The sequence below is a fragment of the Paramisgurnus dabryanus genome, chromosome 1, assembly GCF_030506205.2.
Source record: "Paramisgurnus dabryanus chromosome 1, PD_genome_1.1, whole genome shotgun sequence".
NCBI lineage: Eukaryota > Metazoa > Chordata > Actinopteri > Cypriniformes > Cobitidae > Paramisgurnus > Paramisgurnus dabryanus.
In genome coordinates, this window is record NC_133337.1 from 66,308,966 (window position 1) to 66,366,932 (window position 57,967).

Here is a 57,967-nt window from a genome sequence, read left to right on the forward strand (position 1 = left end):
CCGGCTCGCCTACGTTTTCTTCCCCGTAGGGCCGTCACAATATAGCACGTTCACAACACACTTCGAATAAACCTTCCTTCGAACACTTGCAAAGATTCGTACTGTTACTCACATGTTCGTATATCCACAATACACCATGGTTCTTCCACTATTTACTCGATCAAATCACGTAGTTCCAATAAGTTTGCTTTACCCAGTCACCTCTCCTATCTACTCCTTCTGGCTTCACCGTCAATAGCTTCCGCTTTCTTCCCTAAGGGATCGGTTTCCAGCACCAACAAAGGCCTGCACAGCAGCGATCAAACGCACCAAAAAGCACACCCTTTGAGTTTGCAAAGGTCTTTTTATACTCTGCTTCTCCTCCTCCATGACCTATCAGCAATCGCTGTACTAATCGCCCACACCTGTGCGTAATATGGCCTGATTTTCCCTTCGGGGAAACCCCGGAAATTCCGGTGTTCGGAGTCAGTCGTCCGGGCGGAACCCATCTTCCCAACTTTTGGTTCCGCCCTTAAAGATCGTCACCCGGTGACATATGTATGTATATATAGGCGTCAGAGCACGTAGCTCGCAATGCTCAAGTAGGAAGCTGAGATTCAGGTGCGAAGAGAGGACAGGATGCATAAAAGACACCAGCAACAAGGAGGCTGATAGATAGGTCCTGACCTATGATCCTGACCCACACTCCTAATCAGTAGGTGGCGGTAATGCACCTAAAAGTTGTTTGCCAACTGCCAGTAAATCCCAAGAAGAAGGAGAAGGAGGCTGATGTCAGCAGGCTACCCAACCCAAGGAAACTTCAAGCTTTACAAGGTAAATAGTTTTCAGAGCTGGTGCTTTCCAATTTTTATTGCTTCTCTGCTAGGAAAGATTTTTGTGAACAAGAGGGGCAGCAGGAGGAGGGAGAGAGTAATCCTTGTTGTTCTGCTCCACAGATACTGTCTTACGATCCTGACCCACACTCCTAATCAGTAGGTGGCGGTAATGCACCTAAAAGTTGTTTGCCAACTGCCAGTAAATCCCAAGAAGAAGGAGAAGGAGGCTGATGTCAGCAGGCTACCCAACCCAAGGAAACTTCAAGCTTTACAAGGTAAATAGTTTTCAGAGCTGGTGCTTTCCAGTTTTTATTGCATCTCTGCTAGGAAAGATTTTTGTGAACAAGAGGGGCAGCAGGAGGAGGGAGAGAGTAATCCTTGTTGTTCTGCTCCACAGATACTGTCTTACAACAGTTTCCTACGGTCAAGGAAGCTGATGTCAGAAAATCCATCAACAGTAGAATCTGCTAGCTGAGACACCAGGTGAAGAGCCAAGGCATGGTTATATAAGTCGTTTAAATCAGTGAAGAACCAACATAGACTCCTAACCAGGATAACAGACTGTTCTTGTGGCAATTTATTTCTTTGCTTTTCCACCGTTCCCAAAACTTCTTGAAAGTTTGTTAATTATTTATTTATTCATTATTGTCTGTGCATTTTGTTTATAGATATTGTCTTTATATTGTATAACGACACTGCTGAAAGTTTGAAATGGACATTGGTAATTTGAGTTGCTTTAATTTATATTTTGTATATTTTTTGTTTAATAGCACTCTTTTAAAATGTAATTTATGTAAATGCAATGCAACACATTTATGTAATGTAATGTTAAGCCAATAACATTTCCTTTGACTGACCATATGCAAAACCTTTTGTGGTTTTAATAGGCCTATGTAGCTCTGTACCTCAAATTGGGTTTAGTATCTGTGCCTGATTAAAAAAAAAATAAAGGTGGCTTTTGATAGATTACCCATCCAGGGGCGGATCTAGAAAATTATTTATGGGGTGGCAAGGGGGTGGCATGAGAACTACAAGGGGTGGAAATGAAGTAAGCGTCCTTGCATGGTTGTCGTGGATTCAAGAAATTATATACTGTATATACTATATTCGGTGAACACTGGACCTCAAATGTTTATAACATTAATAAATGCAACAACAAATGTTCCTATAAGTAAGTACCCAAGCAGCTACCTTTAGCATCTCTACTGTAGCCCCCTTTGTCTTAATACTAAGTTAATACATACAGCTTATCAATATCTAAAAACACTGACTGGTTGAACATAATGGTATAAAGACAGTTATATAAATAAAATAGGTTTGCCTAGTTTATATTAATGTAAAACATTTGAAAGGCACACATCTCTTTCTCTCATAACCCTCTTCTTTAATCCTTTCACTCACTTCATGATGGATTTCTGTCTTTTCACTTCTTTTTAGCTCTTTGCCATCCATATGTTTCTTTCCTTCATTACTTCATCTATTCCTTTCCCTTCCACAACATATTTTTCTGTTTTATTTGTACCTTCCACTCCCATAGTATTTGATTTTTCTATTCTTTTTGGTAAAAAGAATAGATATCAGCCTTTCTTTTCATAATATCCTGGAAAATGCCGCATTAAGTTGTCTTTCAAGCTTTCTAAACATACACAACACTGAATAGTTTTGTCTCCTTAACGAAGACAAATAAAAACATTAGACTATATCATAACGAGTGATTTCATATGCACGTATGGAATATTTTGATTGCTGCAGTAGCTAACAAGACATGACGGGCTAAAAAGAACTGCTTAAAAGATATTTACTGCTTACACAAACCTGCAGTTCAGTTGTTTTAACTACCAAGCAACTACCTCGTGCAATATTTAACATCAGTTTAATTTTTGTATTTTTATCCTGATGCAACATTTATCTTTAAAATATGACCCTATTCAGTACTCTGATTTGCTGATGTGATGCTCAACTTAATCACTTTAAGACACTAAAGAGAAACCACTAATGTTTTGGCAGCATGTGATGATGTGAGGTGCTTTATCAGAATTACTCGCTACAGACGTGAAGAGACATAAGTTGCACGTTCATAAACATTCTTGCCTTTAACCTCAACGATGGAAAAGTAACGTTTGTGCTTTTTATACTTTGTGGTGTGTCCGCTACTTTTGTTTTGAGCTCGTTGTACTTCCCATCGCTCTGTTGTTGCGGGTTTGTGCGATTAGGAAGGGATGGACTGCAGCGCGAGAACCGGGCTGCATGTGAGTGCCTTGGATGGGGCGATGCATCCTTTCACTGCCGTTTCCAAAAGTCTCCAACCACGCCAGAAAAGATCGCTAGATTTGTCCTAGTCGCTTTTTTAATAAAGTCGCTAAAGGGGTCTAAAAAGTTTCTTAATCTAGCAGTGTTAATTTTAGCAGCAAATTCTGATTTAGTCTTAGTCTTAGTCTTTTGAATAACACATCATTTAGTTTTAGTCTTATTTTAGTCATCTGAAATCTTTTAGTTTTAGTCTAGTTTTAGTTGACGAAATATCATAAGAGTTTTAGTCTAGTCTTAAGTTTTTTAGTCTGTTATGGAATGGTATTAAGGTTTGAATATGCAATACAGACACAGATTTAATGGTTGTTATAGAAAACACGTATTTTATTTTATTCTTAATGTCAAAAAAACTGACCGTGGCTTTTTCACCAAAAAAAATATCACATAAAATAAGCATAAGGCTCGCTCTACCCAGGGGCGCCGTAAAGGGGGGAAAAGTTAGGACGATTCTAAGGGCCCATGAACTTTTGAGGGCCCCAGCCAAGGACTGTGCCGCACACGCAACCCCCTTAAGCTGAGCCCTCTTAGCTCCGCCCCGTCTTTACTCTGCGTTTTAGCGCCGTCTTCAATCCACGGTCTCACAGTGCGCGTGAACTTCAGAAGAGAACAAGGTGTGTGTATTTACTGCTATTTCCTATGATATCTGCATATCTGCACTTCCTTACTATAAATTCAGTTTACACAATGTGACGCTGGAGCAATACAATGCAGTTTTCTTTCCACTGTAAAGTCTTCGCTCTGTTCACCCCAGTTTAAAAAAACACAAGGTGATTTACGTTCCCTGTGTTGTGTTATGATTCTAACGCGAAGTCAGCCCTTATAAGCTGTTTAAATTAACGTAGCCCGTATAAGCTAATTAACATAAACTAGAAATGCGATCGGTTACACACTGTTTTGTTTTGTAACGCAATATGCAAAGAAAGGATTTTTATGCAGTCTTAAATCGAGTTGGTTGTGATAAAACTGAAATGCAACTAAGGCTAAACTAGTCAAATTATGTATATTAAAGCTTCTCAGCTTGCAACAGGGTTAAGAAATCAATGGAAATCTATGTCGTAATCTGCTATAGTTGTCATTCATTTCATTTTAGAGCCCCGTTGATTAAAAAACAGTCTCATTTAATAACAGTATAGCTGTTTTCTTAAATAATAACTCAACCCTAAACCAACTTTTTTTAGTTAATGATCTGTAAGAATGGGGTTTTATTAGTGCTGTTCATTGATTTTAGTAAGTTTTTTGACATTTGGATATAAAGTGTTTCAATACTACAATATATGGTGTAAAAACGTCTGAGTGCTGCCCTCTTCAGGTTGAACGGTGGCTACTGCAGTTGAATTTTCTTATTGAATGTTGGGTCCAAAAAATGCCTCGTTATGTAAGCAGGTTCAAGCTCACCACGCCGCTTTGGTCAAGCATTGTTGACCCAGTCTTATTTCAGGCAGAATGTACATAGAAAAGATGCATTGTTGTTGTTCGCCATTTTTAAATGTTACAATGTCTCGTGTGTAACAGCTCAAGTATACAGTATGTCACTAAGACTGTCTCTGAAAATCAGACTAAAGCCTCAAATCTTATTGTAAGATAAAAAGCATCACAGTTTAATTTCAAGCATTAATTTCACTATGATTTAATAGCTGACATGACATTACTCAGTCAACATTAAATATATCAAGTTTATATTTTCACAAATGTTCTTTACATTATAAAGGATGATTTTATGTGGAAAACAGTAAATCACAAAGAAATATTTCAGCTGGGTTTTCACAGGCATGGTCACATTTATCTTTAATCTTTAAGAATGCTGCATTTTCTCTGAATATTTGATTGAATGTACTGTATTTTTCAATTAAATTTGCATTGCACAATAAATTATCTTAGCTGCAGACATTTTAGGTATCTATAAATACTGATAACTGTGGTCAAAACAATATCAAAATAAATAGTTCTGTATTATTAAATTACAGACAAAGATTTTGAATAGCTACAGTAGGTTGTATTGTATGTTTGGTACGAAATGGGTATGGGGGGGCCTGACCCCCTATTTTTTCATAGGGCCCAAAATTGCTAGCGGCGCCCCTGGCTCTACCTAAAAATATACATGGTCCCTGAAAAAGATATGCATTGTCCCTAAATGACATGCACACACAGACGCACGCAGACACACAGACAGAGACACACACACGCACTTACGCACGCACTTTGTCCAGTCATGTAAAACCACAACATCTACTATAATAGTAACGTTACACATTTCATTCAATTTGAGGACACTGAATATTTATACTCAGTATTAATTCAGACAACCCAATACAATCAATACAATTCAGATGTGTATTCCTTTCGTTTCTATGTTATACCAACTTTAGCGAAAACACTGTGGTTTATCTGATAAAATAACCTTAGCGTGTATGCTTACCTTCGCATGTATTTCTGGATGAGTCGTCTTTACAGGCTGTCGTCTTGTCATATTTGTAGTGTGACCAGATTAGACGCTAGCTCTGACATTTTTGTTGTTAATGAGACATGTCTTCGGACCGGGTGCACGGCAAAACGTTAGCGTGTTGCTAACGAGCGAAGTCAACTGAAATCAGCCAAAGCTGGGAACTAAGACTGTACAACTAAATATAATGTAAACAACCTGTTGTGAAAACAAACTTTGCCGCGGGTTTTCAAAATGACTCTGCCGACTGCTGCCTGTGTAGATCAACCTACCCTCAAAGATTCGCTCTGATTGGATTTCTTCCCAACTGTCCCACAAAATGAGTAGCTCTGATTGGATCTCTTCTCCATTCGTCCCTCCCTAACATTTTCGTCTTATTTTTATTCGTTGACTAAAGTGTCAGTTATATTTCGTTACAGTCTTCGTCATCATATATGATTTTATTTAGTTTTTATTTAGTTTTCGTCCGTGAAAAAGTGGTTCGTTGACGAATATTTTTCGTCATCGTCTTCGTCAACGAAATTAACACTGGTTGCTAACGAGCGAAGTCAACTGAAATCAGCCAAAGCTGGGAACTAAGACTGTACAACTAAATATAATGTAAACAACCTGTTGTGAAAACAAACTTTGCCGCGGGTTTTCAAAATGACTCTGCCGACTGCTGCCTGTGTAGATCAACCTACCCTCAAAGATTCGCTCTGAGTGGATTTCTTCCCAACTGTCCCACAAAATGAGTAGCTCTGATTGGATCTCTTCTCCATTCGTCCCTCCCTAACATTTTCGTCTTATTTTTATTCGTTGACTAAAGTGTCAGTTATATTTCGTTACAGTCTTCGTCATCATATATGATTTTATTTAGTTTTTATTTAGTTTTCGTCCGTGAAAAAGGTTCGTTGACGAATATTTTTTTCGTCATCGTCTTCGTCAACGAAATTAACACTGTAATCTAGAGACCAAGTCACCAAGTTGGCAAGACTGCGCAGACTTTTTTTATACTGTAAAAGACTTTCTGCTCGGACTGACTGCATGCTTGTGTATGAACTCTGCTGCCTCTGGTTGGCTAACGATGGAAATTAAGCCAATCACCATCAGCTATGTGGTTGTCCCACCCTGTCTAAGACACACACACCAATCATCGTCAGATATGTGTCTCCCACCCCCAAACACACGCAGAGAAAAACTACATTGCCTTTCTGGTAAACAGAGCCTACTCGGGTATATATTATATATATTAAGATACCCGAGCTGGGGTGGCATATGGGGTGGCAATGCTTTTATTTAGGGTGGCAACTGCCACCCCGTGCCACCCTGGTAGATCCGCCCCTGTACCCATCAGTCTGTGTTAATATGTTGTGTAAATGTTTGTATATTGCAAGTTGCATATTTAAGTATTTATATATTTTATATGTTTCATGTACATATACTGTATACATCCCCATATATGTCCATACATTGTATGTGCATGTTCTCATATATGTACACATATTGTGCATACATATACAATAAATATGTACATATATTTCCATCTAATTTTACATATATTTAAAATGTATTCCACAATATATCGAACACATATATACATATATTTCATGTATTTTCCATATAATTTTACATATATTTGAAATATATTCTACCATATAGTAAACATACATGTCACACTATATCTGTACATATATTGTTAATACATTTTCGCATATAAATCGAAATCTAATATTGCGGATATTTATAAATATAAAATTGCATATATTTTTTAATATATAAACACATATATTATATTTAATGTACAATATATTGAAAGCGGCAATAATTTGTATATTTTGCAATATATTGCAATATATTACACATATAAAGAATATATGTACCATCAATATATTATTCCATGTATTGCCAATATATTGGAAAATTGGAAGTAAAATAATATATTGCAATATATTAGAATATATTTCAAGTAATATATTGGTAAATATATTTTCCTTTCATAAGGGATAGTGAACTACAAACATCTTCTAACCACCAAACTAGCTAACGAATGCACTGTGCCATATTAGCAGCAGAAGTCGGTTGACAAAATGTGGAAGAGCGAAGAATTAAAAAGGGGCGTGGCGGAATTAGGTGAATAGAAGTATGTAAGAATCTAAAAGATGTACCTTTCCCACCCCCACTAGTTAACTTGTAAGCAAACCCAATATATATATCTATATATCCTGTTTAAATTCACTTTATATGTTCACATGCCTGTCATAATCCTTTTCAGGGTCATCTTCTCTAATCATATATTTTGATGACAAGCTCATCCTGTCTTTAAGGTTTTAAATATATACAATGCATATTATAGAAATGCTATGTGTCTGTTTTTTTCATTGTATAACACACTGTTTATTTTCTGGCCTGTTCAGTTAAAGTTTTCCCCAGTGATTAATGATCTTGCATTTGCTATATTTGGGAAATATCCTTTGGTTAACTGCAGGTTGGTTGTGGTCGGGGCAAAGAGGGTATTTTAGGGACATGTTCCAGACCCCACTTCCCTGTTTTTAGTACCACTTCCCCTTATGTAGGTCGAACATAAAGCTGTCTAGGTTGTCTACCAAAAGTGCATGTTTGCAGAGTTAATTAGTCATACGATTGTTGTCTCGACGGATTCGTCAATGTGTTGATCACGAGATTATGCCAGACATTACCCAGGTGACTAACGTTTCCTTTTTGCATCCTATATAATGTGAAGGATGTCTAATAAAATTTGGTCTATGTTTGAACGGCATTTGGTGTCAGTGTCTTTATAGCCCCTGATATATATCAGAACTCTCTGCTGCTCAGCTCAGACCTCCAGACTACTAAAATCTCATACCTCTAGACCTGCTTAGAATTAGATTCTAACAAAGTACAAGAGGGGAAACTCAATAGAACGTTCCATTGCAACACCAGCGCCCAGCAGCAGCCCCACGAATCCGCCATTTTGGAATGAAAGCGAATCGGGAGTAAACTAGAAGTAATGGCAATATCAGCTACTTTGTAGATTAAAAGATCAAATTCAAACTGAATGATAATTACACAGAATAACATACAATCAGACCAGTTGATCATTAATCCCTTTTTACAGCTGTTTTCAGATATTTAGACAAGTCTTCCACTTTTATATATATAGGCTAATTTTACATAGATACATACCGACATAAACTCATCCACACATAATATTTTGGCTCCATATGCATACACATATACACACATATACATCTGAATCGCTCGAAATGGATTAAGTAAAAAAAAAAACACACACCCACTGTCCCAAAGTGGCAATTATACGTAAGGGATAATGTAGAGGCAGCCGGTAGTTATCGGGAAATAAGCCCCGACAGTGTGATCAGGACCCGACGCGAAGCGGAGGGTCTTGTATCACACTGAAGGGGCTTATTTCCCGATAACTACCGGCTGACTCTACATTATCCCGCTTATTACACGGCTACTTGTCACATAAGAAAAAAAACTGGACATGAATATGAATTTGAAACATTTTATTGGCATATTTGTTTTAAATTAACATTTTTTATCCTTCCGCGAAACTTTGCACAGATGCATAAAATGATCGTAATACCTTATTAAGATCCTCTGCTTCATACTTGTCTCCATTTTTTCTCTTTTAGCCAGTCTTTGAGAAGTTTTAATGCCCATTCTGTATTTTTTTGTGTGTTGGCTTCGTAGCTGTCATGCTCTATTTTGTCAAGTTCAGTCTCAGTAAGCTCTCTGTGTCTTGTCGTGGTTGTCCAGTGTTTGTCACAAGATGGCGCCAAACAAACAGTAATCTTTATTGGCGCGGAGCGATCTTACTCGTAAAAGTAGTACCGGCTATGCGTTATTATTTTGGAGCGGTTATTATTCGAAAAGAACGAACCTGCAAATGTCTCAACTGACCAATCAGAATCAAGCATTCCAGAGAGCCGTGTAATAATGTAGGATAACAGACAGATTAATATGTACAAAATATATTTCATACCTAGTGGAGTTGGTAACTAATAATAGTAGTAAATGTGTAAAGTAGCATAAAATAGAATTACATAAGCAAGAAAAAAATACCTCAAATGTGTATCTATTTAATGATTGTATTCCTCAACTGATAACAACAACAAATCAACACATACATACAAGACAATACAGCATTTCGTTTAGTGAACAAAATTTTAATTTAAGAAACTTACTATTGCGCTTCTGATTTGGCTGTGAGATTCGCTGAGAATGAATTGAGAATGAATTGGCTGTGAGAATTTTCATTCCAAAATGGCGGCCGCGCTACTGAAGCGCCACCTAGTGACTGTTGCCAAAAACGAATGAGAGTTTCCCCTCTTGTACTTCTATACTCTTTGTCCGGACTACCGGTACATTCGGGAACTTGACTGTAAATTTCGTCACCGCCCCTTTTTGGGGGTTTGGTGTATTGGGATAATGTGTGATTATGCATAATAGGGATGGGCATGATTAATCGACGATCGATAATTGATTGTTTAGAATTTAGTCGATGACGTTAATTTGTTATTGATTAATCGAATACTTTTTTATCTAATGCAGGTTGCGTTGCCTAGCGTAGCATGTGTCTTGAAGCAGTTAAATGAATTTCACTGTATGGCAGAAATTCAACATTTTACCACCAGGGTGCAATATTTGACACCATACTCCGTTATCTGTGACCTTCCGTTTTGATTTCAAAAAAATAATCATGAAGAGGTCATGATTTTTTGGAACAAATGAAGTCTCCGTTTAAGAATGCGGCTCGCAGCTGCAGGTTCCGCTGCTTTAGAGCACCGCATATTCAAGCGCATATATCTTCCGTTTGTCTAACTAAATGTAGTTTAACTGTTTGCCACAAGTTGATCTTGTAATAAAGGTCTCATGGAGGAAAACGCGCTGTATTTTTGTATTCAACATTTTTGAATTATAAAAGTTAAATAATTATTTTTTATGATAAAAATATTAATGATTAATCGATAGTCGATCGTTAATTCTCCCGACGATCGACTAAAAAAATTTAATCGAATGCCCATCCCTAATGCATAATGTGTATTCATTGGTTCCGATGCCTGGGAGAGGGTATTTAAGTCACGTGATGTGATTTGCGCCTGGACTGATGTGATGTAGTCTGCGTGTGACCTGAACACCAGTAAAGCATGTTTGATAGCATTTGATTGTCTGCCTCTTGAATATACAACATTAATTGGCGACGAGGATAAAGCATGTAAGAGAACATGGCGCAAATCGGAAGATTAGATGAGTATAAACTCGAAAATGAGTCCTGGTCTGCATATATTGAACGAGCGGAATTGTTCATGATTGCAAATGACGTGGATGATACAAAGCAAGTAGCGACTTTGCTTAGTGCTGTGGGAGCGTCCACATATGGATTATTACGGAATCTGGTTCAGCCTGCAAAGCCGAAAGATAAAACTTTGGAAGAAATTGTGAACATTCTTAAGGCCCATTTTGAACCAAAGCCGTTAATTATAGCTGAACGCTTTCGATTTCAGCGCTGTGTTCAAAAGCCCTATGAAACTGTGTCCCAGTATGTTGCTGAACTGAAACAATGTGCATCTAAATGTGACTTTGGTGCAACTTTGGATGAATCGCTAAGTGATCGTTTTGTTAGTGGAATCCAAATGTCAACGAAGATTGCTTTCGGAAGACACACTCACCTTTGCACGTGCACTTGAAATTGCTCACAGCATGGAAACCGCAGACCGAGATACACAACAGCTGAGGATTCAGCAACAGTGCATAAGGTAAATGGAAAGGCTGTTTATCAACAAAGACAATTGTACTATCGTTGTAAAGGCAAAAACCATAATGCTCAGGATTGTTATTTTAAAAACTCTAAATGTCACAATTGTGGAAAGATTGGCCATATAAAGAGAGTTTGTAAAGTAAAAGTGAAGACTCCTCACAACAGTAAATCTGCTGAACAACAAAACAAGCACAAAGTAACAGCTTATATGTATGATGAAGAGCTAGAGTTGGAAATGTTTTCCATGTTAAGTAATACTCAGAAACAACCTTTCCAAGTGAAGTTTACTGTGAATCAGCAGGATTTATTGATGGAAATTGATACAGGAGCTGCTGTAAGCATAATTTCACAACAAAAGTATGAACAATCGTTTGCCCATTTGCCACTGGAGGGAGCTAGAGTAAAGTTGAAGACTTACACAGGTGAATGCATTCCAGTATTGAGTCAATTCACAACTACTGTACAGTATGAGGATCAAGTGAATGACTTACCACTAATTGTAGTAAAAGGGAATGGTCCAAACCTGTGTGGTAGGAACTGGCTCCAGAAAGTAAAATTAAATTGGAAAATGATTCGATATGTGAGTCAAACTAGGCAGCCTGGGACGATCCAAGAAGTGCTGGAAAAGTATAGTGACGTCTTTAAGGGACTCTAAAGGACATTAAAGCTACTATTTCAGTGAAACCAGATGTTCCACCTAAGTTTTTTAAAAGTCGTCCTCTTCCTTTTGCTATGAAAGAACGTGTGGAGAAGGAAATTGATAGACTAGAAAAAGCAAATGTTATATCTCCAGTCAAATACAGTGAGTGGGCTGCTCCAGTTGTTCCTGTTATAAAAAAAGATTCCACAATTCGCTTATGCGGAGACTACAAAGTCACTGTCAATCAAGCTGCCAATACTGAAGTGTACCCCTTGCCATGGATTGAGGAAGTCTTAGCCACTTTGAGTGGAGGGAAGTTGTTTTCAAAGATTGACTTGGCACAGGCATAGAGACAGAGCGCCGATATGCAAATTTGAAAACCACGCCCACCGGGGGGGAAAACAATCCAACCGTCTCCATTGACTTTGTATTGCGAGAGGCTGCCTCCTTGTCATTTCTGGCTTATAACAAAAAACAGAATAATGCCTAAAAGCTGCTGTGTGACAATATGTACAGCTAACAAGCCAAAGAACCCAGAAATAAGTTTTTATAAGCTGTCGAGCCGTAAAACCCAGCTTTTAAGGAGAATAAAGTGGATCGCCGACTACGTTTCCCCCTAGTGGACGCAGTTCTACTAATAGAAGTACTATGAAAAGTTGCCTGTTTCCACTTTTGTTTCTTTAAACGCTCGTTTTATGAGGTCGACCATTAAATTACCATGTGTAATTTAATGGTTAAATGTTTTTAATGAATACACATTTAAGATGACCATGAATTAACTCTAATTTGCATAGTCATTGATATAAAAGCTTATTTTTGCATATAATATAAGCATTGTCTAAAAATGAAAATAGGCTTATACACATAATTATTATTACAAGACCATCATGTAGCCTAATATTAGACACCCAAACCAAACAGAAGTTTAAGATCATATACATCTTGAACGTAGATATATAAATGAACACAGAGAATGGAAGTTTAACACTGTGAAGCACAAGCAAACATGCAGAGGAACTGAATTGCAGTTAAAAACCATCAGGATATTATCAAGGGCTTATTTTATTGCATTTGGAGCCTTACCTCCAGATAAAGTAATAAACTGGACTGATGATTTAAATGTTGTTTACTCACATGTGCGTTGTAAACTCTATGGATTTTATGTTGCAGCACTCGTTCACTTCTCTGGACTGTTTGTTTACAGTGTCGAGTGAGCAGCTACACTGCAGGTTCGACTTCATTTGGCGCTAAGCAGACCTCTTGGTGATGTCAAAGTACCGCGAGAGCGAGTCAAAGCAGATTTCTCCATGTGATAACTGGAGTCTCTCTCGCGGTACTTTGCTGTCACTCGCGTCACTATAGTAATCTGATTTCATAGAAATTCATACGCCGATCGGATCGCGCAGTTCGGCATGAAGTATATAGCCTAATATGTATTTCAACCCGCTAAAGTAGGAAGTGTAGCATGCTAATGGTCAATGCTTCACATCTATATTATGACTAAACTTTAAAAATGTCACAAAACCATGCTGTTACGCATCCTCACGCTATTTTTAGTGGGTATACGGAAATCCTTGACAATTTCTAGTGGGTATACGCATAGATATCATATAGAAGACTAGATGCCCTATTGGCCGCTGGGGACTGAGAAATACGGCGGCCATCTTAAACCGGTCGTTCTCCTAGTTTCGTTGCATGGCAGCAGATAAGATGTCAGAGCACTGTGGAGCATTTTCCTGTTCTAATCGGCGGACGATCGCAAATAGAGCCCGGAGGATTATTTTCACAAGTACTTTTTAACATCGCGGTACTATTGGTTGTATTTTGTGAATAGAATATTACCAGAAAATTGAAGAAAGAGCCAGCTTATTGATTTTACTGTACTGAAATCGTAGCCAGCTAACGTTCGCTAGGCTATGTTTACTGCACCAGCCGCTGTTCACCCTGCAAGGAGAGTGGGGTAAAGTAAAGTAATAATTACAAGAGTTTATCTGTTGTGAGTATTGTGTAAAGCGCTATATAAATGTGTATTATTATTATTATTATTATTATTATTATAAGGTGCTGTGAGCTGCGTGATCCGCCGAGCTTTAAAAAACAGAGGATGTTTTCCTTCGTAGGGAGGACATTGAGTAGACTCGGTTTGGAATCGACAACTATCAGTCTGACTCGTTGTCACTGGTTGTGTCTGTGTTTTTAAAGATAAGGCTCCACCATGTTGCCAAACTCACCTCTCTTGAACTACAGAAAGGGAGCACGGGAAAGAATCTCTGGAAAACAGTCCTCTTTCAGGGGTGTGTGTGTGTGTGCGTGCGTGCGTGCGTGCGCGTGTGTGTGTGGGGGGGTTTACAAATCATTTTAAATTGTTTCTTCACCATATTAAAAAGTCTTATTTTATTGCAACTATCTGTTTCTGCATCTTTGTCATATTTATAGTGTGTGATTTATAAAATATCTTATGTCCTACACCACATATTTTGATTTTGGACTCACTTTATATCTTATATCAGAATATTTTATTACTGTTTAGTGAATATTCATTCATTCCTACTATGAACATTAAGTGGCGCTGTCCACATTAGTGTTGGTAACACTAAGATTCTAAACCTAAATATTGACAAACTATATATTGTTGGAAAGCTCAAATAGTATAATTTTCATATTTCATTACCATTTGGGGAAAATTATGACACAATGAGAGTCAGTTTCTAAAAATGTTACGGGCCCACAGGTAGGCCAAATTTGTTTTTGCATATAACACTAAAACCCTACTCTAAACCTAAAAAATCATGGCAAGCTATATATCACCGGAAAGCTCTCAGAATGTAGTTTTAATATTTCAAAATCTTTTTGCATGAATAATATTGCGGTGACAGTAATTTATTAGTTTGTGAGTATACAAGAGTACAAGAGTATGTGGCAAAATCTAGTGGCAGTTGTTGGTAAAACCCATTAAAATTGTGACCCAAACATCATTTTTTTTGTGATTTGGATCACAACTACTTGAGACATATTGCTTCATGTTAACATTATTTATTGTGTGAAACATTAACTTTTATGTAATTTTATTTATAAATTAATATGTTACTGCATAATTTGATATATTAAAATAAAGGTAAACGGCTATAAAAATATTTATATTTAATATTTTTACGTTCTAACTCAATTGTGAAAAACCCTAAATTGTCTTCTTTAAAACAAGACCAAGATTAGGTTTCTAGCCCAAAGAATCCCAGAGAAATATTCATTTAAAGATGTACATCACATTGTCACCCCCACTCAAACGGGATTTGCGGCACATAAGGGGTTAAAATACGCCGAACCATGTGTCCTATATCATAGCTCCATGAATGACCTTTGCAGCAAAAAACCCGCGTGAAAATCTGTTCGGTATTCACTGAGATATGATTAATTAAATGCGCTGATAGCTCAATCCACCAGTAATACAGATTACACTGAGTGGAGCGGGTGACCGATCTAAGATGGCGGCCCCATATCTCACCGCGCCAGTAGGCAGTAGCGGTCGATAGGGCGTCTACCTATATGATGTCTATGGGTATACGGCGTATACCTGCGTATCACGTAGACTACACTACACCACTGCACCACATGTATTTGACTCAGTAAAGAGTTAAGTGAGCGTTAGTCAGTTTGGTTTGCATTATCCCTTTCGGACGATAACGTGAGCTTGTAACTTAAAGTATGATGTTTAACTTTGTGTTTCTGGTTGCTTCAGGATGTAAACCAACAACATTGTCAAATTAAAGTGAAGTTAAACTGACGAGGGTCTGGAATTGTGCACCACATGTGACTCGGTAAAGGTTAACGTTAGCCAGATTGATGTGTGCATTAATGTTATGTCTTTTCGGACAGTAATGTGATTTGTTTCTTATAAGGTATTATGTTTAACTTTGTGTTTTTGGTTTCTTTCAGGATGCAAACCAACAACGTTGTCAGAGTAAAGTTCAAAGACAGCAATAAATATATTTTCTCTTCACAACCATTTGACACATTTTTGAATGTGGTAAGAGTTAATACTTTCCTCTAAAACATTTTTAATAGTAATATAAGTGTATGATTGTACCTGAAGGGTATAAAAATAACTTAATAATAACTTGTTAATTTGGCATTGCTGGCCTTTGTCTATTTGCCAATGGTTTGTCTTTTTTCAGTTGCCAAGAAGTTTAATCTTCCTACAATGAATGTCTTTGATGACTTAAAGACAGAGGTTGATGAGGAATAATATCTGCTGACATGACCAGACTTTGGTGTCCTAGAAATTTTCATCCCAGAAAGCACAACAAGCCTTGATGGTAAATTGTTTTGACATGCTTATCAAGTTTTTTTTAGCAGTGTTCACCAATTCACTGATTTGCATATGCTAATATGTCAGTTGGACTAATTCTCAATAGCATGCCATCAAAATTGTATGAACAGATAATCTAACTATTGATATGGATTATATTGAAGATTATTTATCTAATACTGAGGGCACGTCAGAGTCTGATGGGACCGCAGTGTTGATTAGAAATCCTCCTGAAAAAAATCAAGCCGAGGAACGTCATCTAGTCCAGGTAAGAATCACCAAATTTGCCTCCGAATTAAATCTATACTTAAATATGTAAGAATATTTGAAAATACACTAGTCAACATTTACAGTGGTTAAAAACTTTAAAAGCTTAAAACCAAATTTAAACTTTTTTGATCCACCTCAAATGTTGACTAGGGTATAAAGTATACACTTGTCAGTTAATCATTTCTCATCTCTGCTCTATTTAACATAATCCCCCTCCAGATGATCGAAAATATCCTAAAGGGCAGCCCTGGAGGCGAGAAGGTTATAAAGGAATACGCTCACACAAAGTCTTTCGGATGGCCAAAGACGTGACATGGTGAAAATCTTGGTGGCACAATTAACAAAGGAACATGGGTAGGTTGTTCATACACTACTTTGTAAATTGATGTTTACGATGTTACGGGTTGTAATTGGTTTATGTTTCTGTTTGTAGATCTTCCCCTTACCGAAGTTTGAAGGAAGAATGTGCAAAGGGTATTATCTCCATATTCCCATGCTTTGCTGACCCCAGGAGCAAGCTTAGTTATGTAAGTACCTGTTGCCTCTCAGTCTTTGTGATTTAAAGGTCCCGTTCTTTCTGTGTTTTTGAAGCTTTGATTGTGTTTACAGTGCACATTATAACACGTGTTCAAGGATTCACGTGTAAAAAAAACTTGGTATTTTTTCACACAATTTACTTATCTGTATACCGCTGTTTTCACTGTCCTCAAAAAAGGCTGATGTCTTCATTGTTCTATGAAGTCCCTCCTTCAGAAATATGTAACGAGTTCTGATTGTGTACACTCTAAAACAGGGGTCTTCAATTAAAATAGCTTGAGGTCCAGAAATGAACCCTCCTCCAAGCCAAGGTCTGGACAATTATGTACTGCACGTAAAAACATAAATTGACGGCTTTCACCAGACTAAAGAAATTAGTGTAAATCTTTGCTTTTATTGAACAAAATGTAAGTTATCATGTATTCTGAATAATCTCTCTTAATTCATATGGATTTTCTCTCTTAATTTGTACTGTTCCTTTAAGTCTATAAAAATGTAAATAAGCTCAAATGAAATAAATCAGGTTAAACTGAGTTTAAAGGGGCCATGACATGAAAATCTGACTTTTTCCATGTTTAAGTGCTATGATTGGGTCCCTAGTGATGCTATCAACCTAGAAAATTTGAAAAAGATCAACCCAGTAACTTAGTTTTGGTAAACCATTATCTACAAGCACATGAAAAAATAGGTCGTTGAAATTTGGCTCTCCTTATGATGTCATAAGGAGCTCTTATTATAATAATCCAACCCCTTAATCCAACCACAGCACTGCCATTTAGTGCAGAGAGAAAATAATTCACAGAACAATTGAGTTTCAATTTCAACAAACCACCATCATTGTGATCAGTGTTTGCACTTGATCTGCACATGTGCATTTTAGAGGACACACCCAAAACGGCACATTTTTGCACACACCTACAAAGTGGCAATTTTAACATGCTATAATAAATTATTTATATGGTATTTTGAGCTAAAACTTCACACATGTGCTCTGGGGACACCAAAGATGTATTTGACATCTTAAAAAAGTCCTGTGACATGGGCCCTTTAACTTAAAGATGGAAGCATAATCTTCCTAGTTTAAAAAAAAAATCACATTACATTTATGTTAACTTGCATACATTAATCTGACTGAGAACTTTAGTGGGATAAATTGCTTTGTCCTTTCCAGCTAACATTTTAAATATTATTTTCCTCACTTCATGTCTGTCTTTTCCATCTAAAAATGTTTCACGCAGCATCCATGCACTATTTCCCCATCTGAACGGGCTTGTTAAGCTTTCCTAAAATCCACTGTATTTTCAGTGAACACTCATAGGCTCGTTTTTGGGTGGAAGTGAGTGAGGACCCGTGTGGGTCGCTCAGACTGGGCTTTTAGTTCATTTATTTTTCGCACCCTTCCCTCGTACTGCTGAGGGTAAGTTTCCTCAAAGTGTCTATGTTTAGTTTTGTAATAGCGTTTAATGTTACCACTTTTGACAACCGCAACAGACTCCGAGCAAATGAGAAATAATAAATGCGTATTTTTCCACCCACCTCAAAAAAGAAGTTTTCAGCACCAACTTTCCTAATTTATGAGAATGCCATTGTTTTTCACTCTCTGCTCTCTTCACTGCACATCTGTCTGTGATTGTTCGTCTCGGCGCGCAGCACTCAAACCTGGGTCAGTGTAGGACCCAAATAGCGCTACTGAGCTCCCTTTAAGTGCCTGATATAAAAAGGATTTTATAATAACGTTAAAAAGTATTTGCTTTTTATTTATTTCATTGCGTCAAAAGGATTTGCGGTCCGGAACGACGCATCTTGCGGTCCGGATTCGGACCGGGGTCCGCCATTTGGTGAACCCTGCTCTAAAAAAAAAAAGGTTCCTTGAGGTTCTATATAGAACCACTTGGCCAATAGAACCTTTTTCCAAAAAAGGGTTCTATATAGAACCCTTGGAGGGCAAAGAACCATTTTTATTAAAATGGTTCTATAATTCACGTTTTGTGACTGAAGTGTAAACTAAAGATTACACAATAATTACAGACCTACACAACTCATTCACAAACCTTTTTGTGTCAATAGGCTGTGGTCAAAGAAAGAGAGAGTCAACAAATAGGCTATTCATATTTATTGTATGATTTATTTCCTGTGAGCTTTTTTTATGCAAGTTTGTACATTAGCATGAAATTTACAGTGCAGTTTGCATTTTTGGTGAATAACCAGGTGTTTTCTTTATTTTGTACATTCTATATTGTCAATGTTTAATTTAACCTGAAGGGGCATTAAAAACAAATAATCGCAATAGTGCCCTCTGGTGGCGTATATATGCGTTGCACCATAAGCGAAGATGAGCCTCGAGACGTGACAGTTTTTTTTTTTAAACTGAGGAGTTCGGACTCCGGACCGGGATTTCTGTTTGTGTACTTCAGTTGGTACTATAGGTAAGTAAACTTTCTACATTTTTGAAACGATATTACTGAAATATTTAGTATAATTAGTTAATATTTATTTTGTTAGAGTAGGTCTTGTGCTAAATAGTGATACTAAAAGCTACATTTATTATATTTACCAGTGCTGGGCAGTAGCTTCACTACAAGTAGCAAAGCTAGTAGTTTAACTACATTTTTCGGTAGCTTGGTGGTAGCTTAGCTGCTTTCTAAATCAAATAGCTTTTCAGTAGCTAAACTCTTTTTTTTGACCAAGTAGTGAGGTAACATTTCTGAAGTCGTCCTGAATTTGAGAATAAGCGCGTCATTTGAATCGACACAGGATGTCGTTTGTTCCGTATTTTCGAGTTGTGCAGCCTTCATTCATACAAAACATTACCACTCGCATTCTGTGAAGACTCGTGCTCTACCTCTGACTGGGTTATGTCATCAAGCCAAGCTCATATAAAAACATGTAATAAATATTACAATTGAAACGATTAATAGAATGTGCTTTGGCGGGCACCTCACAGACGCGTACCTGCTGCCTGTGGGCCCACGTTGGAGACCCTTGTGTTAAGATATGTCAGGGCCAGGTGTTTTTGAAAAAAGGCAGCTCAAACATGCATTTAATTCTGGGAGTAGGATAAGTCCAGCAAACAGCCCCAAAATGTGAAGTACCTAGGCCTACATTATGCTTGTATTGCCTATAATTACCAAAATGATCAATTGAAACTGAATAAATAATTACATAATAAAACTGGTTAAAAATAAAAAAGCAGCTTGGATGTAGCAAGCTACTATTGATGTAGCTTAGCTTGCTACATTTCCCAGGGGGGTAGCTTCAGTGTAGAGAAGATGTGAAGTAACTGGTAGCTTAGCTCTCTACATTTTCCAAGTAGCTTGCCCAGCACTGATATTTACCTCAGTTAAAAAATACTGCTGGTAACGTTAAAGCTCTGACAGGCTTTGTCAACCGTCAGTTATAAAAGCTCTGTCAAATAAATTTTGTTCCGGGTTTTAATGAATTACGTTACTGTCCTGCTTTATTTCTTTGTCATTTTAAATTAAATTGCCAATCACAATAAGACAGCTGTGTTGTAAGGAGACGAAATTCGAGTGTAATTTCAATGAAGCGCGTGGTCAAGGGAACCGGGTGGAAGACGGTGGAAGGGAAATGATATGTAAATGTTTGTCGCAGTTTTACACATATTCCGTGAGTATTTTTCGCTTGTTCACGAGTGTTTTATCAGGGTTGGAGCTATGAAGGAAGGAAAGTGGAAACTGCTGGCCACATTTCAGAACATTCCGCCGGTCTGTATAAAAATGCACGATTGCAGTGCAGCGTTCGTATCCGCAACAAGTCTAGATATGCATGTTTTCTGTGATGCACACAATGAATTAATGTGATGGTAGCTGTTAAGACACTTACATTTAACATTCAAATGTTTTAAAAACCAAACGTGTTCAGGTTTTTATACGTATTTGGTTTGTGAAGTGTAATTTATGCTTTTTTCCTTCCCCTCACAGATGGTTAATAAATGGTCAGTAGATGACACGTCACTGGCTTTAAAATATAAACCCCATTGATGCAAAAAGGTAAGGTGCTTAAAGGGACCTCGTAAACCTGACTTCTGTCACTAATGTTCATCAAAGAGCAAAATAAAAGAAATCTGTGTTTTGTAGCTTTAATGATAATTCTTATGTATTTCATTTAGAATTTAGCATTAAAGACTGTAAAGTATTTGAGGACTTAATTTAAATTCTGTATATTTCACACTATTTTTTTATTGAACATTGTGTTTTGAAAAATACATCACTAGTCAATTGCAACCTCAAGTTAATGTAGACTTTAAGGAACTTTTGTCTGAAAGTGTATATATAAAGATTTTGTGTTTTAAGATGCTGCATGAAATGACAATGAAGTTTGGAACAGACTTGGTGAAGAACATGGATACATCTCTAAATAAAATGGCCCCAAACATCATATGGAGTGCAAAAGAAGGAAGTAAAAAACATCTCTACGCCAATCTCATTGGAACAGCATAGGAAAGCACAGAAGGTAACTACATCATATGCTTGTTCTTTGCACAGTGTAAAGTAGCCTTATTTGCATTGTCAATGTAAAGGTTCTAGCACCTATAAATTGTGTAAGTGAAAATATGAAAATAATGTTAGTATAAACTTTTTCCTTGCCATTGAAGAGTTAACTTGTTAATTAAGAGATGCTGGCTGAGAAAGAGTTAGTTTACCCACAAATGAAAATTGTCGTCACTTTCTTCAGCAGAACACAACAGAAGATATTTTGAAAAAGTATGGTAATCGAACAACAATGGTGCCCATTGACCTGCATTGGTTTTGTGTCCATTAAATTGCTACCAGAGTTGTTCGGTTACAGACATTCTTCAAAATCTTTTTTGTGTTTGTGTTCTGTTGAAGAAAGAAAGCCGTGAACGTTTGAAATAATGAGTTTTCTTTTTTGAGTAAAATGTCCCTGTAATTGATTTCTGTACCTAATGTACAATAATTTGTATCTTTGTAGGTCTGGTGAGGAATGCTGCACTTATGTTATTGCAAGCATTATTTCAAGAAAATCCCAGCTTCCTTTACTGTGTAAATAGTGTAAGTATAGTCTTCTGTAATTTCATTAGCATTTGAGGCACTTCATTTAAAGTAACATTCAATGCAAATATAAAAATATTACTCTGTTCAGCCTTAAATAGCATACAGCTCCACATCAATTATTATGAGTCTTGTTGGTTCTTGAGTGTCGCTTGCCTAGTTGTCATACTTTATTTGTGTTATTATGGGGTAATTTTAAGTCTATTTGATGGCTTCTGTTAATTGGTAAAAAGCACTTAAAAGGTGAAATGTTTGTTTTACAGGAACCCAAAGGTCCTTAAGTACAAAATTAGTGTGCGAAAAGAGAGCACTTTCAGTACATTATTGAAGTGTACTTCTTTTTCAGCTGGGTTTTCACAAGGGCGTAGTACGTGAGTTGCAGATTTACACTTTTAACTTGTTTTAATTTGGGACTCTGATAACAAACATATGGTTTATATATTGTAAATAAAGTTTAAAGGGGACCTACACTGTAAAAAATCCAATTAATGAAATGTTGGACGGGCAAAAATATATAAGTTAAACCAATGTTTTTGTTTGAGCTAGTTGAGAAGACATATTATTTTAAGTCTAGATAAATCTGTGTTTAAAACATTAAATGAATGGTTATTTTCAAATCCAATCAACATTCAGAATGGCTAGTGTTGACTGAACTAATTAAGACAAATCAGGTCAATATGTGGACTTATGACAGCTTTGTTTCCTGACAACAAAATGCTCCTAATATTACTGTTATTTGAGTTGTTCAGGCGTGAATGTATGTGCTTAAAGTTTAAATATGCGGTCGGTTAATAAAGATAGCGTCTATTTAAAAATGTGCTCGGAAAATTTCGGACGGAGCTCCATATGAGCTCAATATGAGCTCCAGAAAATCACCGGCGCTTAAGTGCTCACACCCCGCCCAGCGCAGCCTCGCCTTGGCAAGTGCATCAGAAATCGACTGCTGGCTCAGATATCTCTGTGGCGTTTAAACGTGATTTAATTCATTTTAATTTCTCATACTTAACAATGAAAGGGTTATGTTTTAAATCATATTTTAGGATTGCACTTAATTGAAATGGCTGTTAAGTGATGTTTCATATCTTTTACATTTGTTATAACCGGACAGCATGCGAATTTGAACTTCAGAGCTGAAGGAGCGGATGGAGAAATAGTCCCAATATCATAACAATCTTAAATAAAACTTCTAAATATACCCGTGTGTGTACCCGTGTGCGCGTGCGACCCACTCGCGCGCGCGTGTGTATGTACAGTATGTGCGTGAGTTTTTAATTTAAAATGTCTGAACTCGGAAGGATCTGGATCACAGGTCATTTTATCTGAGATCAATCCGCACCTAACAGCAGGAATCACTCACTGTTTTACACAAGGACACAAGTCAACAGCCGTTTCCTCAAGTTCACGTCAGGTAAGTGTTTGTAAATAAATGTTAATTTTAGACTATTAATTGGCAAAGACGCAAATACTTGACGTTTTTGTAAAGATATAAGTTATATAAAGGTGTGTTATGTTATGTGTCCGAGTTAAAGTGGAGCTATTTTAGTTAAGATTACCGGACAGGGTTTATTACTCCCTCTTAATTATAATTGGGACATTTTTACAAACAAACCTTATAAAATACAATACTGGCGTGCATTTGAGACAAAACAATAGCACTCATATGTTAAGAGATGTCAGTATTTTAGTCAGTGATAAGTCCTGTCCGAGAAAACCGCCCAATAGTGTTTAATTCAATTACGTGTGACGTCTGAGGGAAATTTGGCAATTTTAGGGTATAAAGTCTTTCACCGTCAAGCTTTATTATATTAAACATGTATTTATGTATGTGTGTGTGTGTGTATTTATATTCCTCTGTTTATCAAACCAGAGCGGTGATGATGTGGAGAGAGGCAGACCAGAGATACATGGTGAAAGAAGTTCTCCTTAATGGCCCTGCAGATGTTCTGACTGACTTTGGAGTGCTTTATGTTCAGTCTGTATGATAAGTGAATAAAGCTTCTGTTTTTATGTGACTGAAGTTAATTATTTGTTAACAACACCAGCATAAATTATTTGATAAATAATTTTAAAAAGTTTATTAAAAATTCCCAAATAATAAATATTAATTGAAGTAACACATAAAACATTGAGTAAATACTTAAAATTTCATTGACAGAGACTTTGCTGTAAGTTTTTAAAGATTTAACTGATTAAAACATTTTAGTTGAATGAGCTATAAAGCTAGTTGAGCAAACATACTTTTTTATATTTGAGTCAAAATTAGGCCAACTAAAAAACATCAATCCAGATAACACTTTGGAGTCAGAAATTGAGTGAACGTAAAATTTCTGTGGAAGTAGTTACTAAAAAATAATTCATTGAGCCAACAATTTATTTTTTACAGTGTATCATGAAAATCTGACTTTTTCCCTGTTAAAGTGCTATAATTGGGTTCCCAGTGCTTCTATCAACAGAGAAAATGTGAAAAAGATAAACCCAGCAACTTAGTTTTGATAAACCATTCTTTGCAAGCATGTGAAAAAATAGCTCATTGAAATTCGGCTCCCCTTGTGATGTAAGAAGGGGATCTTATTATAATAATACCGCCTCTTAATCTGCACTATTCAACCACTGCCATTTAGTGCAGCTCATTTGCATTTAAAAGGACACACACAACAACTGCACATTTTTGCTCACACCTACAAAGTGTAAATTTTAACATGTTACAATAAATTGTCTATATGGTATTTTGAGCTAAAACTTCACATACATACTCTGGGACAGCAAATATTTATTTGACATCTTAAAGTCTTGTGAAATGTCTCCTTTAACTATATCTCATTTCAGTATTTGTAGTAGTTTGTTTCTGCTTTGTTTATTGTACCATATTATTTTATGTAATTCTTTATCTCCTCTGTTGTATTATCACTATTTATATTATTTTAGTGTTGTTATGAATTGTAAAAAATGCTGTTTAAAAGAGGCTTGACAAATAAAATGTATAGTGCTGTTTTTAGCAAGATAATAAAATTTTACTGAAATTACAGGTTTGTTTCAGACTGATGTTTTTCATTTTCGAGCTGTTTGATGGTAAAATGTGAATTTTGTAATTCAGAAGAATAACTCTGGACAGAGTTGGTTATTTTTTGTAGTTCACTAATAATTGATGAAAAACAACTCCGGAGGGGAAGTAAATTGTGGAAGAGTAAATCTGAAATTACTCTAAATAGGGTTAAATTGTAACGGAGTCAATTTCTTTTAGTTCTGAACCGAGTAAAATGGTACTAGAGTTGTTTTTACAAACACTACATAGAGTCAAATATTACATGACAGAGTAAAATATTAACACTACATTGAGAATAATTAACTCTAAAAAAGCAACTCAATCAAAAGAGTAACTTTTACTTTTTTTAGAGAGGGACCAAATGTTATCTGTTATAGAGTAAAATTTTCTTCAAATCGAGTAAATTTTACTCTGGCAAATTTCCTGTGTACTGTCATTGTTCCCTTTCCTGCGGTTGGAGTTTATTTAAATCAATCACAGATTCTAACAGTCAAAGTTTTTGTGTTTATCATGATCTGTGCTTTCTGATTATAATATTGATACAGATGAGGTGCTTGGGGCGATTGGCTTTACCAGCAGGATGCACCAAGAAAGAGAAGACTCCGATGGCAAACAGGTAACAAACTCAAATTGCATTAATCTCAAAATTCAATTAATGAATCACACACACACACACATACATATAACAATAAAATAAAAGACATATACACATAAAATCATTTGGTAAAACATTTTAGAAAAGTTGTTTTGTGGGAGGAATGTTATGCTTCTCTTGTATTTCTGTCAGATTTGGCAACAAGTAACCGTGGCCTGTCTCCTGATGTCTGAATGAGCTCCCTGCCACTGCAAACACACAAACAAAATACATTACAGTGATTTTAGTGACACAGAAAATATAACAAAAGTTCTTTATAAATGAGTAAGAATTAATATAATACTTATTAAAAAATTGTAAAATCCTAATGCATCACTTGTGTTTTCCTGGTAGAGCATTGCACAATGTCAGAAATAAAGGTACAAAGCTGTACCTGGCTCAATCTATAGTAATTTTACTCACGTTTGGTAGTCCACCCCAACCAGACTGAGTCCATTCACTGCTAGAATACGATCCCCTGGTCTCAGCCGCTGGGACAAAGCAGCAGGAGATTCCGGCATTATAGATTTTATGTATATTCCATTGACTTTAAATGGTGTTTCCTGTTTAAGAAAAAGATTACTGTATACTACTTATATAATATTATGATATGCCCACGAAAAAATACAATACTAAACAACGAGACAGTAAGAATTTCATTGCCACGTATTGTCATTTAGTGTTTGATTTCCATAAGCTGTTTAATGGGTAAGACTGATGCAAAATGTATAATATAGACACACAAGAAATAATATCCTACAATGGCCAACTATGTATTCCAATTTATTTTGCTATTAGTCAATAACACCAACAGGGTTCCCACACCTTAGTGAACTTCAAATTCAAGGACCTTTCAAGGACTTTCCAGGTCCAATACCCTCAAATCAAGGACTAAATGTGGGGACACATTACAGTATAAGTGAGAGCAAGGTTACATCATGTTACCTTTAAAGATACATTGTTACAGATCCCTTTCGATGAAACTTGCGCTGCGTCACTGCGGTGACACTTTGGGAACGCCCCCAGGCGTCTGAATATGTATATCAAATTCAACCAATGGTGAGGCTTAACGACAAAGACAGGATGGCACGGGAGCCAGAAAGTATATTGTTATTTGAAATATTGCCAAAGGCGGAATTACAGGGATGCAGGAAGTATGGCAAGGGAGACGCAGCGTCTTGTTCAGTTACATACATAACCCGAGACATTTTCATGTGTCAAACACAATTATGCAAAAAAGCATTGGTATGAATCAACATTCGCATACAGAAGATATAAGCATTTAAAGCGAACAGTTTAGCACGTGTGCTTAAAGAGTCTAGAATTTTTATGATATTATCCTACACTAGACGGGGAATAATATGGATTTTTTTCCCAGAAAACTTCTTGCATAAAATAGATTCAAGCACTTTCAATGACCTGTATCTATGTATGTATATTTTCAAAAACTTCCCAGGGCCTTCATTTTTCCCCACAGATTCACAAACTTTCAAGGACCCGTGGGAACCCTGCACTTAACATCTAAAAGTGCATTTTAAAAATATTGCATATAGAGGGATGATGCAAACATTGAAACATTAAAACAGATTAAAGCTTGTCTATTGATCCACTGACCTGTCCATCTACCAATGCCAGACCCAAACCACATGATCCTCTCTGCAACTCCAGCACAAACACATCTTCCTCATCACCCTTACCTTCAAAAACACATTAAACTTATTTTCATTTAAATAACTGATACGCATCAAAAGCATTGCATTCATCAATAAAATCTAGTGAGCCTTCTGCATATACAACATAAACGCCCTGCCACAGTTTCAAAAGCTAACCTGCTCTCTAATAAACCTTTTAAAGCAGCATTGCATATCCTTTACTGAAAAGGCAAACACATAATGCATATGACCAATTGAAGTGTCATTTATACTAACTTAATATTTGTACATGCTGTGCTATACATATCATTTTAGAATTACAATTTTAGTTACAGCCTTTTTGACTCACACACATGTCACCATTTTAGCATCTTGACCTCATAATGGTTATTTACATTAGATGTATTTAAAAACAAAGAAGACAAAATCCTGCTACCTTCTTGTTTGATTTCAGTAAGGTATTTAGAGGTCTGATGGTGTGATATCGTCTCCTGATGCTCTGTTTCAGGATCCATCAGCTCAAGGTTTTGCAGTGGGTTTGGTGGTGTAAGTAAAAATGGGGCCGAGCTCTCCACACTGCTGGGATGCAACCCTCTCCTCTGTAACTCAAGATTTTGAAGCTTCTTTGTTAAAATAGTTTCACAAGAGCCCAAATCATTTGTTCCAGCCCAATGAAAAACTTTCTCCGTGTGTCCAAGTTCAAGATGCGCTGTTGGATGAGCTTCCAGTTTGGTAAGTTTGGCCTCTGTTGGTACAGCGAAGACGAGCTGTAATAACACAGAAATAGGCAAATTCTTTATTCTGTCATTTACAATATAGTTTTTGGCTGTGTCCAAAATAGCCCCCTTTACACTCATGCACTACTCCCTAGTACATTACTTCACAAATGTAGTGCACTTAAAGAAGTAAATGAGCGAAGTGAATTTGCGTCGTTTACAGGACTCCAAGTAATAAAATGGCAACTTTTGGCTGTTCATATACATTTTGGGGATTTCAAAGTGCAAGTTTTTTAAACTAAACCATTATAATCTCCATATAAACTACAAAAAGGTGCATTTGTGTAAACAGTGACTTCATGCCTATTACATGTTCAAACATCGCCAACTACTGGCTTGGTATGGGTAATACAACATGGCCATTTTTGTGGATCCATCTGAACAGGACTGTTTTGACAGCTTTGTCAGCCAGTTCTGCTGGACACGTCCCGAACATGTTTTCGGGTGCGTTCTCCGGAAGTCGCGTTGGTCGACCGCATACGTCCTCAAGGTTTAATATTTCGGGTTCAATTTCAGAAAAGCAACCATTACATTTCAAGCCAAAAGTGAAACTACAATGATTGTATGTCTTAAAATAAATAAATCTTAATTTTCTAATGTATTTTAACTGAAATGTGAGAACCTCGATGACGTATGCGGTTGAGCAACGTGACTTCCAGAGAACGCACCCGAAAACATGTTCGGGACGTGTCCGCCGGAACTGGCACGAATGGCCACCCTATCTGTACGCGAAACAGAAAAAACTTTATCCACCAGTTTCACAGACAATGCCAGTGCCATTGATTTGTCTCAAGATACACACCAGTAATGTCTTTTTCTAAGGCATATTTATAAAAGAGGCTTAAACATCTTAATTTAACTAAGTCTACGAACTGGCCTATTTGTTTTTGTTAAGAGTGGTGAGCCTGTCATGTGTGGCTCATCATGTCAAAATATGTGTTTGGCGCATGAACCTATGCGCATCATGCGTCATGTCAATTATGTGCCTGCTACAGATGTTTTGAAGGAGTTTAAAGACAGAGATAAAAGAGATGCTCACATTTGACAGATACCCGCTTAATCTCATGTGTAATCAGAGTTTAGTGTTAAGTTAGTGTCTTGCGAGTATTTTGTGAATATGAGCTTCTCTTTAATCAGAAACCCTTCTGACGCATGTGCAGCAGGCACGTGTTTTGGCATAATGCAAGATCCACATAGGTTCACATGACACAACGAACACACATGTTGACATGACAACCCACACACAACCCTTCCGAACAAATTTGGTATCTTGTACCAAAACGTAGGAATTCATATGACACAAGCTTTAAAGTGGAAAGGTTGAGTCAAGCTGTTGAGTGTACACTTGTTATTGTATCCCATGTACACATGAGAATAAATGACTCGACAGTGTCCACTAAGATTTTGGACTCCACCACACACGGCTGTCCCCTCAAATAGTGTACTGTGAAAAGGGCACTGGAGAATATTTCACACACAGCCAAAGAAATGCATGCATGTCTAATTTAGCACAAAATGTACACGTAAAGCTTGGTTGGTAAAATGTTTAGTCTAACAAAAAGTAAGCCGCATGTATACCTGATGCGGTTCTGTGGAATTTGAACCAGAATCTGGGTCGGTGAGTTTTTTAATCAGCCTTTGAAAATGACCCAGCTGTTTAACTAGATCCATTTCACTGATCGGTCTTTTTAGATCAAGAACAAATCCATCCACAGGGAGTATGAGAGGTGGGTGGTTATCAAAACTTTCCAGGATATCAACTGCAGACAAAAAGCACAAGAAAATGATCAGATTTAAGAAAAGCTGATGCACTATCAATTCACCCCAACACAAGAACCACAGGAAGATATAAGCAATTATGTAATAAATCTATACTATGGCCTGTTTGATGAATGAAAATTAAAATTCATTTTGAGTATTTGCTTTGATAGGTATACAGTAGGCAGCAGGTTACTGAGAATTATTAGAAACTTGATCATCATGAAGTTGAAAAGGGGACATTTGACAAGACTTTTTTAAATGTAAAATAAGTCTTTGGTGACCCAGAGTACACATGTGAAGTTTTAGCTCAAAATACTCCACAGATCATTTATTATAGCATGCAAAAATTGTCACTTTATAGGTGTGAGCAAAAATTTGCTGTTTTTGGGTGTGTGCCTTTAAATGCAAATGAGCTGATGAATTTCAAACACTGATTACCATAATGGTGGTTTGTTGAAACTGAAACTCAATTGAGCTGTCGACTATATTATATGTGGGCGGTTTCTCGGACCAGGATTAGCTTAATCCAGGACTAGGCCTTAGTTTAATTAGGAAATATAGTGTGCATTTTGAGGTAAAACAAAGAACAATGATGTATTTTAAGATATGTCACTGCAAGTTGTTTTCAGTTTGGAGAGCTCTTAAAAGTGTTTAAGTCTAGGACTAGTCCAATCCCTGTCCGGGAAACTGCCTCATGATGTTTTATTAACAAAGTTCGAGAGGAGCACGTTCAAATAATCTGCCAAACTATCTCCTAATTACGACCAGCTGTCAACAATCAGCAATCAGGTGTCCACCTGATCGGCATGAGTGGAAGCCTAAGCCAACTCTCCCACGTCCTTCGACAGTTCTTAGCATCCCTCCACCACCCCGTCTCCTCACACTTACTTGGTTACTTCCTAACCTGAATACTGGTGGGGGGGTGGGTGTTCTGGGTTCGGGCCTAATACAGATCCCGGTGCCCTTTCTTTATTGAGGATTCTCCGGGCTAGGGCCAAATGCAGAGCTCAGAGCCCTCTCCTCGGACAGCACGCCAAATACGCATATCATTAATTCTATCTGACTTATTTGTAAGTGTGAACTCTTGAACTCCCTCTGCACTAAATGTCAGTGCCATGGTTGAAGAGTGCAGATTAAGGGACGGTATTATTATAAGAAGATCCTCTCCTGACATCACAAGGGGAGCCACCTATTTTTTCACATACTTGTGTTACTTTCAAATGTTTTGTATGGGACTACAGTCATTTTTTGTGGGTTCCTGGAGCCACATCGACACTAAACATGTAGCAAATCTGACGCAACCATCTTTAGTTTTTCAGTAGTCTAGTAAGGTGAATCAACGTCAGATGTAGTTGATTAGATCTACCTTCTGTGCCGTAAGACAGTGGTTCCTTAGGGGGCACCAGAGTTCACAACGGGTGCAGGATCAGATATGCTGTGAGCTCAATAAGATGCATAAAATGTTCCACTAATAATTTTATTAAAAATAGATTTTGTTTAGTTTTTAGTGGGGCACCAAGGATAAAAGGTTGGGAACCACTGGGACAAGGAACAGAGTCGAGAAAACATATTGTTTTGCAACCCTACGCTATCTTAAACACACATTTTTAATGAACATTCATACGGCATGCATGTCTGAGATGTTTGAAACATGCCTTAGCGACAAAGTTCATATTGTTATGATGATATCTTTATGTAATGATATGAATAATTTACTCGTTGTGAGGGCAGTGTTGCTTTCATCACTAGAGGGCGCCCATGCTGCAGGACACGAGCGTCGTGAGTTATACTCTCTGAGTACGTGGTGCAGCTGTGCTGGATTAAGTGCATTAAACTCCATCCGCAGGGCACTCCAGGACATCTGCATTGACACAAAGATGGAGATTTACATACTGACATGTTGTGTTTTAATGTCAAGAACCAGATTTTTTACCTACATTAAATATGGCATTGTAAGGAAAACTACACTCTTAAAAATGCTGCTTTGTGCTGGTTTCAACTCATAGTATAATTATGGACAAACTTAACCAATGGGTTAAATCAGTGGTTCTCAAACAAGTGAGTGCGGGGCCTCAATTTTATGACATTTGTGACCCTGGAGGAACCACAAAACCAGTCATAAGTCATATGGGTATATTTGTAGCAAAAGCCAAAAAACATTGTATGAGTCAAAATTATTGCTTTTTTATGCCAAACATCATGAGGATATTAAGTAAAGATCACATTCCATTAAGATATTTTGTTCATTTCCTACTGTAAATATTTCAAAAATGTATTTATGTTTAGTATATGTGTTGCTAAGGACTTTGGACAATTTTAAAGGTGGTTTATTTATTTATATAATTTCTTTGCAGCCTCAGATTTCAGATTTTTAATCCTAACAAACCATAAATGAATAGAAAGCTTATTTATTTAGCTTTCAGATTATATATTCAATGTCAATTTCAGAAAATTGACCCTTATGACTAGTAATGTGGTCCAGTGTCACATTTTATAAAAACACATTAATTTATCATGAATTCTGTGCATTTAAACCTAAGAAAAATAAGTCTACTACACTGTAAAAAAATTCCGTAGAAATTACAATGTTATTGCAGCTGGGCTGCCGGTAATTTACCATAGATTTAAATTTATGTTATTTACTGGAAAGAGTTTGTTCAAAGTTAAATACATTTTAAATATTAACAAGTCTTTATCTTTACAGAATAAAACTATACAATAACAGCCTCATGCAAAGCATTCTGGGAACCAGAAATCATCATCAACCTTTTTCTGCTTTTTGCTTCAGATTTTGTTTCCCAGAATGTTTTGCTTAATGCTGTTTTTTAGTTTTACTCTGTAAAGACAAAGACCTGTAAATGTTAAATGTTCATTTAACTTTGAACCAAATGTTGCCAGTAAATAACATAAATTTAAATCTACGGTAAATTACCGGCAACCCAGCTGCAATTTCTACGGATTTTTTTTACAGTGTAACCAACAGCACTATCCTGTATCATTTAATATGTCTCACCTTATTCAAATTCAATGATTGAGATGTGTTCATGTGTTGAAATTTCTTTAGGGGGGCACGTGCAAATAAGATTAAAATGCTCTGGGTTACATTGCAGAGAAAATGTCCATATTTGACCCAATCACAGGTTAAAAACAACCCAGCGTGTAAGCAACATCAGTGTACAGTTAGTTTCTCAATATTTAGCATATTTTTTTAAATATATTTTTAATATTTTTTTGCACCCTCAGATTCCAGATTTTAAAAATACAGTTGTATCTCAGCCAAATATTATCCTATCCTAACAAATCATACATCAATGCATATTATTTATTCAGCTGTCTCAATTTCAAACAATGACCTTTATAACTGGTTTTGTGGTCCAGAGTCACATATCAGAACCATTCAATTGATGAATCACAGTTAATTATACTTTATACTTTATTGTTGTCCTTGAAATGAAAATTGTTATGGACTACATGTTGCTGCACGAGTACAATAGACAGGTAAAAAGCAAACAGTATATACAATATAATAGTTATAAAAAACCTATTAAGATAAAACATTTGTTAAATAAACGCACAGATACTGGCACAAAGGAGTTGTTGTATCGATTTAGTTTACACATTCTGATTCTGTATCGGGAAGCAGTTTATACTTTGATTGCAAAGGATGACTCTGATTGCCAAGAATCCTCTCCACCTGGTTAAGAATACATTCCTCACATAAATCTTGGATTTAAGCTGAACTGAAAGATTACCAAACCATACTGTGATCCCGTACCTAAAAATACTTTCTAAAACAGCATCAGACATTTTTATTCACACCATACAGACGTAATATACGTAAGAAGTACAGTCTTTGCTCTAGACGAGTACAAACTCATTCAATATGTGTATTACATGTAATTTATGTATAACCACTGGACGATGGTCACCAATAAATTTGTCGTTTTTGTGTTCATTTTATAACTTATTTTTATCACACAGTTAACAAACACACTTATTTCTGCCTGACAAATGGAGCTAACCATCTTTTATCAAAATATTTTCCCTTTTCTTCTGTTTGACTTTAAAATATTGCAAAGTTGTGTATTTAGGTTCAACAAAAGTAAAATCCTTGTTTTGCGTATCAATAACTACAACACAACATACATCTAATATATTTTGTGTGACTGTGACAATTTGTCAGACACAAAACCCAAAAAGCATCATATAGTCTCTGACAGTAATGCTGCTCAACATTTTATTATTTCCTTTAGCAGGATGTCCCCTCAGCGAGATGATTTGTTACCCCAACATGTCAGACGGAGATGTAGCTTATCCTGCATCTTTATCTATTACCATGAAAGAATCTTTGTGTTCACAAAGCTTTATCCTTTAATGAGTAATACATCCTGTTAATTATTACTGAGGACCAAACTAATTCCTGATCTCCACTGAGATTGTGATAAATAAGGAATTTCATTGTAATAAGACAGGAATGCTTGGAATTGTGTACCAACAGCTGTTTTAGCATGCAAACATTTTTAATTTTTTCACTACACCCCACATACCTCTTCCTCAGAAATATAATGAATATACATAGATGTATCTCTGACCTGCAAAAGAGTTTCCTTGGGTGTGGCCAGTAGATTGACAGCTGTGGAGAGTTTGAGAAGGTAGCTGTGTGCCAAATCATTCAGTCCTGCTCCATGTGCCCAGTCTATAAGCAGATCCAAATTAGCCCTGATCTGGACCCCACGGGACCACTGGTAAAAACTTCCTCCCGATCCTTTACACAAAACCAAACACAAGGCCAACATAATTCGATGTGATGACATGCAGAACAAATGAGCATTGGAAAGTCTGACAGATAGGCAGTGAAGGCTCACCTCTCTCCATCAACAGATTGAAAAGCAAAGCATTGATGAAGAAGAAGAGGTAGGCGAAGAGCTGCACTGTGATTTCTGGGTGCACCTGGAACACTCTGACTAGCTGCAGTGTTTTTGTACAGATTTCCAGGACTTTTCTGATGTCCTTCGAGATCTGCAGCTGTCCACTTTTGGAGAAAGGATTACTGTCCAACAAGCCTGGAAGAACTGGATACAACATCTGGGAGACAAACAGAGAAAAAGATTCATCAGTAAATAATTGAACTATAATGCACAGTCGCACAGTGGGATAAGGTGGGTAGCACAAAGTTCCTTTTGCTGTAGAAGTGACACAAAAAAAAAACGTTTAGTCCAGCTAATGGTGAGCAATAACAATTATTTTGGTATGATAGGGTATTACAAAGTATGTATATAAAGTTTTATAAACATACATTTCATTAATAAAATGACAAGAAAAATATTAAACAATTTTTGTTAAAGGAAAAATAATTTTATCATATATCAATTTAATATACCTATTTAAATAGGTCAAGAAATGAAAAGTTTGGGAACCCCTGGCCTACACTGTCAGGAAAAAATGGTCCCAAGCTGTCACTGGGCCAGTCTTAAAAGGTCCTATTATGTACCATTTACTTAAAGATGTATACATTTGATACCTACACTGTAAAAAATCCAACTTTAAAATGTTCATTCAACAAAGAACATTAAGTTACTTGAACAAAGATTTCTTTGTTGAAGGGCATCAATTGATAATTTTGTGTTCACTGAATGAAAAGAGCATAATCATTCAGCTAACATATATTATTTTGTTGACTGGACTTAGATGTATAAGTTTTTGTCCAATTCGTTCACCCAACTTGCCAAACTGAGTAATCTGAACAAGCAATTTAAAAAAAAACAATGGTCGGAATGGTTCCCAGCATGCATTGCAACATGTTCACTGCTTTGGTTAATATTTACTAAAAAAGATGACTGTTTTAATGTTTGCTGGATTTATTTATGTTGTTATGTTGTTAATGTTAGTTATATGTTGTATTTAGAGTAATTTTTAAAGAATTATGTTTGTTCATTGTTACCATGATTGAGAAGTGTGTGTTCAGTGTAGAGGGCAGCACAATGAGTTAGTTCATTGTTAGTTCATGTAGAATCATTGTTGCCTCACAGCAAAAAAGTCAGACAAAGACTTTGTTTATGAGACCTTTCTGTGTACAGTCCAAAACATGTAGATTAGTTAAATTTGGATATACTAAATTACTCTTTACCCAACTTAGTCACTAGTTGAGTAAACATAGAAATTTGCTTATTACCTAATCAGTTTAAGTTGGTTCAACTTTTTGGTGTAAGTTGACATTACTCAGTAAATTGAGTTAGGTGAACTACATCATCCAAGAGTTGAGTAAACTCAAAAAAGCTGTGCAGCAAGTTGCCTTGAAAATGTAAGTTTAGTCAACTGTTTATTTTTTACAGTGTACGTGGTACTATTATGAGGGCCATTCCAACGAATCTGTGCCATTTGCAAGTTGTAATTCGGCAAAATTAAAATACATTTTTATTGGTCAATCTCAGGTAACTAGTTAATTTTTTAACATGGTTTCTTAAAGGAAAACACAACCATGTTTTTCAATATTTTACTATATTCTTACCTCAACTTAGACAAATTAATACATCCCTGTCTATTTCCAATGTGTGCACTTAATCTTTGTACAGGGCGTCTTGAATTTGTTAGCATTTAGCCTAGCCCCATTCATTCCTTAGGATCCAAACAGGGATGAATTTAGAAGCCACCAAACACTTCCATGTTTTCCCTATAGACAGTGACATGTAGTTACACGAGTACGAGTGGTTACCATCATACTTACTCGTGTAACTACTCATGTAACAGTCTTTAAATAGTGAAAACATGGAAGTGTTTGGTGGCTTCAAAATTCATCCCTGTTTGGATCCTAAGGAATAAATGGGGCTAGGCTAAATGCTAGCACATTCAAAGCGCTGTACAAAGATTAAGTGCACACATTGAAAAAAGATTGGTATGTATTAGGGATGCACCGATAGGATTTTTTTGGGCCGATACCGATTTAAACAGACAACTTCTGACCGATACCGATTGCTACTTCAAAAAAAGTTGGACTTCTTTTCCCCCACTAAAGTGCAGTCTGTTTCTTTTATTGTCCAAGACATTTGAGCCAGCTCAACAAAGGTTTTCTGTCGGTGCTTAAGTATAGTGCACACCAAAACATTAAATCATTTTAATTGAACAATGCAATTCATTGCCTTTATGCAGTTAATTAATAAACAATCAGTATCGGCCTTTCTCATGCTATTGCCAATATGCTGATGGTTTCAAAATCATCAAAAATCGACCGATAAATATCGGCGGCCGATACATCGGTGCATCACTAGTATGTATTAATTCAGCTACGTTGATGTAAAAAGTAAAATATTGAAAAACTGGTGTTTTCCTTTAATGGAAATGAAAGCTAATTCTAGTGATTAAAATAAATATTTGATCTTCACGTGGCCTTCAGAAGATCCAGATGATGCAACTTCCTCTTGAAAATGTGACTCCTGTTTTCATAGGGGGTAACAGGATTGAGGGAAATCCTGGGGACATGACGAAAATGTGCATTTCATCTAAAATATTCAATGGTAAAAGATGTTTTAAGCAAAAATGGGATATGGACCCACACTATTGCATAAAAATGAAGATACAGTATCTGAAGAATTTAATTCATTATATTTAAAGGTAAAGTATAGAGATAGAAAGCAGGGGTGGATAAAAATGCTGTTTTTTAGTATTCTATGTAGTTTTTATTAATGTTTTAAATTATAAAGTTAAATTTGTTGTTAGATTAAAATGCAGGACAATTTGCTTAATAGTAAAATGTATTTTAGAGTTGGTTTTCTTGCATCTTTATGCATATAATGTCCAAGGGAAAGAAATGGCACCGATATGGTCAAATGGCCCATGAACTCTTGGCCCATGAACTTAGGTGCTAAGGTGTACTTTTTGAAAGGGTACAGCTAGGGACCATTTTTTTTCTGACAGTGTAGTATGAAACCCATAATTCCTGTCCTAGATGCTAATTGGCTCCATACAAATATTGCAAAAACATGTCAGTGCACAGCACCCACAGATGCCAGCTATTAACTTATATTACTGTCAAGAGGCTATATAGTGTCTTAACTGTCAAGATTATTTATATTATGTGCGATGTGTATCACTTCAAAGTTCATTCCAGGCAGTTTTTTAACAGGAAATGTATTTAAAGACAAGATAATTCACACCAGTATGTCTTATCAACGGACAGAGGAAAGGGGACGAACCTCCTCCTACCCAGATGAACACAAGCTCAGTTCAGATTTTTGACAGTAATCTCCAGATCATGAGAACACTTTCATGCAAAAACATCTGTGATAGGATTTCTCTGCTCAGAGGTGCAAGGTCACTGCCCGAGCCCTTTAAAAACGACAAAATGCCAAGTCTATTTACTTTTATGGTTCCTTTCATCAAATAAAAACTCAGATTGTCTGGAGGCACATGTGTTCAGGCTACATCTCTGTTACTAACAACACTCCTGCAATAACCGTGTTAATACATTTCCATCTGGTTTTAAGGGTATACAGTTGGGGAATCCTCGAATACTAGCAGATTGCTCAGATCATCGAGCTGCGTTCCAGAGGACCCACAAGATCAGCGTAGAAAGAGAAGTCTGTTTGAGACGTGCCTGCCGAGGCGCAGCCCCCACTCTCCCATCTCAACGCTCTTTTATGTGCCACACATCAGATTAACACAATGCTGGCTTTGTTCAGCGTAATTGTGTGCAGACAGCTGAATCCAGTCTACATTTGGCACCCGCAGCCTTAACCATCATATGTAAAGATTCTCAGGGAGACTACTCTCATGCGTTGACAACATCTTGGCAACCAGTGCCCTCTTTGGCAGTTTGCTCTCGATACAGCTAATATACAGTAAAGAGTCTCCACCCAAAACCATTAAGCTGTTAAAGGAAAAAGTGAGCTTTCGGAAAAAGCGCTTCCACTTATTCAAAAACTATAGACACAGAGTGCCCTGCAACATGATCAGCATATAATGACCCTATAAAAAAGTCAATTTAACCTACTATTTTAAGTTTTGACTTGTGATAAGTTGGCATAATTTATAAAACCAAGTTTAAATTGTTTAACTTAATTTGTTAAGTTAAAGTAACATAAAAATAAATGTAAATATAATCTAATTTTTACATTGTAGTTAAAGTTCATATTTAAATAAAGAGTAAAGATGTTAATTATTCAAAGTTGGAGCTCACTTTTGGACACCACTGCTGTATGTATATATCAGTGCAATTGTTTTGTCTCAAGATGCACACCAGCATTTTTTTGTAAGGTATGTTTGTAAAAACTACTTAAATGTCCTAATATAACTTACACCTTGTCCTGGATTATTCTAAACCCTGTCCGGGAAACCACCCCTAAATAAAAATTTATTTATAATTTTCTTCCCTTCATGTCTTTTTACAACTGACTTTCTTCTGTGCAATTCAACGATGAGAAACAAATCATCTGGCCACTGTAATGTAAATCATGTAATGAAAGTGAAGGGAAACTGCGTCTGTCAAGCTTCAAAATGCCATTAAAGGATTACAAACGTGGTCCATATGCCCCATTCTTTTAAGTCTTCTGATGTCATTTAATAGCTTTGTGTAAAGAACAGATCTAAAATTAAGTAACTATTCACTGATAATCTTCCCCTCCAGTGAGATATTAACTGTTGCGAAAGGATCATTGACAAATTCAGTTAAACCCCGGCTCCAAGTTTGATTCATGAACAAATCATTAGCTGTGTCCCAATTCAAAGGCTGCGACCTTGAAGGCTGCATTCTAAGACCGATGGCATCACAACAGTGCGACTGAAGGTCAGTAACTGTATGTTCACACCACCACCGGCGAGAGCGTCAATAAAAGCTCTGGCTGCCCTGCCAACAACTCTATATAAAAACAAGTGTAGTAGACGCTATGGCACTCAAATGCATTCTATGGAATCCTCTCAAGCAGAGGTTTCAGTCTTCAAATTGGTTGCCGGCAAGTGTTTCCGTCTTCCGATTGGTTGCAGCCGAACCGTGTCATAGCTTATTACCATAAAGTTTAGCTGATTTCAACTCTCCTCAACGCTCACACCGTACATGACGCGCCACTACGCGCCGGAGCTCACCGCTGACTCTCACTGAAAATTTATGACTTCCGGGCACTTTGACTCTTTTGCTGGTGGCGGTGTGAACGCACAGTAAGGCCATCCCAATTCGAAGGATGCTTAATATAAATCCTTAAAATGTGTCCTTATTTCTCCACACTATTAAGGATAAAACTAATGGATTTTTCATAGTCTAGGCTATCCTGGGATTCATTGCGCACCTGTAATGGCTTAATATAATAAGTCAGAAACGTCTCCGCTGTGTCTTTTATGGGTCCTCTAAATGCTAGATGGTCTCACTTGAGTTCTCTTAAACCCCATTCACACAGACCTTTGGTCCCAGAAAATACCCGTAAAATTGGCAGACAAGCGTCTGTGTGAACACAAACTCGTCCCGTTAATCTTCTGGGATAGTTGCCGGAAAGAGGACCTAGTCAGATATACGGAAAACCCTCTGTGTGAACAAGAAGACGAAACAATGCCGTAATGGGCGTGTCGTAGTGAGGACGCGCGCGTCATCACAACAAAAGTTATGGTTCAGCTCCTTGAAACGAGAGATAACATGCATATAAACATTCACCACGAGAAATGTTGCAAACTAGATTGAAGCAGTTATCAGGAAATTATAAATGAGACGCATAAAACATGACGCACGTGCAGTAGTGAGGACGCGCGTGTCATGGCAAGATGAAGTTGGTTCAACTCTTTAAAATGAGGGATTTACAACATTCACGACGAGAAATGTCAGCAAACTGGACTGAAGCAGATATCAGGTAAGTTATCTCGTCACTTACTGCATTGAAACGGAGATCATTCAGCAGCATAAAAGAATATCGCGTCACGTGCTCATTTGAGCTATAATAAACGAAGATGCCCGCGCGTCATCCCAACAAGATATATCGTTCAGCTCCTCAAAATGCTGGTTTTAAATGCATATAAACAATCACGATGATAAATGTCTGAAAACTGTTTTAAAGCAGAAATCAGGGAGCTCGTCAAATATCCACTCTGAAGCTGAGATCATTCACCAGCATAGAACTGTGCGTTCACGCGCTCCTTTATAGTCTTATCATAAACAAAAATGCACTGGAGAGATGAATAATAAATAATATGCAAACTTCAGACACTGCGTAGAAGAGAGGGCTGGACTTTCAACAGGTCACATGTCTTCCCGGGACCATCAGATGCCGGCTAATCATGTCAGTGTGAATGAACAAAAAATCGAACCATTCCGAAAAAATCCAGGATGCCTTTCCCGTATATTTTCCGGAATGTCTGTGTATAAAGGGCTTTAGTGGTCATGTCCTTAAAAGGTCTTTGAACTGGGACACAGCTATTTAGATGTATTCTGTGAATTAGATCAACCCATTAAAGATTTTAAAGAACAAAAACATCACAATTTGGCTATAGAGTATCCACACTGTAAAAAGTAAAAGTTGGATCAACTTTTTAATTCAATTGTTAACACTTAAAAAGTTTTCAACTTAAAATTTCATTTTAGTTTCAGTTTAGGTAAAAAAGTTTAGTACTTTTTAAGTTGATCCAACTTTTCACTTTTTACAGTATACTGTACTGTACTTGGGCTGATCACACCAAACGCATTTTAAACGCTTGAAAACGTGAGGTGGACCGCACTGCCTTTATTTAAATCACTTGCGCAGTGTCCTGTCAATCAAATATTATAGCGTGAGCGCTCTTTTGCGGTCATATTAGCTGAAACTTTAAAAAGAGGATGCTTGCTCGGACCTTTATCGAGGTTGAGAGGTGAACAAACACACAGGAGACAGTGGGTGCTTCTCAATTCTTATTTGTGAATCCTCATTTCCTTTCCTTGCTTTCTTTCCCCGGGTCTTAGCACCACCCTCCTAGGATGCAAGCGAGGAACGGAGAACGGAGGAAACGAAGTATTAAGTGAAATGGCATATCCTCATTCCTCACTCTCTGTATAACTTTCATTCTCTATTATCAAATTATCAAGTGCATGAAAAACGAAAATTTAACAAGAAAAATAAAGTTAAATACATACTTGAGTTCATAGCCTTACTACATTAAAACAAAGACTTCTTAAAAGTGCTGTAACATTTATATATGTGTCTATACCACTGATCATTTATAGAGATAGGTGGTCTATACATGAATATGAAATAAATATACTGTGTGAAACGAGTATACATTTACAATAATTTAATGATAATACCAACATTTATGTGTGTTTTAAGATGCGACGATGTGAAGGGGGAGGAGATTTTTATATTATATGGGAAAAAAATGGTCCATATACTGTAAGAATACATCTCTGGAATGACATTAGTAAGTAGTAAGTGAATAATGATGAAATATTCACTTTGAGAGACAAATATTGCGACACATACTGTATTAACAACCCATTAACAACATGCACCTACTGTCGATCTCACTGGATATCACCAACAGTGAGCAGTTTATCTAAGCCCACCAGCAGTTTCCTTCACAGCAGGATAAAATCACACAACTGAACAGAACCTGTTATTATAGTTGTAAAACATCAGTTTGCTTTCCAGCCAGACATGTTTGTTTTTGATTCAATTTTCCTATTGAAAAAACCGACCTCATAATGGAGAATTGGCACTGCAGGAAGAAGCAAGAAATTGACATTTTGCCAAATGCTTTAAGTATAAAATGTAATTTTGGGTGGCATTTCATAGTGACTGCCATCAGAATAAACCGCACTGCTAAATCATTTCCTCTTCTTTAAAAATGTCTAGTTTCTCATCCAGCTTAAAGTCTAAGATGAATAATGCACTAAACTGCACTGACACAAAATCATTTTGTTTCCCACGACTTCTATTTAAACCTTTCCATTACTTTTTCAAGTGTTTCATTACTGTATTGTCTTTTTTTTATAGTTAATGATAAAATTGTTAATTAACGATATAAAAAATCCTTTTAGACTTACAAACCACAGATTTAACAATATCCTGTGGTTAACAACATTCTGAGGTTTGGCCTTATTATTATATATTTCTGTCGACCAATTCAAACATAAAATTATCAAAAGAAACACAATATAGCACTTATTTCAATTATGACAGAGGAAACGTCTCAAGTACCTCAAAGTTGTTTGTACTGTTGGCCAGGGAATCTTTTTCCACAGAAAAAACGCATTCAAAAATTGGACCTTAAATTCACTAAATCAAATCACACCAATGTCAACATCATGTCCTTCCATGACAAACAATGCCTTAGGACGAAAAGGAATTATGATTTCCCAGAGTGAGCAGAGATTTGCGGATTTTCCCATGCAGAACACAAATCATTTCTAAAACCTGGCTTTAAATATTAAAATGAGGTCTGAACATTAAAGGAGAAAAAAGGGCCGGTTATAAAATTTCACTATTCTGTCAAAGATTCTGCTTTTCATTACAGACTCGGTCTTATTGTGCTGTACTTTATGAGTACATATTTAACAAGCTACAATATACATATATAATAACGGAAACAAGGCACGCCTGAAGTTTAAGAACTCTTCTTGGACTGGGGATTTTGACTCATCATGTTAAATCAGGATTTCTGCAAGTTTTATGAAGGCATTTATTGTATGAAGACTTTTTAAAGATTTACTTAAAAATTAAGGGACATTGGAAGGGAGAACAATATCAGGGCTCAAAATAAAGGACTGCCCGGTGGCAAGGGGCAACATTCAGGCCACTATATGAACACAAAGGAAGATATTTTGAGCAATGTTTGTAACCAAACCGATCATGAGCCCCATTTACTTCAACAGTAGTAAAAAAGAATACTATGGAAGTGAATGCTCATGAACGTTTTTTTTAAATGACACATTTTTTTAAATATCTTCCTCCGTGTTCATCATAACAAAGAAATTTATACAGGTTTGTAATAACATGAGATTGAGTAAATGATGACAGAATGTTCATTTTTGGGTGAAATATCCCTTTAATTCATCTGTTACTCAAAGGAAGTTACTTATCAGTGGACAGCACTTGCCTTTCTACTGTGCTTAAAGGAAAGAGAAGCTTTGATAAGAACCAACTCGTAGTCTCACTCCATATCTGGATTTGATTTGTTGCATACAATCACCTTTAAACATTCAGAAAGTATTTCCTATCTGACTGAGCTACCAACAGAAGAATGAGCAAAACAGGGATTGCTAACATTACAAAATCACATTAGATGTTTGTACTAAATCTGTTTTAGACAGATTTGAATGAAACATACCACAAGGATGATACTATACACATTATGCTCTCTGTTCTGTATATTACCAAACACAACACTGGTAAACCATGTAAGGCATCTGGAAACATTCGAGATCCTTCAAAAACCCTGCACGTAATAAACCACATTCACAATACCAGTGTTTTTCTAGGCCTGCTGGTATGTGAGAGTTTTGACAATATGTTATTTATTACATACATTACATGACCACAGTTCTCCTTTAGCATAAGTTAGAGTTTGATTGTTTCTTTCAAACAGCTCAGTATGTAAAATGATCAGTGTGATTATATAAAACATACCATTTGTGGTTAAAATGGAGATGTTGACCCTGTTTCAGTGCATTGGTATGAAGTCTGCCTACTAAATGACATTCAGTGTTTTTTGTAGTAAGCGAGCAGATGTTGGTGAGTCTGACCTTAGTAAGATAATAGACACACTGCTGGAAGGTGAACATTATGACCTCCTCCAGGACCGTCATGGCCTCCTCACTGGCTGATCGTATAGAGGACAGGCGTAACTCCAGCACCGCTAAAAAAATTAGGTCAGAGATATTAAGTCACATTACAAAAACAATTCATAAAAATCTTGGTTCTTCATGTCTCACGTCTTCCAAACACATTCACAGGTTCTTTAAAAATCATTATTTAGCTATTGCCATATAATTCACTGAATGTGTGTGTTGGGGTGGGGGGTTTAAGCTCTAAAAATGACAAAAAAGCAATATCAAATGAAAGCATTAAAGTGTCTCCACCTGTAGGCCACCTATATTTGGTGCATCAATTTTAAAGTAGTTACATGAGTAAGTATGGTGGCACAAAACAAAACGTGGCGATTTTTTAAGCGGATTAAAAATGAGAACTATTTTCCAGGCGGAAGAGCACTTAGTTTGCAACGCTTCGACCTCAGTGGACCAAAGTGCTGCAAACTAAGTGTTCTTCCGCCATACAATATAGTTCTTATTTTTTATCCGCTTTTACGTTTTATTTTCTGTCACCATACTTACTCGTGTAACTACTCATGTAACAGTCTTTAAATAGGGAAAACATGTAAGTGTTTGGTGGCTTCTAAATTCATCCCTGTTTGGATCCTAAGAAATAAATGGGGCTAGGCTAAATGCTAACACATTCACGACACGCTGTGCAAAGATAAAGTGCACGCATTAAAAAAGATAGGTATGTATTAATTCATCTAAGTTAGAACAAAGTAAAATATTGAAACATGGTGATGTTTTCCTTTGATATCAAAGCACACTTGTAGCCATTCAGCATTAAGGGGCGTGTCTACTAACCAACATCATTGCCTGGGTTGCGTACGTGTGTAGCGGGTCTATCAAAAGAAGGTCCAGATTCTATTGGGGTAGGGGCGTGTTTGTTTAGGTGATTGGCTTTCAGAGATCATGGACCCTGCCTTTAAAAGCGATTTTCTCAATATTTAGATTTTTTGCAGCCTCATACTCCAGATTTTCAAATAGTTGTATCTCAGCCAAATATCGTCCAATATACAGAAAGGTTAGGAAACCATACAGCAAAAAAATGGTTCTTCTATGGCAGTGCTTCTCAAACTTTAACCGCATACGACCTCCCTTGTGTACAGTGCATCCCTTTGTGGCCCCCAAAAGAAAATGTATGACATTCTAAAACTTAAAATTTCAATAGTTGCCTTATTTTATATTTATATTTAATTAATCTATTAATTAACTGGCCCCAGTTTGTAAATGACTGTTCAATGGCATCATCATGTAATTTGTTTTTTACAGTAAACTTTGGGTTATATAAAATAACAGCAAACTATTTTGCATGTGAGTTTATAATGACTTTTACAATGTTATCAAAAAGATAGTAAATGTTGAGACCTACCATTACAATCTTCCTCTTCCTCCTCCTCTTCTTGTGAGATTGCGTGTAGCAGACGAGGAACCTCCTGCTGAATGAAATGAAGGAGCTGGATTGAATTGGCCATCCACAGGACGAGTGGTTCCAGACCCTGGATCAGCTTTTCAGTGCTTGGATGCAAGTCTTCTGGGTCTGACTCACTGCTATGTACGTCAAAAGAGAAAGGAAAATCTTGCTTTAATGTGAGCATTGCCAGAGATCTGGAAACTTAATTCCGCTGGTTATGAATAAAAATATTGTGAAACAAGTTTTGTTCTTACTTTTCAGATAATAAAGCTGCAAGTTCCTTTGCTTTGGCCTGGATTAAAACAGATTGCATCTTTAAACAAACTGTTAACATGCAACAAGCAGTACAGTGTTTACAATTATGCAAAACGTCAGTCTTAATTTTCTGCTTTTACATTTATGCATTTTATCCAAACCACTTCTTTAAAGCGCATATACGGTATAGAGATGGTCCTAGGATTGAACCCCATATATTTGTGCTGCTAACACAATGCTTTACCATTGAGTTAAGGGAACACTAAAGTTGAAAATCTTACAGTGAAGAAACAGGCACTGCAAATTTAAGCTTAAATGTAATAACTTAAACTTACCCAAACGACCGTTTGAATCTCATTGGCTATATGTAACAGCAGCCTGCGTATGGCAGGCATTGAGAAATGAGTAGCAGACTGTTGGAGACACAAGCACAGCAGGAAGGATGCGGTCAGTCTGTGTGCACTTTCAGTCTTCTCAACCATTGCAAATATCTCCTTAAGGACCCTGGACTCATGTTCCACATCATAAGCCAGAACCAGTTCCTCTCCTTCCGAATCCTTAAGACAGGGCAAGCCATTACCGCGAGACTTTCTCTCTGATAATGTACATGTTTTACAAAGTATAGGTAGCCTGCACGTATGTAACATCTCATGATGCCATGGTAGGGTAACGTTAGTTGTGACCCTTGGTGAGTTGGGGTCTTTATACATGAAAAGGTAATGATCACCCAAACCGATGATGTCTCCTGATTGCAGCTCAGCATCTTGGGTAATGACAACTCCATTCCACTTCACTTTTGCTCCATCAAAGGGTTTTAGTAGAGTGACACCTCCCAGAGTTTGGTCAGGGGCTGGATGGTTGTCCAGGCGCTGAACACAGCAGTGATGGGGGAGAATATCAGGCGCCCATAGAAGGTGACTATCTGTATCACCTTCACGCTCACTGCAAGTTTGTTTAACTTGGTGCCCAAATACTGTGTAGCTGCCTATCAGTGCGTAGATGATAAAATCCTGAGGAAGTAATGAAATGAAAGGTTTGTGAGGTTATGTTTATTCGGTACAGCGATGTACAGTATATTATAGATTAAATAGAGTAAAATACACAATGTTGTTGTAATGTTTAACTCTTTCCCCACCAGCGTTTTTTTTTAAGTTGTCAGGCAGTGGCATCATTTTTTTGTGATTTTCACAAAAGTTTAATGCCTTCCAGATTTTTTTCTAATAATATTAAATGAAAGAACATACCCTCTTGCTTAGAAAAAAACTGCTTCATCCTATCTTCATTTGTTCTCTTTTTATCACCTCTCAAATATGGGTGGGTCTCTTCAAAAATATCAAATTTTGAGCAAAAATATTAAATAATTGCATTTTTGTAAAGGACTTTTGTTAGAGATCAGACTCAGAATGATGATCAAAACATACACAGCGTTTTTACTGTTTTTGAGAGCGTTTTCTCTTAATTGATGAGATAACTTGTCAATGGCGGGGAAAGAGTTAAATATCTGACTTTGGCAAATCAAACAAATCTTAACACATAAACAATACGTGTTACTTTTGCACAGTACATTATGTCAATAACATACAGCAACCAACAAACTTTTCTGAATACCATGTATTAGTCAATTCACTAATGCATAACCAGCCCTACCTCAAGGCATTTCGTGACATAGTCACAAAATATTTAATCGATTTATCTGTGTTCATGGACACGATTTTCCATTTGTCATTGAGCACAAATGTCTTTTTTATGTCACTCAGCACGAATTTGTATAAATAGTTTTTCGTGTCAATAGCACAACTTTCTTTTTTCATTTCATTTTATGTATTCTTTTTTCCTTTTTTATTCTTACATTTTTTTGCTTGGGGTTTGGGTTAGATTAGAGGTTTGGGATATGTAATTTTATGTATTAGTTTTACATGTTTTTCTTGCCTTGAGATTGGGTAATGTCACATTTTCAGTTGTTGCAGTATGTGACATTAAAAATATTTTGATTTGCAATAAAAATTTGCCATTTTTTAGTTTGCAATAAAATAATATATTAAATTCAAGCACTGGAATAAGTGGATAAGGTCAGAATTGTTGAATATTAAATAAATAAATAAATAGACTCTGATTGACAAATAAATGTAGAGAGTTTAATTTCATTAACTCACAAACGCACATGAAAGATATACAAATGTTTGATGTTGTACTAAATGAATTGAATTTACAAATAGATAAAATGCCATTTTTAAAAAGGTACAAATATATTTTAAAGGCATTTACTTGCAGATTGCTTTCTGTAGGTTTGTGAATCATTGCACACATTTGTGGACTTTTCTAACATCAAGGCAAAATCCACAAATCCACATATACTCAAGCCAATCAGGTAACTTCCACATTGTGTTTACCAGTGCGTTCCAGCTTAAACCAATCACACTTTTGCTTTACAAACAAATTCTGTACAATCTGACCCCGTTAAAATGCATAAGATGCCTAACGCTAATTAAATAAGGTACACTATTAAAAAGGAGTTTATGAATTTGTACAATATTATATGCATAATAAATGAACTTTTGCACCTGAAAATCTGACATGTATGTTTATTATGAGTTTGTACACGCACGTGTATGTGTGTTAATTTATGGTTACTCTTCATCCTGTGAGCACAACTAATCTGTCAGGAAATGTGTCCACCCTTCGGACACCCTACTGTGGACACACCACTTCCTATCCAGTGTTAAATCTCAGGCTGTTTTTGCAAACGTTGTCATTTTTATGACATTTTTCCTCTGTTTGGCACACTCTGTTATTTTCCAATGGATTTCAAGGGATATGGGATCATTTTTTTCCATGGTGCATTGACGTCACCTGTGTTGTATTATCCAGTTTAAAATTGTGAAACATTGATATTGTGGGAAGAGGACAGAATACATTTTTTTGGGGGAAAAAATATTGATGAAAATTCCCTGTAATTCAGTTCATTAACGAAACAAAATTGGCACACATAAGAAATAATAAAAAGGTGCTGAAACTGCACTGCATTAATGTTAATTCACATTATCTCATCAAACACAAAAACCTCACAAAAAAAACTAATTTATCCAAAAATGTACATGTGTTTCTGCAAAAATAGTTACAATCAATAAGGGACATAAGTCTCCAACCTTGGAAGACGATTCCAAGAAAGATTCCATAAAAAACTCCTCAAGCCGCATTCAGACAGCCAGCAATGTTATCGCTGTGTGTCGCCCGTCTCTTTCAATGAGGTGTTTCTAAATCTGCGTGTTATAAACAAATGAGTACCATCCACACCAGTAACTGACAAGAGAAGGATGACGTGAACTCCACTGCTTCGTTCTCATTGGTAGTCACTCCTGAAATTCGCTTGACATTTGCATAAAGTTTTCTTAACTTTCTCGCGTCGCTGGACATGCCCATACGGTTGCCAACGATCACTTTTGCTTGTGCCACCGGAAGTAGGCCAGTTTCCATTGAAAAGAATGAGATTGCGTCGCTCTGCTACTGCTGGTCGCTGGCTGTCTGAATGGGGTGTCAGAGAGATGTGACCGCTGTGACCGGATCACTGAGTCACCAATTCAATTATTCAGACTGGTTTAATGAACTATAGATTTAAGAGTAAGCTAAAGTGGATGTCAACATTTTTAGTAAAAAAGGCCATAAATGCACCTCAAAATATCCTAAAAGCGTCTTCTATAAAAGCTTCATAAAGCTAAATCAGCAAACAGTGAAGCTTGGGTTTGATGGAATGTTTGAAGCTAAAATGAGCAGGGACGTAAGAAAGTTGGGGTTTGGGGATGTGGGTAGAGATATAGTAGCAATTTGTCCTACCTGTCTGTAACTGAAGCCCTGCAGGAGCAGGAAATAAGGAAACTCAAGGGGTGGGTGAATGGAATACTGTGTCGAGTTGTCATCGCTACTCTCGGTCTCCTCTCTTTCATTGGCAGGACAGTGTGTTGCTTTGTAGGCCTCAGCCTCAGGCTCCTCCCCCTGCAATTGGTTCTTGCCATTTTCGCCGGCTTCTTTACAGGATCGGATGCAGGTGCGTTCAGAATCAGCTGTTAGTTTCGTTTCGCTTGCACTCCTAAACAGATTGTGTCTGCCATTATCATCTCCACCATCGCTTACACAGATGTCCAGAGGAACAGATTTGCCTCTGGAGCGCGTCTTCTGCAACTTTCGTGCCTGTGCATTTATGCCTAAAAAATATTTAATATTAATATTTATTTAGTTTTCCAGACAGGGTTTAGATTAAACCAGGACTAGGCTTTAGTTTTATTAGGTCATTTAGGTAGTTTTTAAAACAAACTATACAAAAAAATTACTGGTGACAGATATATATTTTTTGATATGTCAGTGCACGCTGTTTTCAGATAGGACAGCTCAAACCATAATTTTAGTGATTTTAGTAATCTCAATGTATTTGTAATTTGCAATGCAAACGTGTTAATGTTCTAAGGGGTTATACCTGCGGTCACTGTGTCCTTATCTCTGGAGTTGTTCTCTTCCACAGTAGCCTTGTGCTGGATCTCAAATCGACGTGCATAACCCTCTTTAGGTTTCCAGAGGGACTGTAGCAGAAGGGGCTTTTCATTGTCACCTACCACACGAACACATTCAGTCCTCCAGGTGTGATCTCCAATACAGCCAATCACATCACATAACACATAGTCATCACTATTTTCTTTGCTTAGGGAGTATCTAAAAACATAAAGACAAACAACAGAAAAACAGGAATACGGTACGATATGTTAGATAAAAACAAAATATTTCACTAGTACTTTTCATTAAAGATAAGCATTATTTTCTATATGTCAACAAAAAACAAATGGCATTTCCATAAAAATGATTTCATGTAACTTGCTGTTATAATTGCCTAATGAGGCAGTGAGGCAACAAATGTATGGGTTTATGCGGTTTCCATCGTGCGCAATTCGCTATTTTAATTTGCACAGTTTGAGGGGTAATGGAAACGCAACTACTGGCTGAACCACTCTCAAAATGACTTTCAGTTAAAGAGCCACACAGATCCAAAATCGAAACTAACCTTTATTGCAGTGTGTCATGTAGCTGTCCATCAATGTAAACAACGTGTAAAGTAGTTGAACAAAAAAGTGCACGATTAATAAAGTTATTGGCTTCTAAAGCAGGGAGTCGACTCTGAATTGCTGAAACAAGTCGTTATATGGATTGAATCTCCTGCCTGTCTTTATCCACGTCACACGAACGCATCCACGTCACACGAGATACTAATCTCCGCCTACAGCCTTGCCCGCGGGAGAAACGAAAACTATGACCCGCCCACAGCTAGTTAGTGTGTGTAAACATCAGCTCACGCCGTGTTTTCAGTTTGTGTTGTTTTCACTACCAAAGGAGACTTTTTCAAGGAGGGATATCCTAATGTGTCTGGCTGTGAAGAATCAGTGGTTACAATTAATTTTTAACGGGGGGATTTAGACGTTTGGCAATGAAAGATGGTTCAGTACCCACTTTATTTGGAACAACATGCATCTCCTAACCACAACCTGTAAGTATGATTATAGCTACATACTTGCTTAAATGAGTTTAAAATGTCTATCATCATTTTTATTGCTTGGATTAATGATGAATGATGTCATTGTCAGAGAGTCACGATAGCAAGCGGTTAACGTAACTCATGCTCACTAAGGGTTTTGCTATGACCCGGTTAGTTTACATAAATGCTTAAATGAGTGGAAAATTGTTCGTTTCGATCGTTGTGTTATTGCTTGGATTAATGATGAATGATTTCGTTGTTTAAACTCTTAATTTACTGTCAGCGAGTCACGTTAGCAAATGGCTAACGCATGCTCACTTACGGTTTTGCTATGACCCGGTTAGTTTACATAAATGCTTAAATGAGTGTAAAATGTTAGTTTCAATCGTCGTTGTTATTGCCTTGATTAATGATGAATGATGTGTATTGATGTTGACAATGTCTTCTCAGTAAATCATGTTAGCACGAGGTCAATACATGTTGCACTATTGTTGGTCTGTTCCACTGATCTGTGGTCTGTGCTACTGATCTGTGATCTGTGCAAAGACACCCTGTCAGTTGACCAATCAGAGCAGAGTAGGCTACTGAAAGGTGGGGTTTAGGCAAACTTGAGTCATTGAACGGCTTCACACGAATCGTTTGGGGATCTCTGAGAAATGGGGTAATTTTAAATTTATATTTTGAGAAAATTACAGTGTTTTTTGACCTTGCATGCATTTAAACCTGTTGTCCGGGACTTATAAACAGTGATAGGATGCTTAAAATTGTCATCTTACTGGCTCTTTAAACAACATCAGTAAATAAATCTCTGTACGTTGAAAATGAAATGTAAGAAAAGTTAGGTGTCAAAATGTTACAGCAAATGATTAACAGATACTGTATAACAAATGATTAACAGATATAAAGCATGTAAAGATATTCTGTTGCAGAATAAAGAACAAATAAAGGAATTTCGTATCTTAAGGTTTAGCTAAGCATTTGATTCCAGGCAACTTGTATTCAGAAAGGAATTTTTTACACCTCTTAACCAGATTAGCATGAAAAGAAATGCCATCAAGGCACTTTAATCCATATGCACAATCACAGTTTTGTGCATTCACCTACATTCCAGAATCCAGACCAAATAGTTTGAACTGTTTTGTACGATAACAGCTCAACAGAAATATGAATTTAAACATGATCAAACCCCAGTTATTCACTTTCAACTTCACCCAAAACTGAATAAATGCCCCCCGCCCCAAAAAAAAAATATATGAAGCATAAGCAATAACTTAGCCTAACAAAATGTCAGTTCAAGTGGCTTTAACAACCGAAAATTAATAAATTGCTACATATAAAGTAAAGTAGCGTATTATGTTAATGTAAATAACTATAATTCGCAGAAATACTTGAAAATAAAGTTGGACTTACCTGGCTAATGCCTCTTTGACCAGTTCTTTGGCATTGGAGTGTGTTGTGGCCAGTACACTTTTATAGTTGGCTCCTTCACAAATCTCAGTGCCAAAAATCTTCAGAATGCCTGGGGCCGTGATGTGATTTGATAGCTCAGAGGGATCTTCAGTCACCGACACTTCCTCTCCTGAAGCAGCCATCTCCCCAGAGTCTCTCAGAGAACCTCGGCTGAACACGGCAGAGAGGCGATGCTGGTGGCGACGGATCTTGTTCTTTGCTGGTTGGCGAATACCGACAATCTCTGTGGTTGTGCCGCTGGATGAGCTTGACCTGGGAAGAGGGCACAAAACAGATCGCTCAATTCTTCAGCTCGGTGGAGTGACCATAGAGGTACAGAAGTGGTTAAAGTCTGGCTGCGTCCACCAACGATACCTCAGACCCATGCTGTTTTACTGTGGGTTGACCATCATTAGTTTTTTTTGTAGGTGTTCTTTAGGTGCAAATGTGTACATTTTTGTGACAGCTAGGGACTATTTCTTCTATAGTGCATTATAAACCATCAGCTGTTTATCATTAAAACGTAAAAAATGCATTCATGTACATGTAGTGTGTTGTGGGTATTATTCCAGTAGGATTTAATGGTTATCTGCCAGATAACATCCCACCATAATAACCCAACACATTAGAGACCATTATAGTTTCCATTAAAACAATGCAAATCCTATAATAACCATATTAAATCCATTAGAAATTCTGTAATGGTTTCCAATGTTTTCAGGGTGTAAAAAACATTTCTATTCAAACCAGCACACGTGTTTTTGTGCAAGTGTAGGTAAATGACTGAATGAGCAGGAGTTGACAAATAAACTTACTGGAGGGAACCATTGCTTTGCTTTCTTCCGACTCTTGTGAATCTTCTCTTTGATGTGTTAACCGGTAAAGCCGCAGGTGATGCTGGAGGCGGTTTGGATGTCCGCTCGTTACCTATCATCGTTCCCAAAGTCTTCCAGCGCTCGTCTTCGATCTACTCTCGTCTAACGGTCCCGCCAGAGCGCGCAGGTCACACTGTTGAAAACATCCCTAAAATCCACACAGGATCAAACTGAACTGAACTATCAAAACCAGTCCCGTGTCCTGTGTTTCCACGAAACACTTTCTCTCTCTCTCCCTCGCTCTGCGTGCCCATTCGTCTACATGGGCTGTGGCTGGAAACTTCGTGAGCTGTTTACGTAGGCAGCGTTTTGGGGCATCATGAGCGCGTTCCCGCGGTCAAAAATGTTGCACGCGCTGTGTATGATCGACCGGCCAAAAATGACGTGTGCTTCAATTGCTGAAATAGTGAGTGAGTTACCTCAGGACACGCTTGCTTGACATTGTGTATCTGTTTTTTATCATGCTGACGTAGAAACTGACAATAGTAGCAAATATAGGTTTAATCCCACACCATATTTTAACTAGTTTTTTTTCCTCATTGTATTTATTTATTTATCTTTTCTCTTCCCTTATTTTATCTGTGAAACTTTACATGGATAATGTATGTGATTTTATTCCTGTAGAGTTTTTTTCTGTTCATTCTAAAATGCATTAATTAAAAAAGGTTTGACACTGTTATATGGCAGTAATTTACCTAAAATGAGCAAATTAGCTAAATTTACGAAGGTTAATCAATATACCGTATAATTCAATAACTTAAGACTTTTGGTACAAACACTTTTTCAGTTGTTTAAAGATGTATAGGCTATACATTTTTATTTATATTTTATGTTTAACTTCATGTTTACATTTTAAATTGTGACTCAAGCACACTTGGTATTTAAAACCTCTGATGCATTTTGAATAAAAAAAATTAAATGTATAAAGACATACTGAGAATAATATCTTGATTCTGTGTACAAACATCACTACAAACTAACTGCTGACCTGAAACTGTAGTCGCCGCTATATAATCCAGCTCGGTAGGTGGCGCTAGCTGTCACAAAAAAGTTGGGTCCTAGACCTGCGATAATAGAACTGCCGTCATGAAACGGCAGCCTCCGGTTGTTCAGGAATAAACTATGGCGTGGATACGCCCGTGTTTACTAGTTAACTGTTGTAAAATGACTAATACTAGTGTTTACCTTACCATAGTAAATATTAAGTCATACTACAGTATTTATTACAGTTAGCCTCATATAATTACTATTATTGCTCTCCAAGAATCAAAAAAATCTGCCATTGCACCTCACGTCAGTACAAACCTGTATGTCTTTGTGTTGTGGTACACACGCACGCACACAAACACACACTAACTCAAACACACATATTCTCACAAATGAAATTATACGAATATTCAAAATTTGGTTTAATTGTCCCTTTATTGTTTCATTCACTCTTGAAAGTAACAACTCTCTTTATAATTTACCATTGTAGTCTACTAAATATAGAGTTGGGGTTAAGTATAAAAGTGGCACACTTTTCCCCATTCATTTCATTGACAGAAGTGTCCCACTTTACCCTAAATCACCCTGCAGAGCTGCCTGTGCTTGCAAGCCAGTAATTTATCTGGAGAACAAACGCCACCTACTGGTCAGATTTGGCGCAGCAGCTACAGACATCGAATAAAAAGGATCTTTTGTATCCTTTTGAAGAGCATTACTAAATGAAAAATAGGGCATTTAAAAAAAAATAATACTAACAGTTCAGTTCTGTTGTGGAACACACACACACACACACATTCTGGTTTCCATGTTTTGTGGGGACATTCCATAGACGTAATGCATTTTATACCATACAAACTGTATATTCTATTCCCCTTACCTGCCCCATTCCCTAACCCCAACCATCACAAAAACCTTTCTTGTACCTTAGATTTTCAAGAAACATCATCTTGTTTGATTTATAAGCTTGTTTCCTCATGGGGACATCAAAATGTCCCCACAAGGTCACAAAAACACTGGTATTCCTATCTTTGTGGGGACAATTGGTCCCCACAACGTGATAATTACCAGGTACACACGCACACACACACACACACACACACACACACACACACACACACACACACACACACACACACACACACACACACACACACACACACACACACACACACACACACACACACACACGTCAGGCATATGTGGTTTATCAATTCCAGACACAATGGTTTTTTTAGAGTACAAACTGTATATTCTATTTCCTTACCCCAATCCCTAACCCCAACATCCCAAAAACTTGTTGGAAGTCTTTAATTTATAAAAAAATACCATTTAGTACAAAGTCGTTCAGTTTAATCATGTTTATTACATTATGAACATGTTATTATACACTATTCATGTCCCCATAAACCACATAAACCAACCCCCCCACACACAAATAAAATCATATTTGCTGCTCACGTATCCAATGATGTAATATGATGCCAGTCACAACATGAAACAAAAACATGAAGGTGATTAAATGATGACACACATTTCAATACTGATCGAACTGTCACTTTTTTCCATTCTTTGTCATAGTTATAAATATTCAGTTTAGGTCAAGTATAAAAAATTTAGAATTGAGGTAAAGTGAAACACTTTTTCATGAATTCAATTGACAAAAAGTGTCCAACTTTACTCTAAAACACCCTACTTACAGAGCTGCTATATCCTGTTGTATTACCCATACTGTGGTATAGTTTAGTAATGTAAACTGTAGTCAAATTCCTAGATACTGTGTTTTTGAACCTTACCATATAATATTAAAGGATCAGTTCATCAATTTACTGCTTACTGTAATATTGCAGAATACTTTAGAATATGCCTAAATTAACAAAATTTAGTAATTACTACATTATACTACAAATTACTGCACTTTACTAAAGTAAATACTACAGTATTTCTACAAGGCCCAAAAATATAACACAATAAAACTTTTTAAGGGGGCATATCATGAAAATCTGACTTTTAAGTGCCCAGTGTTTCTATCAATCTAGATAATGTAAAAAACAACAACAACCCAGTTACGTAGTTTTGGTAAACCATTCTGTGCAAGCATGTAAGAAAATAGGTAATTGAAATTTTAGCTCCCCTTGTGATGTCAGAAGGGGATAACTGCCCCTTAACCTGTACTTTTTAACCATGGCACTGCCATTTTTTGCAGAGATCAGCTTATTTCCCTTTAAAAGGACACACCCAAAAACACCAAATTTTTGCTCGCATCTACAAAGTGGCAAATTTAACATGCTATAATATATGGTATTTTGAGCTTAAACTTCACATCCGTACTCTGGGGACACCAAAGATTGTTTTTACATCTCTAAAGGGTCTTGAAATGTCCCCTTAAACCTGGGCTGTGTCCAAAATAGCTCCATATATCCTTAAAAACTGCACAATTGGAGAACCATTTGAAATTATAGTGAACATCGAGTGCACTTATTCACTTGCCAAGCTGTAAGCCTGCCTTTCCCCCCTGATCTGCGGCTGAGTATTTTACTTTCATTCATCCAGGAAAATTATGCAAATGGGTAAGAGATGTGAAAGTGGAATACCTGGAATGTGACCTATGCATTTCAGTGATTCTTGGGAATTTGGATAAAACAGGTTTAAATTTTGAGAAAAAAAAGTTAGTTAAATTACAAAATCTGAAGGTATATCATTATAGACCAAGGTCTTGGCTGTTCAGCAATTTACTGG

The 57,967-nt window shown here is 36.8% G+C and overlaps 1 protein-coding gene and 1 long non-coding RNA gene across 3 annotated transcripts; one reads left to right on the plus strand and one right to left on the minus strand.

The window, feature by feature from the left end:
• The first annotated feature begins 13,566 nt into the window (after positions 1 to 13,566).
• Positions 13,567 to 25,838, plus strand: LOC141282643 (uncharacterized). The gene is made up of 8 exons (XR_012337544.1): positions 13,567 to 13,929; positions 15,706 to 15,784; positions 15,903 to 15,993; positions 16,142 to 16,282; positions 16,440 to 16,543; positions 16,765 to 16,899; positions 16,979 to 17,072; positions 25,704 to 25,838. It is a non-coding gene; the product is annotated as an uncharacterized lncRNA (long non-coding RNA).
• On the minus strand, positions 23,842 to 54,551 carry radil2b (Ras association and DIL domains 2b). Of its 2 annotated transcripts, none has more exons than XM_065253518.2 (16): positions 54,185 to 54,551; positions 53,331 to 53,642; positions 50,874 to 51,106; positions 50,237 to 50,604; positions 46,741 to 47,415; positions 46,405 to 46,442; positions 46,109 to 46,284; positions 44,668 to 44,780; positions 34,847 to 35,066; positions 34,574 to 34,746; positions 31,698 to 31,842; positions 29,799 to 29,980; positions 27,881 to 28,211; positions 27,407 to 27,489; positions 26,216 to 26,355; positions 23,842 to 26,001 (listed from the first exon to the last, which is right to left on the minus strand). In XM_065253518.2, the coding sequence occupies exons 1-16, from the start codon at positions 54,301 to 54,303 to the stop codon at positions 25,920 to 25,922; spliced, it is 3,390 nt and encodes a 1,129-aa protein (XP_065109590.1). In that variant the 5' UTR covers positions 54,304 to 54,551; the 3' UTR covers positions 23,842 to 25,919. The 2 variants fall into 2 exon arrangements, with proteins under 2 accessions (XP_065109590.1, XP_065109589.1); XM_065253517.2 differs by having other exon boundaries at positions 46,109 to 46,287.
• Between the last annotated feature and the right edge of the window lie 3,416 nt (positions 54,552 to 57,967).

Bases quoted from the DNA above. Each gene is read 5' to 3' on its own strand.
- radil2b (XM_065253517.2), bottom strand. From the start codon at position 54,303: ATGATAGGTAACGAGCGGACATCCAAACCGCCTCCAGCATCACCTGCG. The intron at 53,643-54,184 runs GTAAGTTTATTT...CCCTCTTCCCAG, and splicing joins CAAAGCAATGGTTCCCTCCA to GTCAAGCTCATCCAGCGGCA. The intron at 28,212-29,798 runs GTATACATGCGG...GTGTTATTACAG, and splicing joins ATTCCACAGAACCGCATCAG to CTCGTCTTCGCTGTACCAAC.